Genomic DNA, 66,498 nt, shown 5'->3' with positions numbered 1-66,498 from the left:
AGCCGAGGCCCTGGGGGCTGCGGGTAGGTCAGCAGCTCCCAGCAAGGAGCCAGCCAGGCTGGGGTGTCGGGACGGCATGGGGGCGGGGTCTGCCTCCCAGTAAATGCCACTCGGGGGATGTCTGCTCAAAGACGGGTCATCATTCAACAGGTAGTCTACCCTGTCCCTTTGAATTTGCTTGTCTTCATACTCAAGGTGAATTTGTTGCAGACAACAGAGCTGGCTGGGTCTCAACTGTTGTTTTGACGATCTGTGGGTCTCCACCCCTCGGGGGTGCTTAGGTCACGTACAGGAGTGGGATCTAGACGTGGCTGAGCTTAAACGTCACCTTGCTGTTCCTCTGTGCGTCCCTTTAGATCTTTGTGCCTTCCTTCCTCTTTTTCACCCTCATTTTGGATTAAATAACTATTTTTTAACAACCCATTTTATCTTTTTAAAAAAAAATTTCATTTTTTTGGCCACGTCAGGTCTTAGTTGCGGCACGTGGGCTTCTCTCCAGTTGTGGCATGTGGGTTTTCTCTCTCCGGTTGTGGCACTCGGGCTCCAGGGCGCGTGGGCCCTGTAGGTTGCAGCACGTGGGCTCTCTTGTTGAGGCGCGCGAGCGCCGGAGTTGTGGCGCGCAGGCTTAGTTCCTCCTCAGCATGTGGGATCTTAGTTCCCTGACCAGGGATCAAACCCACGTCCCCTGTATTGGAAGGCGGATTCCTCACCCCTGGACGACCAGGAAAGTCCCCCATTTTCGCTCTTTTACTGGCTTATTTCGACTTTACCAACTCTCTCACTGATGCTCCTTTTCTGTTCCAGGATCCAACCCAGGATCCTATGTGGAATTTAGAACAAATCTCTCCCGAAGGAACGACTGTAGCCACGGCCTGTCGGATGTCAGTCCATAACTCACTCAGCAGCCTGCCTTGGAGTGAAATTCAGCCCTTCACACGCACGGTCCTCAGAACACACACCTCCACTTGCCGTCTCCGTGCTGTGGACACTTTTGTTTCCACATGTTCAAACTCCCCAACACACATTATTAGTTTTGCCTTCAACAACTGTCTTTTTAACATTTTAAATATTCTTACCTGGTAAAATATATGTAAAACTTACCGCTTTAACCATTTTTAAGTGGCCAGTTCAGTGGCATTAAATGCATTCACGTGGCTGTGGCACCAGCACCACCACCGTCTCTAGAACTTTTCATCTTCACAAACTAAAACTCTGCTCCCGTTCAACACTCACTGCCCCTCCCCGGCCCCACCCTTCCCGTCTGTCTCCGTGAACCCCACGGCTCTAAGGACCTCACAGGAGTGGAATCACACAGGACCTTCCTTTGTGACTGGCTACTTCACCCGGCCTGACGTCCTCCAGGTCCATCCGTGCTGCAGTCTGCGTCAGGACCTCCTTCCTTTTTAAGGCCAAATCACATTCCATCGTATGGATGGACCACGATTTGCTTAGCCATTCATCCCTTCGTGGACACGTGGTTTGTCTCCACAGTTTTACTCTTGTGGACGCTATTGCGATGAACACAGGCGTACAGACATCTGCTCGAATCCCTGCTCGGTATTTGCCATTCTGCTCCACAGAGGCCGCGTCCCCTTGCATCCCCACAGCAGCGCACAGGGCTCCCGGGTCCGCACGGCCCCGCCGGCCCTTGTTCTCTGTTGGACAGCAGCCCCCTGCCGGGGGTGAGGCAGCATCTCCTGTTACTGAGCTGTTTCCCTAATGCTGAGCGACGCTGAGCATCTCTTCACGTGCTCGCTGGGGTCGTGGTCTGCAGGTGGACACTGGGACGGAGGCCCAGGGCCTCCACAGGAAGCCAGGTGAGAGGAGGTGACCCCACGATGAGGGCTCGTGCTGGAGAGGCCTCTGAATGTTCTCAGCTCAGGGAGACCCATGGGGTCACTTGCAGCCGCCCCCAAGACCTCACGCCTCCCTGTGGCCCGCCCCCGCTCCTGCTTCAGGGGTCCTAGGCTGTGCACTTGGGGGCAAACCCCACCCTGGCCCAGCCCCCTCCAAGAGTCAGTCACTTGACCCTCCAACAGTGGGTGCCCCCGCTGCCCACCCCAAAGAACCTCTCTTCCCCTCCAGGGTTTCTTGGAGGGGCTGGGACTGACTACCCATGGACTCACCCTGAGGGCCTGGGCCCATGGCGCCGCAAGGACCCCGCGCGTGGGAACCGGGCCCGAGACCCAGGTGAGGAGGCCCCGTGCAGGGCTGCGCCCCTCCCTTCCCCCTCTCGTCCACTGCCCTCCCTTGGGCCACACGGGCCACACCACCCAGACGGAACTGGCAGGCAGGTCACCCGGGGCCCAGCCACCCAGACAGCGGCGCATGACAGTGGCATTTCAGGGACAGCCTGGGACGCGGCCCCACCCCCGAGGGGCACTGGAGCCCCACCTGGGCTCACACGCTCTGGACTTCAGTGTCCCCACCTGTCAACGGGGCGATTGGCGGCACCTGGCATGGAGCTCAGGGCGCTGCCAGGTGGGAGCCGGGCAGACCACGGGCCCCAGGGGCGCTGACGAGTGAGTCCTCTTGTCCAAATATAAAGGGTTTATTCTCTTCTGTGGTCAGGAGAACAAAATACAAAATAGAAAGGCTGTCCCTTCCCGCCCCTCCCCCCGGTCCCTCAGCGTGGACGGCGGCGAGGTCGTCCAGGCAGGGCTGCCGTCCTCTCCTGGCCTCAGGCCTCGAACATGGCGCAGCTGGCGCACAGCACTTTCTCGTGGAGGTCACTGCAGCTGCGACACCGCGAGGTTGGGGGAGAGGAGCTGGCATTAGGGCTGAGTTCCACGGGAGCTGCCGACCCCACCTGGTCCCTCGACTTTATCTGGAGGCGGGGCTGTTGGCCCAGACAGAACCAGTTAAGAAGAGGCCCCACTGCCGCAGGGGGCCGGGCCCACAGGGCCGGGTCCTTGGAGAAGGACACTCGCAGAGGGGGGCGGTTCGAGGGCCCGGGGAGAGGCCGGAGCACGGAACCCGCAGAGGGCGGGACTCCAGGAGCAGCCCCCCCGACTGGCATCTGCCTCGAGCACGAGGGGAAACGTCTGGGGTGCTTGCCGGAGCCGCCCTCACGGACTGACAGCTAAGGAGCCCCCGGGGCTCAGCCCGGGTCTCACGGCGGCCAGGTGTGCAGCAGGGGTGACTGGCCCCGGATGGCTCACAGGGGCAGCAGCTCAGGTAGGGTAGGGACATGGCAACTCAGCGAATAGCAGGGGACACGCTTCGGGAGACATGCTGAAAGGAGACGGCAGCACGCCTGAGATGCAGCGGCAAAGGGTCCACGTCCAGGGCTAGGAGCTTGGCTCCAGCTCCTGGCGGCGATGCCCCACCCGCGGCCGTGCCTGACCCTGGGGACGAGGCAGCCACCAGGTGCGGGCAGGATGCCCGCTTCCAGGGTGGCGCTGAAGCTCGGAGGCCTGAGGCGGGGCCTCCAGAGGGGACCCCGAACGTGTCGTCTGTTTCTCACCCGGGTCAGAGAGCCCCGCCCGCCGGGGCCCGAGAAACAGGCAGGTGCACGGCAGGCTCTGCGGGTGCCTGGGGGCCAGGCAGCAGAGAGCAGGGGCGGGGGAGGCTGCCACGGGAGTCCCTGAGGATGCGGACGGCCCCGGGGAGGGAAGCAGCTGCCAGTAGGTGGGGCGCCCACCTGGCCCCTCAGCTGGCCCTTGTGCTGTGCTCAGCTCCCCCTCCAGGGAAAAGCCACTGGCAAGGCCCTGCCCGTCTCAGCTTACATATAAATAGGAAGAAAAGAAAACTGAGTTGGCAAAGTCAATAGAAAGAGTATTCCACACCCATGACTCGCCCAGCACCTGACCCCTGAACCGGCCAGCACGGGAGGCCCACGCCTGGCCTCCGTCCTTCTGTCCAGCGCGTCCCAACCGTGGAGCAACCCACCTCTCAGGAGGCGTGTTTTTAACTTTCCACAGTTGGGGTTGGTTTTTTTTTTTTGGCGGTGGGGGGGTGAGTTGCTTTTAAAGGCCATTGGGACTAAACTGGTTTGAGATCTGCATAACTTTTCTTACGGGACACTGCCCATCCCCACCCATCAGCCGGGAGTGGCCGCTGGGACGAGGACAGCGCCCGAAACCTCCTGGGCAGGGATGGGGCCCACCGGCTGTGGCGGACGCGCTCACCCAAGCCACAGACAAAACACTTACTTCCTGCCCTCACCTGTCAGGTGTCCTCCGCTAATGAGCGCGCGACACAGGAAGGCCATGCGAGGCTTCCTGATGCCAGGGCTCAAAGGACTAGAGCACAAATGGTCTGGGACAGACCACAGACAGCGCAGAGCTGACCTACAAGGTCTGGACTTCCTCCAGAAAGGATCTCAAGGTCTTGGAAAAACTCAAGCTGAGCAAAGCATTTACTGGCATCACATCGTCCCGCCGGGCGATGTGGGATGGGCCTGCCGCCCCCACTCCCCGACAGGGCCCGCACTCACTCCACGAGGGCACACAGGGCGCAGGCCACTGCCCCACAGCCGCAGCAGGCGCGCACGCAGCGCCCGCACAGGGCCCGCTCGCACTGGCCGCACGCCGCCTTCCCGTCCACAGCCCGCACGCACGACGAGCAGGCTCCCGATGCCGCCATGGCTGGGTCTGTGGGGAAGAAACACCCATCAGCCCAAAGGGGACCTGGAGCGCTGGGGCTGGGGGCCACCCTCCTTCCTGCGCCTGACTGGCCACTAGGTCCTAAGACGACAACCTGTGCATAAGCACAGCACCCAGACCCGTTCACCAAGGAGAGATCCCAGCTGGCTTCCGTGACTCCCACCTACAATTCCCACCACCCAAATGTCGGTACCTAAGGGTCAGCCCTTCTCCTGACCACCTGCATCAGAAGTCGCTAGGCCTTCGTCCCTTGTGTGTCTCCCAGCTGCGTCTCAAAGCGTGGTCCCTGCATCACGGGTTAACACAGGGGTCCCTTTGCCCCACCCAGACCCGGGGGCGGGAGAGTTTTTAACCAGCGACACAGGTGACAGTCTGAGACGCACACCACACTGCACAGGGACCCGAACAGGCTTTTCCCACCCAGCCAGGTGGGACTCCGTGGGAGAGCTTCAGGTGGAAAGCAGGCAGGACACCCAGAAGGGTCACCCAGAGGGGTCTCTGTTCCTTTCTGATCCAACAGTTAGAAGCTGTTTGCAGCTACCAGACGTGGATGTTGGTGACAGCAGAGCCTCCTAATGTCAGGAGCCTGCAGGCCCTCGCCCTGTTCGTATCGTCAGACTCGGGCCCAGCCCCCTCCAGCCCAGGTAGGAAAAGCCCCTGCCACACCCCATCCTTAGCACACAGCTGGGAAGCGCCTGCCGTGGGCCTCACTCACCAGCTTCGGAGGCCTGGGCTCGACTCCTGGTCAGTCGGCCGTCGGGCCCGATCAGCATCTGCCCGCGTGCGGCCCGAGGGGCTTCTGTGGGGCCAGGCTTCGGGGACTCCGGGGTATGGACGATGGCGCAGGCTTCCTCCCACGCAGGGTCCATGCAGGCCTGGGCCCCGCGGAAGAGGAGCTGCGTGGTCTTTTCTGCAGAGGCAACCATTTCCCCGCTTATATTGCTGCAGCACGGAAGCACCTGCATGGCCACCTTGTCCCTCGAGCTGCGCGTGGCCGGGCCTCTGGTTACCCAGCCACCCCAGAGCACGCTGCTCCCTGGCGAGCTGGGTCCCACCCTGACCTCCTGCCTGGGCTCAGCGGCCACCTCCTCCAGGAAGGTTCCGGACGCTGCAGCCCCACCTGGGCTCCCTGTGCTATCACTCTGCTCATTTTCCACACGGGTGGCCTCACCTCCTTGCCGTTCATCTCCTTCCCAGCACCCACAAGCTGGCTTCATCCAGCAGACAAAGCTCTGCGCTGTGGAGTGCTAACTAATGCACAGCCGAGAGACTCAGGGCTGAGCCCACACCCCAGCCAGCACGCACCCCTTCACTGACCACGGAGCTGCTGGCAGAAGGCGTGGCAGCAACCAGCTCGGAACAAGGTGCCCCAGAACTTTCCAGACCTCTGTGGGCCCTGGACACCCCCCCGACCCCAGAGCTGAGGTGGTTTCTCAGCAACCAGAGCAGTGGCTTTCCATCAGGGCACTGGGGGCTTTCACAAGGTCAAATGCCAGGCGCCAGCCCCAGAAATGCTTTGTTTGTGGTGTTCTGCCCTGTCCCAACAGAGCCAGGGTGGAGACCTTAGAAGCTGTTGGTGCTAAGTGAAACCGACAGAAACACACAGTTGGGTAACTCAAATGGAGTGGCTGATGACAGCCCCGTCACACCCAGTTCCTCTTCCTCCAATCCCCCCCATCCCCACTTATAATAGGGTGGGACTGCAGGGAGGTCATGTGGTGAGGCTAAGACTTGTCTTCAAGGGCCTGTGGTCTGTTCAAGATAAAGAGACCAGGGTTCAGGCTTGGAATTCATTAAACACGAGTTCACGCTGGCCTATGTCCTGCCCTTCTTAGATGTCCAGGGAGCCTCGCACTCCCTCTGTGACGGGGCCCTGCGAAGGACAAGCCCCTGCAAATGCTCCAGAACATCGTGGTCAAGAGCTAGACTGACTTAGCCCGCGTTTATTTTTAATTCTTCTCTCTGTCTGCAGTGTTTACATTTTTTGAAGGTCCTGAGAGGATAACACTTGCAGTCTGGCCATAGTACTCACAGCTTCACTCATTTTTATCACCTGCACGGCCTCGAAAGGCATTTGCATTTGCAACCCTGCATGTGCAAGAAAAGAAAGGGCACAGCAGCTGCTGATGGGGGCAGCGGGGTGGGGAGCAGCAGGACAAAGAGAAGCAGGGTCTCCCCAGGTTAGGCGCTTCCCCACATCCCTAGTACACGGCAGCACCACTCAGTCAGACACCCAGGTAACCATCTGTTCCACACGCACAAACCTCGTGCCTCCAACCACTAGTTAAGGTAAATTCCACTCTGTAGTTACCCCAGGGTATTAAGCCCCCCAAAGCGATGATCAATAATATCAATGCGCCCAAAAACCTGCATGAAGCAGCCAGAGAAGGCTTCCTAGGTCAGTGTCCTTACATCTCTGGAACTGGACACTCCAGCCACAATGAACCGGACAGCACTCTCCGGCTTCCCGGCTTTTGCATAGGCTGTTCCCTCTGCCTGGAATTCCCTTCCTCTCCCTCTCTGCCTGCCTAATCCTGAAGGATTCGCCTTCGACCCTGTTCCTCCACGAGACCTCTAACAGCCTGCAGGTGGTCCTGCAGCGACCCATGCCTGCCCTGATGACCTCTGGAGAGTCCTTCTCTGGCTGGCCCCCCAGTAGACAGCAAGGCAGGGTCTCCCGCAGCCGCAGCGCCTGGCAAGGAAGGCGCGCTCCACAAACGCCTCTCGGGTCAGAACGGGTGCTTCTACCGGCTTATTCCACCGGGACATCCCACTCCCCGGCCTCTCGCTGGGCTGGTCAGACCAGGGCTGGCTCCTGCGCGAGTCCAGCATTCCCAAAGGACAGAGCCACGTCTCGGCCCCACGCGGAGGCCGCCTGTTTCGGGAAGGTGGAGGGCGGGGACAGGTCGTGGACGCGGGCGCATTCACAGCGCCCAAATTGCTGCTCCCAAACCCGGCCGGGCGACTGGCCCCGGCCCCCGGCTCCAGGGGGCGCGGCCTGCGGAAACCGCCTGCCCGACCCCGCTACCCCTCACTCACCGAAGATCTCCCGCGTGAGGCGCTCGGCGCACACGCCGCGACTCAGCTCCCTCCGGCCCACACGCACCTTGAGCTGCAGCGGGGCCGCGTCCGCGAAGGGGCAGCCCCGCTTGGGCATGGCCGCGGCCCGCAGCGGCGCAGCTCCGCGGCCGCGCCTCGCCTGCCCGTGACGTCACAGCCGTGCGCCAACCCCTGCGCGGGGCGGGGGCGGGGCTAGTGCGCGGCGCGACGCGGGATAGGCCCGGGAAGAGGGCGGGGGGGCGGGGCTGCTGCACGGCGCGGCGCGGGATAGGCCCGGGGAGGGGGCGGGGCTCGTGCGCCGGGAGGCGGGACTCGGAGACGCGGGAAAGTCCGGGAAAGGGCGAGGGTCGGAGTGGGCGCCCCGGGGGCGTGGAAGCGGGAAGGCGGTGTGGTGCGCACGCGCCGCAGGATGGGGTGGGGGCGACATCGGGGGCGGGACTCGTGTGAGGGGTGGCTCGTGATAGGTCGGAGGCGACATGTGGGAGGGACTCGTACGAGGATGCGGAAGGGAAGGGCGTCTCAGCTGTTTTATTTTTTTTTCTTTTTGCGGTACGCGGGCCTCTCACTGTTGTGGCCTCTCCCGTTGCGGAGCACAGGCTCCGGACGCGCAGGCTCAGCGGCCATGGCCCACGGGCCCAGCCGCTCCGCGGCATGTGGGATCTTCCCGGACCGGGGCACGAACCCGTGTCCCCTGCATCGGCAGGCGGACTCTCAACCACTGCGCCACCAGGGAAGCCCTCGGCTGTTTTAAATTTTGCTCCCCAAACAACTCTCGAAACTGGTTATACTTCTCCGTTTAAATCACCAAAAGTTCGCGGCTGATTCACTTTTCTGTAATTCTTAATTTGGAGGACTGCCCCGCCCTCACAAGTGGAGAGTGCCGCATGAACGCACTGGATACACGTCACGGGCCGGGTTTCGGGCCCTGCTGCGTCATGCGGGGCAGGCCTGACGTAATGTCGCGCTCTGACAGAGCCGTGTGGCTCCGGCCCCACCTCGGCCTCTGCCGGCCGGCTACCCGCCCGACCCTCGTCCTGTCCGCTGCCCCCGAGGTCATCCAGCTCGTTCCTGTCGCCTGGATTTCCGCTGACAAGCCGAGGGCCTCCGTCTTACAGGCCACGCCCCACGCGACACACCCCTCACGTGACACCACCCCACGTGATGCACATCACAGCCCAGGACACCCGCAGGGATGGGGCCCGCCAGGCATGGAGGGTCTAGGGAGACCAGGCCGAAAGTGGGGCTTCGGCCAGCGTTTTTCCTGTTGCGTGACCGCATGATCTGGTACTATACCCGTTAGCGGTCTGCGGTCACTGTGACAAAAAGACGCTTGACTGGTTTTAGCCCAGAAATAGATGAAATTCCCAGTAGTATTGTTTTTAATCTTACAGGCCTTGGGAATTTTAAAAGACTTCTTTGCGTTCAGATTTGAAACTGCCTTAGGATCGTTTAAGACACAGTAGATAGATGCAAAACATTGTGATTAAAAGAGAATCTTGTTAGCTCTTCTATTTCAACCTAATTTTAATTTAAGAAATATTTGTTGAAGGCCCAGTCAGTGCTGGATTAGTTTTCTAGAGGTGCCGTAACAAAGCACTCAGACTGAGGGCTTAAACAATAGACATTTATTCTCTTACAGTTCTGGAAGTTGGAAGTCCAAGATCAAGGTGTGTGCAGAGCTGGTTTCTCCTTGGCCTGCAGACAGCCGTCTTCTCCCTGTGCTCACGTGGTGGTCCCTCTGTGTCCTCATCTCCTCTTCTGATAAGGACGCCAGTCAGACTGGATTAAGGCCAACCTATATGACCTCTTTAAAACTTAATTACCTCCTGGTTCCTCAAAAAGTTGAAAATAGAACTGCAATTGATCCAGCAATGCCGCTTCTGTGTATACAAAGGAATTGAAATCATTATCTTGAAGCGCTATCTGCACCATGTTCCCTGCAGCATTTTTACAATAGCCAAGACATGGAAACAACCTAAGTGTTCATCAATGGATGAGTGGATAAAGAAAATGTGATATTTGGAATATACATATAATGAAATATTATTCAGCCATAAAAAAGAAGGCCATTCTGCCAGTTGCAATAACGTGAATGAATCTGGAGGACATTTTGCTAACTGAAATAAGTCAGAGAAAGAGAAATACAGTACTGTATGATATCACTTATATGTGGAATCCAAAATCATCAAACCTGGGACTTCCCTGGTGGTCCAGTGCATAAGACTCTGTGCTCCCAATGCAGCGGGCCCGGGTTTAATCCCTTGTCGGGGAACTAGATCCCGCGTGCATGCCGCAACTAAGAAGTCCGCATGTGGCAACGAAGATCTCGCACGCCACAACTAAGACCCAGCGCAGCCTAAGTAAGTAAGTAAGTAAATAAATAAATAAATACTAACCAAAAAAAAAATCATCAAACTCATAGGAAGAGAGTAGAATGGTGGTTGTCAGGGGCTGGGCTTGGGGGAAATGGGGAGCTGTTGGTCAAAGGGTACAAACTTCCAGTTATATGGTAGGTAAGTTCCAGGGATCTAATGTACAGCTCAGTGACTATAGTTAGCAAGTATTGTGTATGTGCAGGTTGCTAAGAGTAGATCTTAACTGTTCTCACCATAACAACAACAACGACAACAAAATGGTGATTATATGAGGTGAAGGATGTATTATCTCACCTTATTATGGCTTGCAATATGTATGTGTATGAAATCATCACACTGTACACCTTAATGTTGTAAAAATTAAGAAAGAGAAACCTCATTTAAAATGGAGTCAGTGGGAATTCCCTGGCGGTCCAGTAGTTAGGGCTTCGCACTTTCACTGCAGAGGGCTTGGGTTCAATCCCTGGTCGGGGAACTAAGATCCTGCAAGCCGCATGGTGTGGCCAAAAAAAAAAGAGTCAGGAGGCCAGAAGAGGGAGCAAGCATGCCCTACTGAACTACATTAATTGCAGACCCGATAGAAAAAGAGTACCTTGCATCTACAAAGAAGAAGGTTACTACTTTACTACCCAGCAGGAGGAAGAATTTCTCCTTGCCCGACAACAGCCCAGCCAATAAGAGTCTGTCACAACTCAGCCAATGAAAGACCACTTACATGTCCAACTCCCAGTTTCCACCAATGGGTTCTTTGCTCAGACTAGCCCCTTCCATCTCCTCCTTCTCAAGAGTTTTCCCTCCTTTGTTCTCCAGACTTGCCTGCGGTTAGCCATAGGTTACACGTCCCAAATTGCAATTTTTTGCCCTTCCCAAATAAAGCCATTTTGATGGTCTCTTTTATTGTTTTAGTCAACAGTGTACAATTAAGGTGTACATTATATGTCAATTATATGTTCTATATCAATTATATCTAAATATATGTCAGTTATACCTCAATAAAGCTTCGGAAAAAATGACCTCTTCAAAGTCCCTACCTCCAAATACAGTCCCATTCAGAGGTACTGGGAGTTGAGGCATCAACATGTGAAGTTTAGGGGAACACAATTCAGCCCTTAATAGATACCGTGCTCTGTGCTAAGGCCCTTAGGGGTGGTGTGGAGCAGAGCCAGCGGGGTCCCTGCCCTCTGGTGGGACAAATGTCACAAAAGGGGAAGGACGGGAGCTGTGGAAGCACAGTAAGGAGAACTGCCTTGCCCGGGGCGGGGCGATATCCCAGGAAAACCGAACTCATGCAAAGCATTTGCGGAATGGCATAATTTGACCTTAGAAAGTTGGACATTCTGGAAGTGAATATGTGTCAGATGAGGAAGGAACACGCTTTCTGTTTTCCCACGAGAAGTGCAGCAAACTTCCCCTCCAACAAATGCAGAGTGGGTAAGGCTGGCAGGAAACGTATTCATTAATGTGTTTCATCAAAGTTGCCTCGGGGTCCTAAAATTGTAATGATCATCTCAGTTATGTAAGATGGTTGTATGGTTACTTTGAGTAACTTTTAGATTGGGGTATAATTTACTTACAGTGTGGTTGTGTGTATTTACACCCAGTGGAATGCCCAGATGGCAAATGTATACAATTCTGCCAGTTACGATGACCCCGTCGCCCCTCCCCCGCCCCGGGCAGAAGTGACCATTGCTCTGTTTTCATCCCTGCAGGGACGCTGCCGTCCTAGAACCTCACAGGCTCGGTCTTCTTCTGCACGTGCACCTTTGTGTCTGCTTTTTCCGTCAGTTCGCTCTGAGACCGGCCACCGTCCTGCACTCCTCAGTGGTCCATTCCTTTCGTTGCTGAGTGTATTCCGTGTGTGGATGGACCACAGTTTGTTCACCTGTCGACTGACACCTGGGCTGTGCCAGGTTTTGGCTCTGATGAGGGCAGCCGCTCTGAACGTTCTCGTCTAAGGCTTTTTCTGTACATTCGTGGTCATTTGTTGTGGGTCAGTGCCTAGGAGTGGAATGGCTATCTGATGGTAGGGTAGATGAATGTTAAACTTCTGAGCAAACCAGCAGCTTTCCAAAGTGTTTGGGAAAACACTTTTTTGTTTTTGTTTTTTTTACATTTTGGCCGCGCCCCGCGGCATATGGGATCTTAGTTCCCCGACCAGGGGTCGAACCCTTGCCGCCTGCAGTGGAAGCACAGAGTCTTAACCACTGGACCGCCAGGGAAGTCCCTGGAAAAACACGTTTTATCAAACAACGTTATCAAATCACTTACTTGTCTTTTATCCATGTATTGACCTGAGACCACTGTGAGCTCGTGTACAATGGGGCTGTGTTATTGGTGCAAAGAAGAGAGGGCACCTTATTATAATTACTCAGACCCTCACAACATCTGATACTGAGAAAAAGGGGGGCTGTGCGTCCTAACCCAACCCAGAGGACAGAGCCTCCCATCCCTGGGCCACACGGGAGTGAGGAAGCTGGTGCCGGGGAAGAATGATTTCCCCTCCAAACTGGTGTCTTTTCACCTTGTGTAACACCTGCAGACACTCAAAGACATCGCCTGGGGCTGCCTCCCCAAGATTTTGTCCCGAGATCAAAGGAAAGAACACCGCGTATTCGGGTGGAGAATTCAGCAGCTACCACGTAACGCAGCGGCTTTGTGCAGCTCGTCATTTATGCGGGGTGAGCTTGCCGAGCCAGGGGTGCAGCTTTCCATGCGGAATGAAATGATTTCTTTGGAAAACGCCTGCTCTGGTTGATGGCCCGAAGCGCGCATCCCTCTGCCGTAGCAGGATGGGCATCTGGTCAGGAGAAGCACAGTATCCCCGGGGGCAGGGAGAAGAGCTGGGGCCCACCTCCTCTTTCCTTAAGAACTCACCCTGCCTTCGGCCTCTCCCTTCACCCCTCTTGCTCTGTCGAGGAGGGAAATAATTCTTGGGAAACGCCAAGATGAGCTTCTGCGGGCGCGTCTCACCTGCAGCCCTGCTGCCCGAGGAAGCTGGTCCGCACGCGTGCCCCTGACACCTTTCAAACCACTGAAGGCTGTTCTCGGCGCTGCTTGGAAAAGTTCGCTGGCAGGTGTGCAGCCACACACCCGATCTGTGGCCCTTTCACCCAACATGCTCTCACATGAGTTTGGGACTCCGTGGTGCAAGCCGGTGACACCGGACCCTGCGGAACCGCCCGGGGCCGGCAGGGCCCATGGGAAGCAAGCCGGGTTGGCAGCGGCCCAATGTCAGTGAACCCAGCTGGCATCCTCAGCTCTAAAAAGCTAGGATTTAGGGCTTCCCTGGTGGCGCAGTGGTTAAGAATCCGCCTGCCAATGCAGGGGACACGGGTTCGAGCCCTGGTCTGGGAAGATCCCACATGCCGCGGAGCAACTAAGCCCGTGCGCCACAGCTACTGAGCCCGTGCGCCTGCGCTCCGCAACAAGAGAAGCCACCGCGATGACGGGCCCATGCACCGCAACGAAGAGTAGCTCCCACTCGCCACAACTAGAGGAAGCCCGCGCACAGCAACGAAGACCCAACGCAGCCAAAAATAAATAAATAAATAAATACATCTATTAAAAAACAAAAGAAAATGTGTGTCACCCAGACTGCTGATGTGGCAAAGTGGCGCCTTCCAGCGTTTAAAAGTCAAAATGACGACGACAGAGGCAGAACAAAACAGGCACTGCTCGCTACCGGTCAGCGGAAGTCGGATTTGTTTATTACTAAACGGCTCCAACCGGGCATACAACCATGTGACAATTCACGTGCCATAAAAGGTCTCTGTTTTGAGCGCTTCGGCTCATTGAAATAGCAGATTTTAACATGTACCCAACACTGGTTTTCAGATGTTTCAAGTTGTAGAAATCAGTGGGTGGAGCTGAAGGCTTAAAGAGAAATATAAAAGTACAGAAAATAGTTTTCAAATCTCTTTGTTTACGGCGTTGGTTTTGCTGGCTGGGGAAAGAACACTACTGTGGCTGCTGGCGTGGACGTGGCCTGCCGGGATCAGCTCTGTCTTTGTCTAAAACAGCTGGATCATCGAATCTCTGGATTTGCCAACGCCAACCCATTTCACTGAAAGGGAAAGGGGAGGTTCAGCCCAGAGCACGGCGGGGAGAGGGGGCAGCCAGGGCTCAGGGCACCCACCTGCCACTCCAACGTGGTTCTCCACAAACCGGATATAGTTCTGGGCCTGTGGGGGCAGATCCTCCCACTTCCTGGCGCCCGTAGTGTCCGCCTTCCACCCAGGCAGCGTCTCATACTCCACCTCCACCTTCTGCAGAATCTCCTGGTTGGCTGGGGACACACAGGGCGGGGGTGAACCACGTGCTGTGGACAGTAGCTCGGCCACGGGGCCGGGACCCCCAGCCTGGGGTCCGCTTGCCCCGGGGCTCAGAGGCGGGAAAGGCAAGCCGCCCTGCTTGGTCTACTCAGGGGGTTGGGGTGGTTCTCGGACACTGGCTGTACCCCTTCCAGCCCAGGGGACATGCCACCCTGGACACGGATTCACTACGCGCTCTGCTGCAACGTCCACAGCGATCATCAGAGGAACTCTGAGGCCCCCGCTTGGAAATTCTAAGGGGATCTAGGGTCCTGAAGTGTCAAGAGGTCCTAAAGGATCTATATCCCCCTCCTCAGCGCAGGGACCCCACTTGGCGGGGCCTCCAGGGCTACAGCAGACACCAACCACCCCTTATCGTCAGAAGATGCTGCAAGGGGCCGTCCACTGCAAGGGCCCTGGATGCACTCCAAGTTCGAATGCTCCCCTGAGCCCTCTCGAAGCTCAGGGTCAGTAGGGCTGGGGCACACTGGCCGAGAGGACGCACGGGGCTCCCACAGCCGCCGGTGCTGGCGGGTGTACACACGTGCTGGGGGTGGGGCAGCGGGGGTCAGCTCGCCCATGGCCACTGGTGAGGGTGGGGTCACGTGTCCCCGGTGCAGATGCACAAGTAACTGTGACCCCAGGAAAACAGCACTGCCTTTATGCTTTTTAAAAGAAAGGATGCTTCCTTGGTCACAGAAACTCCAGTTAGAACCTTAAGGAGTCTAACCAAAAATGTATGTTTTCTTAGGTCAAAGTCGTCTTCCTATTTGCCCAGAGCTTTGAGCGTCCAGACCTGACATCGGCTATTTCAGGTGAGTCCCCAGCTCCCGGGAGGTGGGCCTTGACCCCAGGCTCCTGAGGGTCCCCCAGGGTCCCGGGGTCAGGCCGGTCCCTCTGAGCCCTTCCCAGACCATGGATGCCTGGCAACTGCCCCAAGGCCCGGCCAGGCCTCCCATCGGGGTGAGAACCTGCCACAGACAGAATCGGGATGAGTCTCCCAGACACGCACTGACCCCGCGTGTTCAACACGTACACCCTGTCCCCTCGCCCCAGAAACCACGGGTCACGTCTGTTCCCAGGTCCCGCGAGACAGGCCAAGGACAGGCAAGCCGCCGTGCTCGTACCTGGGAAGTAGGGGATCCGCTTCCCGCTGAGCTTGTACGCAATGCCGACTTTAATCTCGTCCAGGACGTCCAGGATGTCCAGCTTCGTTAAGGCCAGCCTGTCCAGAACCACAGCGAGAAGCCGAGCGGCGCTCAGCTACGCCGTCATTTCTCCTGTCGGGCTCCACCCCTCGCTTCTCCTCTACTTGCCAGGAATCGAGAGGAGGATGGAAAAGGCCGCCCATGGCCAGGCTGGAACCCAGCTCCAGCCACCTGGCCCACCTGGCCCTGAGCACCCCGTGGGGACCCCGATCTGGTGGCCTTGTCCTTTCTGCCCTTCTCACGGCCGCGTTGAGGGTCTGGGCATGTGAGCCTTGTGCCCGTCCATGCCCCTCTGACCCGGGAGACCCCGAGCCCGGGCCGAGACCACCGGTGCCCATGACGTCGTCCACCCCTGAGGGTCTCCCGCACCGTCCGCCCAGGGCCAGGGAGCCCAGGCTTCATGCAAGTTTCTCCCTTTCCTTTCCTCATCTCTGCACGGCCAGGCCTCAAGGGCCTCTGGGTGGGTGTCCCTGGGCTTCCCGAGCCCACGTGGGCCACCGTGCGCAGCGCCACTGCCCTGACCCGGGCTGGGCTGTTACCCTCAGGGCCCCGGGAGGCTGCATCTCCCCGTTTTGCACACAAGGACTGCAGGCCGGGGGCCTCCGACCCCGTGTCCTCGGCCACTTCGTCCCTGTGCCTCCCGCGGACGGACGGCCCACACACACCGAGCGCGGCTGTGGTTAACTCGTGGGCCGTGCGCTGTGACAAGCGTGCACCTCGCACCCTGGCCCGTCTTTCTGGGGAGGAAGCAGGAAGTCCTCCGTTCGCATGAAGCCCCTCATTTCCCCGGGCAAGGTCTGAGCCGCCGGAACCACAACCATCACCAAGAGCAGCCCGGCTGCCTGGCTGGTCTCGGGGGCACTGTGGGGGGCCCGCCCTGCCCCCTGGGGGTACTGCTTCGGAGGAGGGGGGCTCCTGCTCCCGGCCCCCTCGGGGTCATCTTCCTGTCCACAGCCTCACAGACCGGGGCCCCAGAGCCGGGGGGACCTGCGGAGGCCCCCGAGGGGCTGTAAACCCAGCTGGCCGCTCTCCAGGACCAGCGCAGGCTGCGTCCTCACGGCCGCCTCTCTGCGGGGTCTCGCAAGCTTCAAGCGTCGCCTCTCCTGCCGGGGGTTTGTTCTGCCCCCTTCTTAGGAGCCCAGTGTCACCCTGGGGGTTTGGGGGAAGTGAAGTGATGGCGTTTGCCGCTGGCACAGCTCGTGGGGGAGCCCCAGCCCTGTCTGTGCTCAGGAGGAGATGCAGGGCTGGACGCAGGGCCAGCTCCACGGTGCCCCGCGTGGGCCTCCACGTCACCCCACTGTGGCCATGCCGTGGAGAAGAGTCTCCCTCGGGTGACATCACCCTATGTGGGGAGACGGTGGCCCTGAGCCCCGAGGCCCAGCTCCCCTGCTCCCATCGTGTCTGGGGACTCAGGGTCGGACCACCCCGGGCTGGACGGGCACCCGGTGGGCTCAGTAGCAGATGTGCCGCAAGTACCACTTACGCGGTGAATCCGTTGACCATGTGGGCGTATCTGAGGGTCATCAGGTCCAGCCAGCCACAGCGCCTCTTCCTGCCCGTGGTCACGCCCCACTCGTGGCCGCGGCTCTGCAGCAGGTCACCGATCTCCTGCGTGGGGACAGAGAGGGCCCGGTGCCACGGGAAAGGGAGCATGCGCCCGGCTGCCTGGCGCTCACAGTGCCTCCCCTGCCCTCCCCTCCGACCCCCCTGCAGCCCCTGACGATAAACCCCCTCACGCCTGCTTCCCTGGTCCCCGGCACACCTGCCCCAGCTGAGGCCCCACAGGTAGGGCCGCACTGACCAGCACCTACTTCCTGGGCCTCGTGGGCAGGTGCGGGTGGATGGACCCGGCCCTGCAGCTGAGCATTGGGCAGGCGTGTGTTTATTTCTCAGGAGTCCCATCCCTGTCCCTGCGCCTCATTCAAGCCCCTTCCCACTCTGGCTCTCAGACACCTGCCCAGGACAAGAGTCTCGGGTGCTCGCCGGCCATGAGGGCACAAGGCCAGGTGAGAGGAAGGCCGGCGGTGTCCTGAGCTTCCAGAAACACCCACGAGGCTGGAGAGCAGCTTGCCGGGCGGGGTGGGGGGTTGCTTCTGGCCCTGCTCTAGCTTGCCTGAGACCAAACCCAGGCGGACTCAGGCCCTCAAGGACGAAGGTGGCCTGTGTCCCTGAGAACGGAGCAGAGACACAGCTCCCGGTGCCCTTCCCGAGCCGAGGGGCTCCGCTGTGTACGGCCACGGCGCGGCAGCGTCCTGCACCTCATAGCCTCCCCAGGCCCCTCCACCAGGTGCCCACGCCGTCCCGCGGGGCTGGGCACTCACGTTGATCTGCTCGGTGGGGAAGGCGCCGATGCCCACGCGTGTGGTGTACGCCTTCACCACGCCGTAGACCTCGCCTATGTTCTGCGGGGGGATGCCCAGGCCGGTGCATACGCCGCCCACCGTGCAGTTGGATGACGTCACAAAGGGGTAGGTCCCTGTGAGACAGCCGGTCAGGCCCCCACCCCGCAGATCACCTGGGCCCAGGGGTCCCCCTTGGCAGGGTCTCCAGGGGGACCATCCCGGGGGAGTGGCCGGCACGGGGCACGGTGGGTGTGAGCTGGGGGGAGGGGTTGGACGGTGCGTGCCTCCCCGGCCTGCGCCTTGCGGCCTCGGTGCTGGTGTGTCCCTGGGTCAGGGACAGGGTGGACAGAGGCCCACGTGGGGCAGTTGGGCCCCGCCGGTCTCTCTCGCCCTCCCTCCCTCCCCTCCAGCCCAGCTTCTCCCTTCTCCTCTCTCGGCTGAAGTTAGGGAAACGAGGGCGGTACGTTTCCTGGGCACGGACGGCAGCGCGGCCATGGAGGCAGGCCGCACCACGCCTGTCTCTGAAAGGCGGGGTTTGTGGGGAAGTGGCCGTGGATGTACCGAAGTCAATGTCGAGGAGGGCTGCGTTGGCGCCTTCCACGAGGATTTTCTTGGGGGCGCCGTGGAGTGCCTCGTACATGAAGTAAACGCCATCTCGGACCATGGGTCGGATCCGCTCAGCGAAGCCCTGGGGGAAGGGGGAAGATGCAGGAACTAGGGTGTCCACCCAGCTCTGGCCTCCTCCCCACAGCCTCTCTTTTCCAGCAAATCCCTGCCCAGCGAGGGGCTCGGTCTGCAGGTGTCCCCGCTCGTCCCGCCCTGTCACATTTACAGCCCCAGACGAGGGTGGAAGAGCTGGGGTCCCAGCCCTGGAAACTTCCAGAAGGGCTCTGCGCTGACATCCTCCTGTCTCCCGCCTGCCCCTGCCCCAGACATACAGGGTCGGCCTCCGTCCCCCAGCACATCTGGGGCAGTTTCCTCAGAGAGGAGGCGAGGGCCCAGGCCAGCAGGTGAGCCCCTGGCCTGCTGAGAACGGCACCATGAGCACGGCTGGCCAGGAGGCGCCCACGGGAGGCCCGCAGCCCCCAAGCCCAGGCGACCTGTGATAACGCGACAGGTGCACTGCACGGATGTGCACGGACGGTCGGTGGGACGCGGACCCTCGGCGGGCTCGGCCCTGATGCCGAGGTGCCCGGCTGTACCTTGAGCCTTTTGAGTTGACCTTCAACGTCTATTTCCAAAGTGGGGAACATGGACTGGTGCTGATGGGCCAGGTTCTTGAACCTGCAGAAGCGACAACAACTGAGACCCCCGGCCCCCTGGAGCCCTGCGCCCACCTCCCTGGCCAGGCTCCCCTGGGGTCACGGACAGGTCAGGTACCGGGTGGAGAATTCGTCAAAGTCTGACAGGAGGTCACAGATACGGAGGCCCGTGCGGGCCGCTTTGGATGAGTAGGCCGGTCCAATCCCCTTCCTGGTGGTGCCGATGCTAAAAGACAGGCCACAGGCTGTGAACTCGGGTCGCCCAGGCCAGCCTGCCCGGGGCCTGGGGGAGGAGCCTGGGAACACAGGTTCCCCGGCCAGCCCCTCAGGCCTCAGTTTCCAGCCCCAGAAATCAAGGTCGAGCTGGGTGGCATCTGAGGGTCCCTCCCGGCAGCAGCACCCGGGGGTCTGGGACGGCCATGAGAACCACGGGACATCTCACGGGGCCAGCTTCCAGGGACCCGGGGCTGCGGTGGTGGCACGCGGGTCTGAGTCCCAGCCCTGACCCTCCCCTACCCCCCCTCTGAGGCCCAGTGCCCAGTGGTGCCCTCCCCGGCCTGTCTGCCTTCTGCCCTGGCTTCCCTCTTGCCTGGCACGGAGGCTGCTGCTCCGGGACTGGAACCCAGCTGTGCCCATCCTCTACGCTCTGCCCGCCACAGCCCAGCCAGGCTCAGCATTGCCACCTGCACGTGGCCAAGCCCTGTGCGTGTGCGTGCATGTTTGTGCGTGCATATGCTCCATGGGAGCGGGTGTGCACCTGTGTATGAGCACGTGCAGCGTGTGAGATGTGTGCAGCGCATACACGCGCGCACATACGTGTGTGCCGTGTGAGTGCATGTGGTGCGTGCACATTTGTGTGCAGACGTGCGTGCACCGGTGTGCGTATGTACGTGTGCGCTCGTGGACGAGCGTGTGCACAGTGTGAATGTGGGCAGTGCAGGCGCGTGCGCGTGTGTGTGAGAGGCAGTACTCCGGTCTGCTGCATGCCTGTCCCGCTTTGAGGACCGTCCCCGGCCCCTTCTAACAAGTATCTCTGGAGAACCAGTGAACGGCCACCGAGAGCTGGTGGGCAGGACGGGCGCCGTGACGGAGCTATGGTCAAGGCTGGCTTGCGACCCCAGCAGGGGTGGGGGGCGCAGCAGGCGACAGACAGCACGGGCACTCCGCGGGGTGGAGGCCGGGGAGGACGGCGCGGCCCCGGGGAGAGGCGGCTCACTTGGGCTTCGGGGCCAGCGAGGCCTGGGGTGAACCGACGGGCACCGTCCTCGGGGGCTTCGGGTGGACGCACGCTCCCCACCCCGCACGCCCCCAGCGCTCCATCCACGGACTCGAGGGCCACGAGCTGAGCGCACGCGCTACTCACTTCTTGCCCTCCTGGGCCTGCCTCTGCACCTCCTGGAGCCCATCCACCGCCTGGTGAAAATCGAACACTGCCAGCCGGGCCGGCGGGGGCACCACGAGCGGGAGAGACAGACGGTTACAGGGCCTCCGGGGATGCACTGGGGTCCCCCGGGCCTCAATCTCCCCATCTGCCAGTGGGGGCAGTGATCCCGACCTGGCACCCCCGGAAGCCCTTGGAGAAGGCCTGGGGGAGCCCCAGGCCATGGTGGGGAGGGGGCGTCATTCACAGGCAGGCAGGGAGGGCCTGAGACTCACCGAGGTGGGCCCGGTCAGAGAGGATAAGCCTCTTCTCCCAGTCCTTCAGGCCTGCGGACACGGCACGTGGTTGGCCACGGGCCACAGAGTCACCTCCAGTCAGCGGCGGGCCCTCCCCATGGTGGCCTCTCTGGGGGGAGGTCCTGGGCCCTCCCCCCAGGGACGTCCACCCACGTGCCCACGGCGAGCCTGTCTCCCCGTGGGGTCTCCGTCCCGGCACCTCCTGGTGCCCACGTCCCAGGGCCAGGGCCCCACTCGCTCTCTTCATGCCTGCGCTGAGCCCTGAGGCCGAGGCTATGCCTCCTCCACGGCATCTCAGGGCTGCTGTGTCATCATCTTGCCTCTAAACAGTCACTGGGGTCCCACTTGCCCAGATGCCTGGCTGGTGGCCTCGGTCACTGCCTGCCAGCCTCCTGCCCCTGAACAGCCCCCAGAGACCACATTCTTCCCTGCTTGCGTGGTCGGTCCAATGGTCCCCAGTCTCAGCCAGACATCAGGGACATATTCCAGGTTCCAGGGCTCCTTCCTGGACAGCCTGGTCTTTATCTCCCAGTGCCACCTGTCCCCAGTGTCACAAAAGCTCCCCTGCGACACTGAGGCTGTGGCCTGGAGCCAGAGTTTGGGGCCGCTGGACTGCCCGCTCCCAGCTTCCTGCACAGACAGAGCCAGCAGGCCCAGGCAGGGGGCCAGCCGTGGAAGCCGCCCCACCTGCCCACCTGCCGCCGCCCTCAGGAGAAACCACATGGCGAGCCACCCGGCAACTTGGCCGCTGGGAACATGCACGTGTCCTGGGCGGGGCGGGTCTGCGGGGACACGGGCCTACCTTTCTTCTCATTCTTTTCTGCTTCTTCGAACAAGCCTGGTAAGTGGACAACCACTCCGTTGCCTGCAACACAGACACAAGACTGAATCGCATCACGGACGCGGGGGCCTTACGTTTAAAACAGCACAGGGACTTCCCTGGCGGTCCAGCGGTTAAGACTTCACCTTCCAATGCAGGGGGTGCGGGTTCAATCCCTGGTCGGGGAGCTAAGATCCCACATGCTTCATAACCAAAAAACCAAAACATAAAACAGAAGCCATACTGTTAACAAATTCAATAAAGACTTTAAAAGTGGTCCACATAAAAAAAAAATCTAAAAACAAAAACAGGGACTTCCCTGGTGACCTAGTGGTTAAGAATCCGCCTGCCAATGCAGGGGACACGGGTTCAATCCCTGGTCCGGGAAGATCCCACATGCCGTGGAGCAACTAAGCCCGTGCGCCACAACTACTGAGCCTGCGCTCTAGAGCCCGCAAGTCACAACTACTGAGCCCATGTGCCACAACTACTGAAGCCTGCGTGCCTAGAGCCCTCGCTCCACAACAAGAGAAGCCACCGAAATGAGAACCCCGCGCACCGCAACGAAGAGTAGCCCCCGCTCGCCGCAACTAGAGGAAGCCTGCGCACAGCAATGAAGACCCAACACAGCCAAAAATAAATTAATTTTAAAAATAAAATAAAATGGCCTATTTTTAAAATAAATAAATAAAAACAAAAACAGCATGAAATTCGCGCTCCCACGTTCATTGCAGCATCGTTCAAAATAGCTAAGATGGGGAAGCAACCCAGGCGTCCATCAACAGGCGGATGGGGTTCATCCACATGATAGGATATCATCCAGCCTTAGAAAGGAAGGTAATTCTGACACAGGTGGTAACATGGATGAACTTCGAGGACACTATATAAAGTGAAATAAGCCAGACGCTCAAGGACACTTTCTGTGTGATCCACGTGTATGAGGTCCATAGAGAAGTCAGACTCATGGAGACGGGGGCAGGGGCTGGAGAGGGAAAGGGGGAGTGAGTATTTAATGGGGACAGAGTTTCTGTTTAGGGAGATGACACAGTTCTGCAGACAGATGGTGGTGAAGGCTGCACAACGTGAACGTACTTAACGCTGCCGAACTGCGCAATTAAAAATGGCTAAGATGGTCAGTTTATATTATGTACATTTTATCACAACAAAGAAAACGGTCAAAACAAAACAAAAACCATCATGAAGCATTTACGGAGACAGCAGATCAGTGGTTGTCGGGGGTGGGGGGGAGGGGGGAGGAGAAACTCCTCAGGGGGAGGAAAATGTTCTAGAACTGAATCGCGATGGAGGTACGGTCGTACCCTCACAGGGGTGAACTTCATGGTACGTACGTTATACCTCAATAAAGCCGTTACGTTTTATTTAAGTGGCATAGAAATGGGAAAGCAGGAGGTGCGGAGAAATGCAGCCTCCAGCCGTTCCTCGGACCCAAGCAGGGCCTCGGGGGAGCCACGCTTCCCCATCCACGTAAAACTGAAGTAGGGTATACAGAGGGCGGAGGCTGAGGCCAGGGAAGGAAGGCGCTCACCAAGGTCACGAGGTCACCGTGGGCCCAGGCTAAAGCCAACGCTGGCCCCTTCCTCTAAGACCAAAACCAGCTGGGCAGGGCCCCCGCTGCCTTCCTGGGAGGAGCCCGTCCCCTGAGCACCCGGATTGGCCGAGGGAGACGGGACATGGGTCCAGACGGGAGTGACTCAGACCGAGCACAAAAGGTCACCTAAATGCCACGAGTCCTGAAACGGCCGTGACCCGGGCTGGAGGGGCAGCCGTGTGAGTGCCAGCTCGTTCTGCCCTTGCTAAGGGGCTTCCCGCTGCCGTCGCCGTCTGGCCGTGCTGACCGCCAAGCTGAGCCCTTGCCCGTGCTCCCCGGTGACTGCTGGCCCCCCCCACCCCCAGCTCCTTGGAGACCGGGCAGAGCGCCCCTGGTCGAGCGGTGCCTCCTTGGCCTCGTTTCCCTCCCGGAGGGGCCTGGGGCCCAGCAACCGAGGCTGGCGCTGAGCAGCTTCCTGCAGCAAAGCCCCAGCCCCTGGGCGTGGGGTCCCGGGTGAGCTGGCGTCCTCGCTCCCTGTCCTCACCCACGGCGGAGGCTCCGGGAGACCCTTTCCTCCTGCTCAGCCTGACTTCCCACTGCCCTGCGGCCCCTCTGCCGCCGTGTCCCTGGGCCCACGTGCAGGGCAGACCCCCTACCAACCGCCGGGCACACACCTGCCGCGCCACCCCGGCTCCCCAGCTTCCCAGCCAGCGAGGGGGCGGGGCAGATAAGTCACGAGTGTGGGCCTGCCCAGGCGTGGAAAGAGCCAGAAGGAAAAGTACCAGGAGCTGCCAGAGCGTGTCCCGTGGGGGGTGGGCAGCAGAAGGCAACGGGAAGGGGCCGAGGGGAGGCGCCACAGAGGGGCCCGAGCAGGCCAGGGACAGCTTCCCTGCACAGACCCGTCTCCAGCGACGCGGCGGGGAGCCAGGCCCGAGCCCGCTCGCACGCTCACTTGAGGACACGCACAGGAGCACGCACACACAGTACCTGCACGCACGCACACGCTCACACTCACGCACCTTCGCACGCAGACTCATACACATGCACGCTCGCACGTGCGCTCGCTCACAGACAGGCACACGGGCCTGTACACACACACTGCGGGAGTCTGGGCGCTCAGAGGAGCCTCCCGCACTCTCCCTCCCTCTGGACCAGGCTGGGTGGGGTCCTGGGCTCTGGGAGGGGCTCTGAGGACAGATCCCGGGTCAGAGGCCTCTGCGAGGGCTCCCGCTTGAGGCGGGGACCTTGGACCTTGAACCTCCCGGCCCAGGGCCGAGGCCCCGCTGAGGTTATTCCCTCCTGGCCAGGAGCACCTGGTCCTCACGCTGGGCAGGGCAGGGGGGACGGGGGTCCAGCCCAGCTCTCCGGCTGCATCCAGGCCTCACACCGGGCCCTTGGGCTGGATGACGTCCCAGGTCTCTCCTGCTCACACACTCAGGACCCCAGGCTGGGGTGGGGCGGGGCGGGGCGGGCACTCACCGATGAAGGACATGGCCTTGGTGTTGATGATGCCGCTGGGCAGCAGATGGAAGTCGTACTCCTTGCCGTCCACCACCACGGTGTGGCCCGCATTGTTGCCCCCCTGGGAACAGAAAACAAACTGGCTCAGCACCCAGGAGCCCAGGGGCCTGGACCCACCCTGGGCAGGCCTGCCCGGCAACCGGCCTCGCTGCAGGCAGCTCTAAATGCAGGCGCTCAGGAGTCCCCTCTGGGCTGCCCGGGGTGGTGTCCTGTCCCCCAACGAGTGTGAGGTGCTGTCCATGCTTGGACTTGGGGAGTTTGGTCCAGTGGTCGGCTCTGATGCACGTCTGGGGTGCTGGCTTAGGGCCCTGCTCCTGGGATGGAGTGAAGGGGCCTGGCCAGGGGACCGGGTCCAAGAGAGGGGCTGGCCCACACCCAGGACCGTCACGTGCCACTGCTCCAGGGAGGCTGGCTAGTGCAGCCCCGAAGCTGCAGACACACTCAGAGCCCTGCCTGCCCTGCCCATGAGTCCCTCTGGGGGTTCGTCCTCTGATGCAGGAATGAGGGGCCCAACCATCCCGGGAAGCAAACCCAGGCCCCCATGGCCCTTGCTGCCACACAGCCCGAGCTCCGGGGAAGCAGAGGGCAGGCCAGGCAGCACAGCCCTTCTGGGGCCGGGTGAGGGGACTGGGTGCTGGCATGGGCCAGCAGGGCCAGGGCCCCTCACCCTCTCAGCAGGGACTCTCCCTGGGGCCTGTGTCTCCCATCTAAGAATAAAGAGGGAAAAACCACTCTGCGGCTGTCGGGGCTGAGTCGGGGGAGCCAGGGGAAGGCCCTGCCCTTGAGGGGCACCGGCCTCCAGTCCCAGTTCCGGCCACTAGTGGACAGCGTGGGCCCCAGCACGTGGGTCCCCAGAGCCAGTGAGCAGGGCCCAGGGAGGGGCACATTCCGGCTGGTGCCAGAGGCCGTGGGCCTGCTCTGTGGGGCCCTCTCTGTCCCCAGAGCCTCGGAGCCCAGCCCGGCTCCACCTTCCCGGCTGAATCTCCTGCAGAAGCACACGCCTGTCTGCGGAGGCTCTCCACGGCTGGGCCTCCGTCCTCCACGCCCCGCTGTCCCCCAGCCTTGTGGAGGCGGCCGTGGCTGCTGGCTGTGAGGGCTTCAGCCCCGCCTCCGCAGGGCCCGGCAGGGTGGGGCTCCCCCGATACGAGGCCTCTCCTCGCCCGGTGCAGGCAGGGCTGAATGAGGGCGGCCCCCTCCCGCCAGGAGCACCTACTCCTCAGGCTGGGGATGGATGAAACTTACACATCTCCCGGCCCCCCCCCCCCCCACCGAGATGGCCCAGGCTGGGGGCGCAGGCGCCAGGAGACCCGGCCAGGGCCTCTTCCCCCTGGACCTCACCGCACCCCCGGGTAATTTAAGAAGCGGGGCCAGAGCCCAACGTCACCCACAATACCCCTTTCGCCCTGGGGCTCGGCCGCGATCTGTGCCAGACGGCCCCACCACGGCCCGGCTAGCAGCCCCTTCCACGGGGGTCCCTAGACACCCTAGCGTTCCACTTGTCAAACGCACGCGGGGAGGCCTGTCTGGCCTGACACGGGGGTTGGGGAACTGGGGTGGGTTTGCCTCTAATTGACTCCTGGGGTCGCTGCGATGCTGCCGTGCATCCCTGAGGCCCCGCTGCACGACAGTGCTGGGTCCCACGGCTCAGCCGCCCCCCGAAGGCCGACAACGGCTGGAGGCCAGACTGCCGCCTCCCCAGGTGCCCCGAGCCAAGTGGTTGGCTGCGGGAACTGAGCGCAGGCTCTGAACAAATGACGCAGAAAGCAGAAGGACAAAGGGCACGACGGGGGGCTGGGGGCCAAGGAGGGGGTGCCCTGTGAGCAAGGGCGGGCAGGCGGTGTCAGGCCATGGGGGGCTCGGATGCAGACTGTGCTGGGGGGTGAACTGGGGGGGCCGCCACGGAGGGAGACAGGGAAGGGAGCTGATGCTGACGAGGTGGGGGGCGGGGGAGTAGGGCAGTGGGCTCAGCCTTGACCATCTGAGTCACCGTGACTGCTGGGCCCCGGGCTTGGGGGTCAACTGTGCCCCCCCGAGACCTCTGTCCTTGCTCTGCCCTTGCCTCAGTACACGTGCAGTGAGTTCCCTCACGTGAGGGTCTCCGCGGAGTTCACACCCAGGGTCAGGTTTCCCACCGTAGGTGGGTCAGCCCACGGTGCGTGGCCTCCTTTGACAGATGGGTAAACTGAGGTCCCAAGAAAGGAGTTTGCAGCAGAGCCCAAGCTAGACCAGATGGCAGCTTGCAGATGCTCTCCCCGTATGCCAGACATCCCCCCCCAGCCGCATCCTGCCTGCCTTGGTGGGGGTCCAGACGGCCCGCCTCCCTCCCCTGCTCTCGAGTGCCCAGTGCCAACGCCAGCTGGCCTGAGCACACACCACATTTGTTTGGGGTAAACACCAGCGCCTAGAAACAGGCGCAGGCCACTGTGGGCCTGTGGGAGGCAGGTGGCCCTGCCGGCCGCGGGGCCCAGGCGTCAGGTCACAGTCCACTCGCAGGGCCGTGAGCCAGCCCTGGACGCTGAGCCCGGGGTCTGCTGCCCCGCAGGGCGCACCTCCCAGCAGCTCTGCAGAGGTCCAGGTGACCGCCCAGAGAGGCCCCCGTCTGCCCTCTCCTGGCCGCACAGTCAGGGGTGAGGTCGGGGCAGGGACACCCCACCTGCCCTCCTAAGGCCCCAGCCCTGCAGGCCCAGTCCGGCGGCCTCTGCAGGGCCTTCGTTCCTGGGTGCGCAGGTTCTGGAAGCTCCGTGCCCGGGGCCCCGCAAGCGTGAGCTGGAGCTGGCCTCACCCCTCTTCCGTGTCCCGGGGGACACTCAGGGCTCTGCCAGCCTCCAGGTTCTGCCAGCCTCCAGGTTCTCCCAGCCTCCAGGTTCTGCCAGCCTCCAGGTTCTCCCCTCGTGACGCAGCTTTGGGTCAGGCGCAGCTCTGAGCGCCCAGGGAGCTGAAGCCACCCCTGTGGCCTGGCCGGTTACTCAAACTCCCCGGTGGGCGCTCCTGCCGGTTGCTTCCCTGGCCGCAGGGATCTAAGAAAGGGGGGCTCTCGCTCAGGGACACAGGAACTCTAAGAAAGGGGGGCTCTCGCTCAGGGACACAGGAACGGGGCCAAGGCCAACCCACTGGGGTATCTGACCAGCCCCGACCCCACCTGCCTCTGCAGGTGTCCTTCCAGCCCACCCTCTCTGGGGGCAGAGGTTGAGTGCGGGGCGACTGTCTCCGAGGCCCTGAAGCTGCTCCCATGCCGCAGGGTGTGGCCACGGGCGGCGAGGAGGCCTCTGGGCAGCGGCAGGAGCTGCGGGTGTTATCAGCGAGGGGCCGGCTCTCCCTCCAGCTGGAGCTCCTTGTGAACTGCCCCCACCCCCAGCAGGGTCGGGGTGAAACCATGGAGTGCACGCACCCAGGCCGCCCTCAGCTCCCTGTGTGTCTGCTCTGCTGGCGGGCTCCTGCCGTTCATTCGTTCACCCACTCATTCACTCATCCCAAACTGAGCTACTCTGTCCCATGAGGCACTGGGGTGAGGCCTGGAGGGAGGAGGGCGCGGGGGACTGGGCGACCCTGCGGAGGCCCTCCCCCTGGAGCACTGCTGGGGGGCCGGTGTCATCGGAGGGCGTACATGTGGAAGGGGGCTGCTTCTGGAACAACACCAGGTATCTTCCCCACTCTCCCTCCCCCTCGGAGGCTCCTGGACTAGCCTGGGGCTCCAGGTGAGGCATTTCCCAGTCGCCCTCCCAGGAAGAGGGGACCCAGAGCACCAACAAGCCGCAGGACGCGGCCCCCAACGAGTGAGACTACCGTGCCCATCGCCACAGCTCCCTGGGGACTGACGGCGGCGCTCCCCCGGGGAAACCCGCCCGCGCCCTTGTGCCAAGCCGAGCTGTCTTACTGCCCTTGGAAGGAGGGGCATCTGAAACCCTGCCCAGTGCGTGCGAAGGCCTCGGGGTCCTGGGCGGGGGCCCAAAGCCTGACGAAGGCAACTCTGGGAATGGAAGGAGGGCTGGCACCGAGGCCTGACGGCCAGGCCAGGTGTGTGAGCTCTTAGGCTCCTATCTGGACCACGGAGGCGGAGGCGGGGGGCGGGCGGAGGGGGATGGCAAACAGCAGGAAGGACGCTCAGCAGACATGGAAAGCCGGAGCCCAGGGGAAGGGCGGGGACTCCCAGGGAGTGAGCGGAGCCCTCGGACGTCCATGCAAAGAGCAGAGGGGGTATGAGGCGCCAGCGCGGGGAGGCCGCTGACGGATGGGCGCTGGGGTCTCTGCCGCAGCGCTGCGGCAGGAGCTGAACCAGAGAGAGGAAAGCGGGAGGCTGCGCGGCCATCCCTGAGCCCAGGGGGCTGGGCTGCGAATGAGGAGAGAAGGGAGCCAGCCCTGGGGCAGACCGGGGGCCCAGGCTGCAGAAGGGTTGCTGCTGGTGAAGGGCAGGGCTGCGCACCCTCCATTCGGGGAGAGGGGAGGCTGCCAGGAAAGGGGGCCTAGAGTCAAAGAAAACAGCAGGAGGAGCCTAAGGCCTGAGTCTCTGGACCATAAGGAAGGTCTTGGGGGTCTTGGGGTGCTTGCTGACCACAGGCCCCAAACCACTGAGATGGGAAGAAACGAGGATGGCCGCTGGGGGCATGGGTGGCTCTGGCCCCAGGCCGCCTCTGGGCAGGAGGAGTGAGTCCAGGTGAGCCAGGTGGACAAAGGCCACCAAAGGGCTTCCCACTTGTACCAGAGCCAAGACGGAAGACAGGCCTGCTGGTGGCAGAGGGTGAGCAGAGGCAAGACCAGAGCCGGGGACCAGGGCAGCCACGGGGGTAGCAGCTGCCACTCAGGATGGCCCCAGGCCCAGGTGACAGGCCAGGGGACCCTTCCGGCCACTGGGGCCGGCTGGCTTTAGCCCTTCTAGGCAGCCACCCAGACGGGCCCCAGCCCAGCCCAGCCCACCCCCTGCACGCGACCCCACCGACAGCTTCCCTGGCCCCTCGCTCCCGAGCTCGGACCAGCTCCTGGGGTCAAGGTGCAGTGTGACAGCGAAGACCCTGGGCTTCACGCATACACGCTCTAACTAAAAGCAGCCTTCCCGGGGCAGGGGCTGGACCCTCCCCGTGCCAGCCCGACGCCCAGCGCTGTTGCCATGCGGGTGTGGCACACGTGAGGGCCCATAAGCGCTACTTATTCCAACTGCTCAACTCCTCTGAGGCCCCGCCTCACCAGCTTGTTTGGAGGCTGGAGAGGAGAAACCCCAGCGGGCTCCCAGGACAGCTGGGAATTATTCCCACATGTTGCAGAGCAGAGACCTGCAGGTGGAAATGATGTCAGTTGATGTCAGTTGATGTCAGTTGGAGAATATGGGTGGGGGAGAGGGTGACTAGGGGGCCCCCCAGGCGGTTGGGGGGTCCAGCCTGCTCTGCCCTTGGCTGGTCCTGTCCAGCGATGGAAGAGGGCAGGGCCTGGCCTGCTGACCCAGGTGGTAGAGCAGGGAGGGCCTCATTCCAGAACCATCTCCACAGCCAGGACATCCCGGTGGCTTCAAGATGAGGGCTCTCACGGGTACCTGCAAAGCCCCGAGGTCACTTCGAGGAGGGGAGACGGCCACAGGCGGGTGGGCGAGGCTGACCAGAGCTGGCAGGTCACACGGAGGGCCCTGGGCATCATTGCTGGAGCAGACAGGCCCCAGGAGGGGATGCCCTGAGCTGGGGAGGGAGGAGAGTGGACATGGACCACGCGCCCGGCTGCAGGGTCCAGGGGAGAGGAGCGGACTTGCTCGCCGTGGCTTAGGGCAGAGAGAGGGTGGGAGACTTCTCGCCACCCCAGGAAGCACCTTCCAGGAACCCACTGTCTGCGTCAGGCAGGAGTGGTCCGGATGGCAGCGTCTTCCCCAGGCCCGGCACGTTGGTCTCCCCTGGGGCGCCAGAGCCCCAGGCCGCCTGGCGGGAGCTCAGGAATGAGGCCACAGAGCCAGGGAGGAGGAGCTCGGAGGGCGCCCCTTCCTCACTTTTGGCAGCGTTCCCGCCCGTGGCTGCAAACCCTGGCAGCGCCAATGCACGCACCCCAAAGCTGACCCCTCTGCACCCCGAGCTGTAGGTCAGCCCATGGCAGCAAGCATGGCACGGGGCCCCAAGGGACTGCCCGGTGGCAGTCAGGACAGACGGGGTGCAGAGAGCAGCCCGCAGCCGGCAGAGGCCCCGCCCTGGGCCCGCAGGGGACGGAGCTTGTGTCTGGCCTCCTGGCTGGCACTGCCAGCCACGGGGTCGCCCCGGCCGTAAGTCCGAGGCTCCCCCCTCTCTTCCTTGTCCCTGCTCTGCCTGCCGTCAGGACCTGGCCCGCTGTCCTGCCCTGGCCTCTGCCTCTGCTTGGCTGACCCTCCAGGGCCACCCCTCTCAGAGGGGCCTTGCTGGCTCCCACCCTGGGCTCTGGGCACTCAGCCTCCTCGGCGTGCACTGACCCCTTGTGGTCGGCCAGCCCTGTCCCAGACCCAGACAGAACCAGGAAGGGAGGGTGTCTCCGTGGCCCTCAAACCACTGGGAAGCTGGGGTCCCTGCCCCCCACACTGCAGGGCCCAGTGTCACACCCACGGCACACCCCACCCCCTGAGGATCCGGTGTCCCCAACTCAGCGACTTGTATTTATAGCTCTGCCCCTGGCCCACTGCCCTGGGGGGTGGGGCTGGTGGGGAAGGCGGGGTCCCTGGGGGAGGCAGTGGGGGAGGGAAGCGTGTGCTCCCACGAGTGGCAGGGGGCTGTGAGCGGGTGGTGTGTGCGTGTGAGGGGGCGGGGGTGGCGGCTGGGAAGGGTGTCCTGGGAGGGGAGGCGTCCAAGAGGCGTGTCCCAGGAGGGCTGGAGGGCAGGGAGGACAGGGTCCGTCTGGGTCCGAGGGGAGGGGAGGGGGGCTCGCTGGGCGGGTGGGGGAGGGACCCGGCGCCCGGCCCGCACCTGGAAGCGGCTGATGATGTCGGCGTCCGTGGCCAGCAGGTCCACCACCTTGCCTTTGCCCTCGTCCCCCCACTGCGCGCCCAGCACCACGGTCACCCGGGAGCCGGTGGTCGCCGCCTCGTGCTGCAGCCGCCCCCGCTTGACGCCGCCTGCGGCGGGGGGCCGGTCGTTGGAGGCTCGGGTCCCCGACATGCTGGCTCAACTCTTCCGCTGCGCTGGGCCGCCCCAGAGCCCGCCGCACCAGGGCGCCGCGCCATTAAAAGGAACCGGCCGGGGGCAGGGGGCGGGGCCGGGGGCGGGCTCTCGGGCGCCGTGACGCGCCGCCGTGACCTCCAGGCCGCCGGGTCCCGCCCCCGCAACCACCCGGAACCGGGTGGGGCCGCGGGCCGGGCCAGGGTTGGCGGGGGCGCAAGGCCCGACGGCGCGCTACGGGGTCCCTCCACGCGGCCAGGCCGGGGGAGCCCCGGGAATGCTCTTGGGGGCTATCGCGCTCGCCTTCCCCGAGGCGAGGCCTGGACGCCGCGACCCAGCCCGCCGGCCACGCTAGGTCCAGGACCTCGGCGTTCCAGAAACCGCGGGGGTCCCCTCCAGGGCGGGAGTGCGGTTTGCCAAAGGGGAGCTGCGTCTTTGCGCCCCACTCGGGGTGTACGGGGTGCGCACCTGCCCCGCGGTGAACCCGGGTTCTCCAGATTGGCGCGGGCGCCCTCTGGTGGGCGCAGAGAGAGGACAGAGTGTCTCCCCCACCAACGTCCCCCCTCCCCTCGCCCTCCCATATGGGCAGGGGCCCCGGCGTCTGGCACTGGGCACCCTGGTATCACAGGCGGGCTAAATCCAGGAGCCCGGCTGCCCTCGGGTCTCAGGGCCCTGAGTCCAGGGAGAAGGGACGGTGCCGTCAGGTCACCTGGTTGGGCACTGGAGCGGCCAGTGATGCACTCCAGCCGCACTGGGCCGGGGTGTCTAAGAGGCCCCACCAGACCTCCTCCCTGCCCCAGCCTGTGCAGGGACTGGGTGCCCAGAGAGGGTGCACCATGGGCTGCTGGGCTCCTGTGTTCCCAGCGGAGTGAACGCCCGCTCTACCCTGCCACATACACACCCTAAGTGGACTTGGGCTTGTACACGACTGGCCCTACGGATCGGAGAAGGGGAGAGGGATGGGCCCCTGGGGGTAGGAGTGTCCTATTAGGCCCCTGCCCCAGAGCTGGGAGCCAGTGCCCCTGGTTCCTTTCCTGGGGGGACTCTCAGTGCAGAGGGGCCTGGAGCCTGTCCACTGGCCTCTGCCCAGGGCTCAGAGAGCCACTGAGCTCCCTGGGCTTCCAAGCCAGAGGCAGGGGACCAGATACTCCCCAGGAGCAAGGGAGTGGACCCTGGGCTTGTCACGGACTCCTGGAGAGTCAGTGCTTCACGCCCCAGCACCGCTGCACCTGCTCTTCCGCCCCCCTCCCCCCACCCCTGCACCCTCCAGCCCCCTGGGCTCCTGGCCAGAGCCCTGGCGCCGACCCTAGGCAGGGCTCTTGGCCCCTCCGTGCCCCAGTCCCTCTTCTCTCACGTGGGGACACCAGGGCTTACAAGCAGGGTGTGAGGCCTCCTTGGATGACAGTGATGGAGAGCGGGTGGGCAGCACCCCCCCCCCCCCGCCCTTCTGTGGGCCACCAGCCCCGGGAATCGGCTGCAGCAGGGTCAAGAGGGCCGGGTGCCAGGCTCTGAAGCCACCGCGGGCTGAGGACGCTGAGGATGGGGCGAACCGTGGGCTGGCCAGGGCGGGCTGTGGCGGGGGGCGGAGTGTTTCAGGGAGTGAGGGCGTGGGAGGCTGGCTGTGTCAACTAGGAGGGGGCGGGATTGTAGCGGGAGGGACCAAAAGCGTTCTGGGAGATTTCTTTGTTGTCTCCGGATGCAGGAGTTGAGCTTTGGGATGGCCCCCAGGAGCCCTGGAGAGGTCACATCAGAGGGGGGCGGTGGCGATGCTTCTGTCCACCACTGGGTGGCGCTGAAGGCCCCAGGCGGGGACTGCTGGCTCCGAGCCCTTCCTGCGGGAGACCGGGGCTCTGGGCCAGCGGGTGTGAGATGGAGGCTCAGGGGGGCCCAGGGGGCACCGTGGGGGTTCGGATGGGCTCTGCAGGGCCAGACGCTGGCCGGGGCACCAACTCCCCCAAGCCCGGGTCTATAAATAGCCAGTAGGCCTGGGGGGAGTCGGGCTTTTCTATAAACAGCCCTGTCCAGGCCCAGCAGCTGGGGCCCTGCCAGTCACATGGCCCAGCCCAAATTAGAACAGCCCCCTGCAGAAGCGCACAGGCTCGGCTGCCCAGGGTTCCCACCTCACGCTCGGCTGCCCAGGGTTCCCACCACCTCACGTGGTGCCCCAGGACACAGGTGCCCCTGGAACTCGAAGCAGTGCACCGGCAGGAGCGGGAACGGGCGCAGCTGCTTTGGAGAACAGCTTGGCAAATTCTTAAGAAGCTGAACATAAACTTGCCGTATGACCCAGCCATTCTCGTTTCGGGAATCGAACCCTGAGAAACGAAAGCACACAGGCAGCACACACGTGCTCACGGCAGCGCTGCCTCACGTGGAGACCACCGGAGCGTCCACAGGTGAGCGGATGAACAACGTGTGGTCTGGCCACAGAACAGAACATTCTTCAGCCACACGAAAGAACGGAGTCCTGACACACTACAGCCCGGCTAAATCTCAAAAACATGCTAAACCGGCACAGAAGGCCACTTACTGTCTGATCCCGCTTCCATGAAATGTCCACGGGAAGCCAGTCCGTAGCGACAGGAGGCACTTCAGTGGTTGCTGGGGTTGGGGGAGGGGGAACGGGGAGCGGCTGCCACATCGGGGATGCGGGAACTTTGGGGGCACGATGGAAATATACTAAAAGTGGGTCACGGTGATGACTGCAGTATCTTGTAAACCTGCTGGAATTACAGACACTTACAACAGGTGAGGTTTGTGTCTGTAAATTACGGCCCCGGAGAGCTGTGCTCATCTCACCACTGTCCTAGACCTTGCCCCGATTCTAGGGGCTCTGTGGGAGCAGGCAGGGCCCCTCAGGCCCACCCCTCCCGCTGTCCCGCCCTCCCCTGATCCATCCACCTGTCCACCCATGCACACAGCCACCTATGTGCTAATGTAGCCATACCCCCCTCTACCCATTTACCCACCCTCTCACTCCCCCCCCGTCTGTCCTTCCCTTCCTCCATCTACCCGTCTGTCCATCCACCTGTCTGTCCATCATCCATCCATCCATCCACCCACCCGCATCGTCACAGCCACTGTGATCAAACCACACCCACCCACGGCTTCTGAATACAACACGGGCACGTGCTGGGCAAGCTTTGCTCTTTATTGGCCAAAGTTCCTCCAGTCTCAGCAGCACACAGCGGGGGATGGGGAGGATGGGGGGTGGGCGAGCGCAGTGTGGGCAGGGGCCCCACGGGGTCAGAGACGGGAGCCCCTCTGGCTAGATCCGTCCGGTCCCCTAGGCCTGGATCCCGGCCTCCCCTCAGCCCAGCCGGGTCTGGAGGTGGGAGCAGCAGCTCGCAGGGCGGGTTGTGCTGTCCATGAGGGGACCAGGTCCTGGCTGTGGCCACAAGGGCAGACCCCTTCCTGCCTCAGGGCTGGAGATGCTAGGAAGCGTGTCAACTCCATGGGGTTCCCCCCCCCTTCTGAGTAGAGGGACGCTGGCCCTCCCATGCACTGTCAGACAGCCTGCCTCTACCCAAAGACCCTGAGGTCCTCTCACCCACCTACCTATCCCCGACTGGGCCACCACAGAACTGTGGAAACGCATAATCCCATTTCAGTGAAACACGACTGCTTCAGACCAACTGAGTGGGCTGAGGGGCTGAGCTGTGGCGCCGGGGCTCCAGCGCCCCCACCCGCCCCGGCTAACCGCAGCTGCAGGGGGAGGGGGTCTGTGAGGGCCTGTCCCCAGAAGCAGCTGGGTGCCGGGTGACAAGCTCAGTGGTGCTGGACCCGCAGCCACCGGACCCTGCCCCCTGCAGGCTGCGGGCGGGCGCCGTGGTGCATGCGGTGTGGGGTCGGGGCTGGGCATCGGCGTTTAGAAAGCAAACCGCGAGGGGCTGGGGGCATTCAGGCAGGCCAGGAAGGCGCCAGGCAGGCCGGGCCCCAGTGCCCGTTGGGGTCCCAGCCGCAAGCCCCTGCCAGGGCTCCGGGAGACCGCGGCACTGGCTGGGTAAGGCACAGGGTTTCGGTTTCCCGGGGGCCGGTCCCAGCCTGGCCCCGGAGGAGCCCCGCTCGGCAGCACGTCCAGCGGTCCTGCTGTGGGTCCTCTCACTTGGTTCTGGGCCGGGGCCTGAGGCCTGCGGGGAGGGAGAGGAAAGAACTCGGTCAGGAGCAGCCTTGCTGTGGGCGGTGGCAGGGGGCCCGCACCGGGTCCCCAGGCTCCTGCTGCCCCCTGCTGCCCCCTGCCCAGTGGGCTGCACCGCGTGTCCCCAGGTCCACTCGGACGGCAGGCCCTTTCTCTGGAGCAGCGAGGCTCACACAGGAAGCAGGTGACTGCTGCCCCCGTCCACCTGTCCAGACCGGGTTTCACAAAGCACGTTTCATCACCAGGCGGGCGGGGTCTCCCCAGGTCTCACTCCGTCTGTACTCACGGGTCCCCACTGTCACCAGCTCTCCCTGGAGGCCCCAGTCACTTCCCCACCGGCCCCTCATGTGGATGCCTCCTGCCGTGTCTTTCTGCAGCTCCGTCCTCAGGGCACCGGGCCCTACACCTGTGGCTCCTGCCCCAGGCCGGCCCTGCGCCCACCCAGTGCCCTCCATGCTCTCTAGTCCCGGGGCCCTCGCCTGGCTGTTGCCCCCAGATGCCCTGCGCCCACGGCACCCCGGAGCCAGGCAGCAGCGTGGGGCTCGGGGACCAGAGCTCAAAAGAGATGGGGCAGGAGTAGAGGATCAGAGTCCCCCACACTGTGGCTGCAGGCCCAGGAGGGACAGTCAGGTGGGCCTGGGCCGGGCCGGGGCGGGCAGAGGGAGCGGGGGCGGGGCTGCACCCAGGAAAGGACCAGAGGAGCGGGCGGAGGCGCCCTGACGCCACTCCTCCCACTCTTGCCGTGGCCACGCGAGCACTGCAGCAGAGGACGGAACACACCACCCACGCTCGACACTTGCACGATTGAAAGATGGCACGACAGAACAGAAATGCTGGTGCAAACTGGGGGCCGTCACTCCGGGCATCACCCACCTGCTGCTTACTAATCAGAGTGAAAACACTCCTTGTGCAGCGGGGCTCTGCCACAACCACCACCGTAACACGTCTGGGTCGGCGTCAATGCCACCGACGCCGGGACAGACAGGCCCCTGAGCCCCTCCCGCGATGCTCTGGGGAGGACTCACGTCACGGGTGTAGGATTCCTGCCTTAAATGCAACCTGGACCCAGGTGGGGGACAAACAGGACACCTCCAAAGTGACTTCGTGTCTGCGGTGTTATGCAAGACAAAAGGGGCTGGACGTGTGGTCCTGGGCAGGACTTTGTTTCCAGAAAAGCAAAGCAACGACTATGACAGGTAGACTGGGACCAGGGGTCACCCCGGCCGGGGCTGCAGGTAAAAACAGCTCGGTGTCTGGGTGCGCGGGAGAATGGCCCTGACCTGGGGGCCCCGGGGACAAACCCCGGCACAAAGTATCCTGATGGCTATAAGCAACCCTCACGTCGGTCCGTAAAGCTGTGGGGGTGGGGGAGCAATGCAGCAGACGTCAGCAATTCTCCTATGTTTTCCACATTTTCGTAATTTCAGGGTAAAGGGTAGGTGCTGTTCATTGGCACCTCCTCACAAATTTCCTGTCGAGTTGAAGTTTTTCTCCAAATAAGAAGTTGGGGAGACAAGGAGGGTAGGGGTTCTTCCTCCCGTCCTAACACTGAGATGACAGGGCCCACGAGCCTGCAGACTGGGAGCCCCAGGCCTGGCCGGGGGTGGGGGGGGACTGGGGGAGCGCAGACCCTGCACCGGGCACAGCGGTCTTTCACCAGACAGTGGCCACACATGGTTGCTGTCCCCGAACGCATGGACTGCACACTCCAATGTCCCCCACACCTAGGGCCAGCAGCTGGGGCTGCAAGGACAAATCCTGGCCCCGAGGGACAGGCGGGTGCCCTCGTGAAAGCAGACAGCCCAGCTCAGCACCCCCCGGGGGGCAACCCCCCGCAGCGCAGGGTGAAGGCTGAGCCCCGCAGCAAGGCTGAACTAGGTCACAGCTGCACTGGACCACACCCCTGCCCTGGGCTCCGGCACCAGCCCGACCTCACCTCGATGCCCTGGCCAAGCCCCGGGCACATCGGGCAGCAGGTGTGTGAGGAACAGAGGGCGCCCCCCCCCCACAGAGCTCCCACCCAGGCGGGGCTCCGGGGCCCTGCACCAGATCACGGCCCACAGCACAGGCCGGGACGCCATGGGGACCCAGGCCCGTCACTCCGGTTGCAGCTGTGAGCCTCGGCAAAGACCCTGACTGTCCCACCCCATCGCGGGAGTCTCAGGAGGTGCCCACAGACCCACCCGCTGCCTCCAGGGAGAGGACGCCTGTGCATCCCCACAGGGGCCGGTGGCCTGCCTGTCCCTGGCAGCGGCCTCCAGGGTCTTCCCTGTCCCTCAACGGTCTCCCTGGGGACACGTGTGGCTGGAGCCAGGGCCAGAGGAGGGCCGGGTGCCCTGTGGATAGACTTGGGGGAAGCGAAGCCTGGCGGCCGGGAGTTAGCACGAGGCTCCGGCAGGGCGACCTCAGCCTGGTGGCCGGGCCGAGGGCCACGCCGTCCCCACCCTCCGGGCCCTGGAGCCCTGCTCCCCAAGGGCATCCTGGCTGGCCCTGTCCACCCCGTCGGCCCGGCGGAGGCTCTGAGGCCGCACCTCCCCCAACTAGGCGAGGCACAGCTCCCGCCCTTCTCCGAGAGGGAGGGGAAGCCGGGCTCCGCGGCCCGGGGGACGCTGGCTGGAGGGCTGGGGGAGCTGGGTTAGTGTCCAGGAGGGCCGGGCGCGGGCCCTGCCTCTGCTGCCACCGTTAGTGCTGAGCGCCAGGCTGGTACGTACCTTACTGGATCACACAGAGTCTTTTTGTTTTATTATCGTCAGGGTCAAGGGCAACCTCTGCTTCCAAATAAAAGAAACGCGCTCAACAGCTCGCCCCTCACGAGCGACCCTGAGCTCAGAGCGTGGACGCTGAGCCGGAACACAGTCGCACCCCAGGCCCCTCGCCGCGCCCTGCTGGAGGTGGCCCACGTAAGGCAGGCGTCAGCGGGTTAGAGGTGTGCTGGCTGGACGGTGCCCCCCAAGGCTGCCCCTTCCCGGAGCAGAGGCGCTGCCACCTCCTCTCTGGCAGGACACAGAGATGCCCCGGGAATCGCCCACACTCGGGCGGGGGGGAAGGGGTGGCAGCGGCCGGCCGCAAGGGGAGCTCCAGGGCCCTGGCGTGTGACGAATGAGCTCCAATCACGCGCCAATGCCCGGAGCCCTGCCGACTCGCCTGCCTGGTACTCCTGCTCGGGGTACAAGGAGGGAGGGGGGCCCCAAGTTACCTTCCTGGCTCCTGGAGGGGCGCTTCTTCCTTCGCTTGCCTGTGCCCTTTGACGTCCGGCCCTGGGCCCTGGGGAGGGCGCCAGACCCTGATGAGTCAGTCACAGCCTCCTCGGAGAAGGACCTGTCCAGGGAGGTGTCCAGGGCGGAGTCCGGGGCTGTGTGCTCATCATCTTCGTCTCCGTCCCCGCCACGGCCTGCGGCAGGGAGGCCAGCACCGCGGCCGTGGGCAGCTGCATCCTCTGCGCCCTCGCCTGTGGTGTCAGCCTCGGCCTGGCGGGCGCCCGGAGGGGCCGTGGGTTCCTCCGTGTCTTGGCTCAAACCCGTTGCCTTGGAGGGCTTGTCACTGGAGAAGTTGAGCGGCTTCAGGGCCTGAGTGCCTCCCAGCACCAATGAGGGCTGGGGGCCCAGAGGGTCGTCGGTGGCCAGGACATCACTGGCATCCATGTACCAGGAAGAACGCCTCTCCAGGGGCCCAGGACCACCCTTCTCTGATGAGTCTCCAGCGGGCTGGGGGCTGCTGGGGGCGGCATCAGCGAGACCCCAGCCGCGGGGCTCCTTGGCCACTGCGGCGTCGAGACCAGGCTCCGACGTGGGGAGGCTGGTGCCTCCCACAGGATCCCTGGTGGCCGCTGTGGATGGAGTACCCATCAGTGGAGGGCAGGGGCCCCTCAGTGATCCCCATCCCTAGAGCCTGCCCAAGTCGAATACCACCCACCCTGCAAAGCCCCCCCCCGGGAAGCTTTTCCTGGTGGCCGAGTGCGGGTTCCCACAGGGCAGGCCCAGGCCTTGATGTCCATGGTCTGTCCACGGTCGAGGGGGGGACGCTGGGCCCCGAGACGATGGCACGTCGCCACCCCTGCCCCCAGAGTCCCCAAGGAGCCCAAGGCAGCCTTCTCAGGAGTGGAGAGTCCCACCCCAGGGCCTCATGCCTGCCTCCTCCACCACCACAGAGCCCCTCTGAGCCCCAGGGCATCTGTCAGAGGGCCCATTGGCCCGACTCCTCTGCCGGCCTGGGGGCTGGACGGGTGGCCGTCACACCAGCCGGGGAGCCCTCTTGCAGCAGACACACGCGGAAGCATTGTGGGGGTGAGCTGGCCCTTATCTCAGGGCAGCAGGGGAGAGGAGTGGGCTCTCCTGTGAAATCAAGGAGGGCTTCTTGGAGGAAGGGAGGCCCCGGGCTGCAAGGATGGCATAGCGCGGGGGTGGCGGAAGCAAGTGGTGACAGGGAGGCGGGGGAGGGTCTCACCAGGTGCCTTGTTCCTCGGGGGGTCTGCGGCCGTGTCCCCTCGGCCACGGGCCGTCTTGCGCAGCTGGAAGCCCTTCCTGATGTCAGCCAGCAAGGCGTCGATGACACACACCTCCTCCTGCTTCCCGCCTCCCTGCCTGACTGAGAAGCCCAGAGACGCGGATCAGAGGGTCCCTGGAGCCCACCCGCGGAATCGCCCCAGAGGAGGGGATGTAGTGCTGCAAGACTTCCAAGGAAGGAGGAGTGGCCATGGCTCAGGCCCGCCCCCCCCCCCCCCCCCCCCCGCTGCCTTTGGCACAGCCTCACCAGGCTTCCCGCCCTCACCCCACAGCCCGCGGGCCTCGTCTTCCTCTGCCAGCTGCTTCCTCCTCTCAGCCCTGGCCGCCCGCTCCTTCCGGTCCCTGTTCTCCTGCGGGACAGATGCGGCCCGTGAGCCCGGCCCCCCATCACCCCCATTCCGCCCGCCCTACCCGGCAATGGCGGGGGCCCACCTTCAGGGCGCGGATGAAGAGGTCCCGGAAGGCCTTCATGGTGCTGAGCGTGTCCTCCAGGGACAGCTGCTGGGCATCCTCACACAGGTAGGTGGCCAGCTCCAGCTGCTTCTGCCTGATGGCCTGGAACACCTCCTCCACCTCCTGGGAGGCTGTGATGCCGGCCTGCGGGCACAGGGGCAGGGTCATGGCCCTGAGGGGGCCCACGCAGGGCACCACCTGCTGTCATAGGGAGATGCCCAGGCTGGAGCCCCAGGGAGGGCGCGGTGGGGCCCATGGCCGCAGGAGGATGGCCACCGGCACAGGCCCTGCCGGCGTTGTGGTCTCTGAGCAGGACCGAGGGTCTGAGCACTGCGGCCGCAGGATCAGGGACCAGGAATAGGGGGCCGCCCTCCCGGAGGGGGGTCTCTCACTCTGGCTCTCTCCTCCCCACGCTCACCTGCCCCCCGCCCAGGGCCCCACCCACCCAGCACCTGCCTGGAGGCGTTGGGAGTACTGCTCCTGAACCTCCGGGATGGAGGAAGACACCTTCCGTTCCATCTCCAGAAGCTTCTTCAGGTTACTGCTGCACTCCGACTGGATGATCTCAAGGTTTATCCTGAAGGAGCCAGAGGGCCGTTAAAATCAGGGGACGGCTGGTGTCCAGGCTTGCTGGGACAGCGGGGGACCCCTGGACTGCTCACCCTCAGGGACAGGGGGGACCCCCCGACTGCACACCCTCAGGGACAGCGGGGACCCCCGACTGCACACCCTCAGGGACAGCGGGGACCCCCAACTGCACAGCCTCAGGGACAGCGGGGACCCCCGGACTGCACAGCCTCAGGGACAGCGGGGACCCCCGGACTGCACAGCCTCAGGGACAGCGGGGACCCCCGGACTGCACAGCCTCAGTGACAGTGGGGACCCCCGGACTGCACAGCCTCAGGGACAGCGGGGACCCCAGACTGCACAGCCTCAGGGACAGTGGGGACCCCAGATTGCACAGCCACTGGCCGCCAGAAACACGTCAGAGCCTTCAGATGGCCTAAGTGGGTTGGGATGAAGCGCCCAGCCTACAAGGTGCTGCGTCTGTGGTGTCAGGACAGTAACCCCCACGGATCAGCCTGTCCTCGCCTGACCCTCCACAAGGCGCAGCAGCCCCGCGACAAGAGGACCTTCCACGGTGGCACGGTGCCGGGCAGGGCCTGTGTGGGAGTGTGGACCCTGCAGGTGGATGGCCTGGGCTGCCCTCCCAGAGCTGCACCTGGGCTATGTGACCCCATGGACCCGGCCCTGCTTCCCCAGGCCTCAGTTTCCCTCCTTGTACAGTGGGGTGGCATGGCCTCATCTTGAAGGTTAACCTTGTGAAGAGGTCATGTTAGACCAGCCCCTGGCGTGACCGTAGTCAGGTCGCTCCCCAACATCCTAGGCCTCGGTTTCTTCCTCTAGGTCACACGGGCACAGGCCACGGCGGACGCGAGGTCTTGCCCAGGGTGAGAGTGTCTATCAGGCAGCAGATCCTGGGGGGCCGGGGTGGTGCCGCAACGTGCGACCCAGCCTAGTCCAGCCGCCCCACTGGCTGGGGAGCGGGCAGTGGGGGGCAGGGCAGGAGGTACCTACCCTGCCGCTCGGGAGGGTGGCTCCAGGTCCTGGGGCAGCTGCAGGAGGTCTGGGTGGCTCTCCTCCACCTCCTGCAACACGACGTGTCCGGTGAGACCCGCTGAGGCCACCCTGCAACTCCCCACCCTCAGCAGCTGCGGTTCACGGCCCTCGGAAGCCCTCGGCACCCTGGGCCTCCAAGGCCTTCCCCCGGGCCTGGCCGGATTCTGCCGGGTTTGCTTTCCTTGGGGTCTGGGGAGGGACGGTGGCCAGTTGGAGTGGGTGAGGACTGCGGGGGGTGCAGTGGTGTGAAGGGGAGACCGGGGGCTCAGATGGGAGCCCCGAGGGGCTGCGGGCAGAGCGGGGCGTGGGCGCCATCCCGAAGGCCCCCCAGGCCGCGGACACCTCCAGCACATGGTGCAGCAGCGTGACGCGGCCCTGCTGGGCCTTGGTCTCTGTGAGTTTCAGCAGCGCGCTCATCTTGAAGCCGTCCGCGTCCCCGGTGTGGCTGCCCTGCGAGGGCGGGAAGTGAGCCTCTCGGCCTGGGCCCGGGGCCAGGTGGGGATCAGGGAGCAAGGGCGGGCTGCGTGCTGCCCACTCACGTAGTTGAGGAAGTTCCCGATTTTCAGGATCAGCAGGCAGAAGACGGGCAGCCGGTGGCTGGCGAGCAGGCCTGCAGGATGGCGTCCCTTCACTGCCTCCCCGCACCCCACGCCCCCCACCTCCCCGCTAGGCTCCAGGGCACGAGGGAGCGGGCAGGGCAGCGGAAACGTGACTGAAAGCAAGCCTGGAGGCTCCGGAAGCAGGAGCGACATGGGCGCTCACTGAGCCTCACGCCCCCGGGGGCAGGTGACCACTGCCCGTTCTGGGGGCGAGGACAGAGGGGAACCTCTGCCACCTGCAGCCACCCTGGCTCTCAGTCTGTGGCCAAGACGACAGGGGACATCCCCACCCGGCGTGCAACCCCAGCGGAACCGAGCCATGCCTCGGTGGTCAGGCCCGTCCGTGTCCCTGCCCGCTGGCTGGGGACTCCTCGCTCAAGGAAAGCGGTGTGCGTGTGTGTGCGTGTACGTGTGTCGGCGTGGGCATGCGTGAGTGCGTGCACGGCTCAGGCTTCAAGACGGGGCGGTGGTCTACAGGGAGGGGAAGGTTGGCACCCCCAGGGCCTGCCCGCCCCCAACCGGGTGCCCCACTCACCCTCGCAGGCGGCGAGCAGTAGCTGGGCCTTGGGCCGCACCATGTCCAGCACGACGGCCGTGCCCTCGCACAGCAGCATGCACTCGACCCGGAGCTGGTAGCTGGGGCGGCAGGGCGGGAGCTCAGGGCCTGGGGGCCTCCACCCACCCGCCCTGGGCCCGCAGGGTCCTCTCGGCAGCGCTGGTGGGGGGTGGTCCCACGGCCTGGCCCTGTTCAGCATGCAGCTTCCCGGGCCTGGCGCGGGCCCGGGAAGGGCGATCTGGACAAGCCCCAGGCTGCCGAAGATAAGGGCAGGCGCTCCCCCGTGGGGCACCCCTCGCTCCTAGAACAGGGGCCTTCCCGGGGGTCACACGGGGGGGCCTGGGCCTGCCTGCTGGAGGCCACACAGCCCTGCCCTCTGCCCATTCCCAATGTCGTCGCCGGCCGGGAGGCCCCGGCCCACAGGGTCCCCTTGGAGGGCCCCGCGGCTAGGGACTGCTCTTCGTGGAACCCTGGGACGCGTCTACACAGCCCTGCTCTGTCCTCTGGGTCTGGGCCCAGCTCCCACCCGTGGGCAGGCCCTCGGGTGCAGGGCCGCCGAGCTCACCAGGGGATGTCCAGCAGGAGTAGGTAGAACTGGTCGGCGCTGGCCAGCCTGGCTCGATCCTCTGTGAAGGAGCGCAGGTGTTCAACCTGCAACAGGAGGCCCCCGCGTGCTCACCCAGGAGACCTGCGGCGGCTCGCTGAGGTGCCCGCTCACCGGGCACAGCTCTGGGTGGAGCTGCAGGCCCCTTGGGCCCCCCCGACACACACCTCTTGGGTCCACTCACCTCGTGCTTCTCGGGAAGGAGCTTGCGGAGCTGCTTGAGAACCTCCACGTCAAACTTGGTGGTGTCCCCAGCCCGGATCATAGCGGTGACCTCCTCGTTGGAGCTGGAGGGGTGAGAGGACGGGGGTGGTCACACGAGGCACCCCTCTTGGCCTCCTCGGGACCCTGCCAGCCTGGGACGGCCCTTGGCCCACGACACCTCTGCTGGTCATGCCCAGGTTGCCTCCCACACCTAGGAGGTCGCAGGGGCCAGGGCTGCGGGGCACAGAGAAGGCAAGCCACCTGCCCGGGGTCACACAGTAATGACGCTGGCGGCTGAATGGAACACTCCCCATCTGCCAGAGCGCCCTCTTCCTCCTCCTTCCAGGGGGCTGCTCAGGACACAGGTGGGCTGGCTCAGCGGTACCCAGTGAGCTCCCAGGCGGAACACCTGCTGCAGGGAAGGACTCAAGGGTTGGGAGGCTGGGCCACGTCCTCGGCCTGGCTTGGCCACCGCCTGTCTGTGGCTTAAAGGGTCCCCACCACTCTCTGGGTCTCATTTTCCCCAGGGAGTCTGGCCTAGTGGTCTTCAGAGCCCCCAGCTGGGGTTCTCTGTGGCTATTACCCGCGCTGTCTCTAGCCCCAGGGATGGCATGTGAACTTCCCAGGGTGGCCTGCAGAGGGCACTGCTGAGCCCAAGATGCGGGGCCGGGTCAGGCGGGGCCTGGGAGTCTGACTGGGGCTTGGCGGGAGGGGCCGGCTCTGCGACACCAGCTGCTCTCAGGTCCTCGCAGCTCACCATCTAAACTGCTTCAGGAAGATGTTGAGGTTCAGGCTCTTCTTGGAGTCCAGAAAAGTGATCTGAAAAACATCCCTGACCCATCAGTACCTGGAGGGCAGGCACGGAGCCCTGTCTAAGCCCTGGCCCCTCCCTACCTCCTTGGGCTCCTTCCTGGCTGGGGCCACTGCTTGTTCCTTGGGCTTGGCCACGGGGAAGGAGAAGAGCCGCTCGATGGTGGAGAAGTCAGGCTCCACCATCTCAGTGTCCGGGCTGCTCAGTGACGCCCACATAGAGCTGCGCTCTGCGGGCAAGGGGCCGCCAGTCAGGCTCACACCTACCCCGGGAGTCTGGGGTGCAGGTGGCCCGGGCCTTGGAGGGCTGGCAGGGATGCCCTGCCTGGGGCCCAGCCCAGGGCAAGCATACAGCGGGCACTTGATAAGTGCCTGGCAAAGGAAGCCCTCCAGCGGCTGCCACGCCACATGTGGGTGTGGCTGCACTGGGGGGGGGGGTTGCGTCCAGGCTGGCAGGTGACCTGGCCTCTAGCCAGCCTCGGCCTTGACCTCCTCTGAGCCATCAGCACTCAGCCCCTGGGCGGCATCAGAGACACATACTGGCCTGCAGCTGTGCGAGGAGAGGGGCCTCAGAGGTGACCCCTGACCTGTGCCTGCCCCGGCTGCCCCCCATGGCGGCCGAGCCCCTGCCCTCAGAGGGGAGCCGCCTGGGGGCGTGGACTCACCTCGGGCCACGCTGGGACCCCTGACCTGCCCCTGCCCCGGCTGCCCCCCATGGCGGCCGAGCCCCTGCCCTCAGAGGGGAGCCCCCTGGGGGCGTGGACTCACCTCGGGCCACGCTGGACGGCAGCTTCTGCCAATTCAGCTTCTTCATGCGCAGGGTGGGGGGCTGCACCCGCCGGTGGCTGGGGACCCAGGCGGAGCCCAGGCTGTGCGCCACGGTGATCTCCTCCATGCCGCCCGCTGCAGGGGGCCCGGAGGTGCCCGGCAGGGGCGGGGGCGGGGGTGGGCACCCCAGGCCTGGGGGTGGAGGCGGGGGGGGTATGGTCCCACTAGGGCCAGGCAGTGGGGGAGGTGGGGGTGAGGGAAACGCGGCCCCCAGGCTCGGCAGGGGCGGGGGTGGAGGAGGTGGGGGGGGCGGGGGCGGGGGACAGGTTGCGGTGCCAGGGAGGGGGGGTGCAGCTGGGGGCGGGGTGGGCTCCAGCTGCTCCGGGGCTGTGGGCTGTGGCGCCGTCCTGCCACTCTCGCCCTGGACGCTGGCAACGTGCAGGCCGGCGAGGGCTGCCGCTGGCTGCTGGCCCCCGACACCCACTGTCGGGGCACCGGTGTTTTCGGGGGAGCTGCCCCTTCGACTCTGGCTGAGGTTGACCTGGACACCCTTGTGGGCCTTGTCCAGGGAGTGAGGGCGGGGCCGCCCCTTGATGGACAGGAGCCGCTCGACCATCTCCTCCAGGGTGCACTCCTGGGCTGGGGTGGGAACATCCAGGTCAGGGTGGGGGGCATCCGGAAAGGTGCAGGCCCCCCCCCGGGCAGAGGCGGGTTAGGGACCGAGGCTGGCCCCCCCCCCACGGGCTAAGAGCCCAGTGTGCCCGCCAGGCTGGGGTCAGGGAGGGGGACGCGGGCGGGGGCTACAGGCACGGGGCCCCTGCCCACACCCCATCCCACCCACTCACTGTCACTGGCCAGGAGCACAGCCCGGTTCACCAGGCTCTCCAGGGCCTCCCAGAGCAGCTGGCTGGAGCGGAGGGTGGGCTCCAGATGCAGGAGGCCCTGCAGCACAGACAGCAGGTGGGCGGACACCGGGGAGCAGCTCACCTGGACGGGGTGGGCAAGGAGTACGGGTCACAGCCATCGCCTCCCCAGGAGCGTCCACCCTGTCACCCCTCTAGGCCCCACGGGGGCCCTGGCGATGTGCCTGAGTCAGGGCTCCCTGACGGGCACGCCGGTGACACCTGGGGTAAGGTCAGCGTGGGGGGGCGGTCTGTGCCCTGTGGGATGTGCAGCATCCTGGTCTCCCCCCACTCGAAGCCAGTCGCACTCGTGCTCAGTTGTGACAACAACCCCAGATGTCTCCAGATGTTTCTGGATGCCCCCGGGGACGCTGGCCCCTGGCTGAGAGCTGCTGGGTTCCGTGAAGGGAGCGGCTGAGCTGGACCAGAACCCAGCGCCCCGACTCGCTGGTCCCGAAGTCCCCTCGGTACCCCTCACGGTGGCCGGTGGGCTGGGCCCAGGACAGCGCAGCCAGCCTGTCCTCCTGGGTCCTGTGGCCCTGGCTCTGGCCGGAGACAGCCCAGACCCGGCCCCAGGCAGTGGACTCCAGCCTCTGCCTCTCTCCAGCCCCCCAGGCCTCTCAGCTCTGGATGTGGCTCCCGCCGGCCCCAGCAGGGCAGGGTATGGCCAGCGCAGGACAGGAGGCCCGTTCCAGCCCTGGGCCCACCGGCCCCTCCCCCAGACAGTCCCGGGAGGGGCTGCCCGCCCGGCCCACCTTGTGGAAGAGGGAGGCGAAGACCTCCTGGTGGCTGCTGACGTCGACGCCCCCGAAGACCCGCAGCAGCTCCTCTTCGTCCTCGGCCTTGGCCTCCCTGAAGGCCTCCAGCTGGATGAGCAGGTCCTCGTCCTCCAGGTCTCTGCGGCGGGAGGGTGGGAGGGGGGCGGGCGGGCTCAGCGGCTGCTCCCCCAGCCTCCCTGCCCCCGACAGGCGCGCACACAGCCCTGAGCAGGGCCCGAGGCCTGCAGGTGGCCGCCGTAGCCAGGGGCAGCCGGCCTCCCGGTCAGCTCCGCGCCCCTCGGGACAGGAAGCGCGAGTTCTCACACTCGCAGGGACAGACGGAGGGGCCGTGCCGCGGGGGGCACGGAAGGGGGGGCAGGCCCTCCTCTGGGTGCTGGAGGGCGGCACCAAGGCTGCCCCCGAGGCGTCCCCCCGGCCTCTGCGAGCAGGCGTGGGGCTCTGGCCTGAGCGGGGTGCTGTGCGTTCACCGAGCCCAGCACAGGCCCGTCCTCAGCCTGGGCAACGAGCCGCCCCCTCAGCGCCCGGCAGACCTCTGGCGGAGGCCGGCGTAGCCCCAGTCGCACCAGCTGGGGCTCCTACTGCTGGGGTGGCCCCCTGCCCACCTCCCTGGGGGTGGAGGCCCCACCCTGGAGCGTGGTCCTGGCAAGGCCTGGGATGGGCTTCTCAGCTACACGGGTTTCTAGATGTCCATTTAAATTTGAATTTTAAGTAAATACTGAACGATATTTAGCACAAGTATATCCGTGCGACATGTGGGACGTACTTATACTAACAGAGCGATCTGTTGTCTACCTACGATCCAATTTAACTGGGCGTCCTGTACCGTACCTGGTAACTTAGTCTCTCGGGGCAGCTCCCAAGCCCCTGGGTGGGAAGTTCTGCTTAATGGCCTGTCCAGCAGCGCTAGGAATGGCCAGCTGGGTTCTCCCTGGGACCTGGCCCCAGGAGCGGTGGGCCTGCTGGGGCCACTCCAGGAAGCCCCCTCCCTGCCCATCTGGACGCGCTGCTTGGGACCCAGGGGGAAGGGGGGCCTGGTTCTGGGGAGCAGAGTGGGGACTCACCGCAGCCGCATCAGAACGTCCAGCAGCTGCAGCCCTGGGAACAGACGGGTGCGGTAAGTCTCAGAGGCTGCTGCTCGGGCAGCCCACCCTTGGGTCACCCGCATCTTTGACACCTGCATCTCCACCCTTTCCCTGGGCTCACTCCTACCAGCCAAAGCACCCCGCCCATTCCCTCGGGACACTGGGGATATGGGGCTCTCGGGGGAGACCACACTGGACACACAGTGGTCCCCAGTAAACGGTCCCTGGCACAGCCAGCAGGGCTGGAACTGGACGTCAGAGGACCCGCCTCCCTCCACTGCCCGGCAGCCTTGCACAGAGAGCCCTCCAGGGCTAATGTCCAGGGGTCCCGGGGCCCTCGGTCCACCGAAGGGAGCAGGTGGGGGCAGGAGGATTCCCGGGCCCACGCAGAGCCTGCCTCTGGGGCCCTGGAGTGGAGGGCACGGGGCGTCTCCCCAGAAGGGGCAGCGCGGGCTGGGCGGCCAGGGCCCCAGTGGCGGGGGTCCGGGCAGGGCTACCGATGAACTCGCTGCGCAGCTGGGCGCGGGCACGGACGTCCTCGGGGCCCAGGATGATGGCGTTGACCACGCTGAGCAGGGTGGCCACGTAGGGCACGTTGTCGCTGTCCGAGAGCTCGTTCATGATGACGCTGAAGCGGTACTGCTGACTGCACACCGTCTGCAGGGTGGACGGGGTCAGCGTGCCCCCAGGCCCCACCCAGGCGCCAGCCACCCACCGCTCACCTTGTAATGGTCCAGGGCGTCCAGGGTCAGGGCGTGGCCCTCGGGCGAGTAGACGCACAGGGCCGCCAGCAGCTCCAGCACCTGCTTCTTGACCATCACGTTGGACGTGTCCAGAGCTGCCAAAGGCAGGGGGCCTCTCAGAGGGGCCCACTGACCCCAGCCCGGGCTTCCCTCCTCCCGCCCTGCCCCCACCCGTGCCCACCGACCCCAGCCCGGGCTTCCCTCCTCCCGCCCTGCCCCCACGCGTGCCCACCGACCCCAGCCCGGGCTTCCCTCCTCCCGCCCTGCCCCCACCCGTGCCCACCGACCCCAGCCCGGGCTTCCCTCCTCCCGCCCTGCCCCCACCTGTGCCCACCGACCCCAGCCCGGGCTTCTCCTCCTCCCGCCCTGCCCCCACCTGTGCCCACTGCCCATCCTGGGCTCCCACACTTTAGCTGCCAAGTGCCTGGCTGGCGGAGGCCGGGGTGCCCTGTATCAGCCCACCGCCCACAGCAGGCGCTGGCCTCTGCAGACGCACTGACTGTCCCCGGGACCACGGGGAGGGGTGTGGAGGCAGGCACGGCCCCAGTCACCCGGGGTCGACTCCCGCTGGCCCTCAGGTCTAAGGGGGCCCCTGTGGGCTCTGGGCCCAAGGCCAACATTGGCAGCCCTCCCAGGGCTGAGCCCGTGTTTTCTCCGAACTTAGACCAACTGTGTTTACAGCAGACACAGCCTGCGATGCCTGCTTGTCCCCATGTACCCCTGCCTCCCACTGCATTCCCGGAGCTGGGAAAGTTTTGGGGGTGTCTCTCGGCTGGCCCTGCTGAGACTGAGGCACAAAGGACTCTATAGACAGCAACAGCCGGGCCTGGGCCGGGTGGTCTCTGGTTCGCTCGCCCACACAGGCCCTGCCCGGCCCGGAGCCCCGAGCATCGTGGGAGCAGCACAGCCTGGTAGACAAAGAGCACGCAGTGACCACTGTCCACCAAGGGCCACTTGCGGTCTCTCCCAAGGACTGAGTTGGCTGCAGTCCGGGGAGACTTCCTGAAAGAGGTGACAGTGAGCCAGAACTTGAAGGGCGGGCAGGACTTGGCAGGCACACGAGGGCACAGCAGCCTGAGCAGGGGGTGGAGACGGGGAGACCGGCGGCTGGGGAAGGAGAAGCCCCAGGTGGCCAGAGCAGGGATGGGGGCGGGGAGGGGGGTGGCGGTGGAGGACAACGCCGTTGGCAGGGGCCGCAGACCTGAAGGGCTGAGGCCGAGGAGCTCGGAGCCCGGCAGAGTGGAAGCGGGCCCCTCAGGTGGACGTGTGTTTCTGACCCAGGTGACTCCAGCTGCCACAGTGTGGACAGGGGCCCGGAGGCCAGAGACCGGGGAGGGGGCAGGGCCCAAACTAGCACAGGGCTAGGTGGAAAAGCAGGGCAAAGGCACAGAACAGAGGGGGCAACTAGGTACAGCTGGTAGAGGATCACGGCTCCAAGGTGACCTGGAGGCTTCAGACTTGGGAAGATGGGAAACTGGTTCCTCCTCCAGGAAGTCCTCCCTGGCTGCCGGGCCAAGCTCTTTCTTCCTGTGCCCCAGCCCTCCCACCGGCTTCCCCAGCCCGAAGCCTCACCCTGGGAGAGCTGGCGCACGTAGGCCTGGTTGCTGAGGATGTACTGGATGCCCTCCTGGGAGTTCATGACGGCGCGCACGCAGCTGATGCAGGTGAGCTGCAGCAGGGCGTCGGCGATGCGGGCCACACCGCGGCCCGACAGGCGCGCCAGGGCCTCGAGCAGGAGGTCCAGGCCGCTCTGCTCCAGGAACTGCACCATCCAGCCCCCGTCGCTGCTCTCCAGCCGCTTGCGCAGCCCCGAGTAGTTGACCACGGAGGGCACCTGCAGCAGCCGGATGCACAGCTCGGGCTCAGCGCTCTCCAGGTTGGCCTCCGTGGGGTCCGAGTCCTGAGGCCCCAGCTTCTCCTTCAGCGCTGCCCACTTGCGCTGCGCGCCCTCCTTCACCGACATCTTGCTGAACTGCGGGGCCAGAGGAGAGGGGTGTCAGCCCGGAGCGCGGCCCCAGGCCCGGAGGAGAGCCACAGCCCAGCTTGGCCCCTGGCTGGTCAGTGGAGGCAACGTCCCCTGCTCCAGGCCTCTACCTGCCAACTGGGACTCATTGCGTTCCTTGCTGATGCCCAGGCCTGCCCGGGGGACACACTACTGGCAAACCCTCATCCCACCAGGGCTGCCACTGCCCACGGGCTTCCCCTGTGCCAGGCTCTGCTTACACCCATCCCGGTCTCGATCATCACGGCAACCAAGGAGGCAGCACCGCTGTCCTCACTGAAGGCACCAGGACCCCAGAAGGCTACACTGGCAGAAATACCACTGACCCAGCGGTGATCAGGCAGCAAAAATGGGGTCTCCGGGGCTCCCTTATCTGGCCCCCAGGGTGCTTCCCCTGCCCAGTGGACAGAATCAGATGGGGACAATAGGGTGGGCGGGGACAATTCCAGACCCTGGTCATTTCTAGCCTGCCCACAGCATCGGGAATGTGCCTGGGGAGGGGGGCTGACTCGAGGGTCATGTCCACCGCCCACCCAATTCGGGGCAAGGCCAGGGCCTTGTGGGGAGCAGCCCTGCCAGGCCCCAGTTTCTGTGGGCCTCACTCTGTCAGTCTGCGTGCAGTGGAAGACCGGCGTCCCCCAGGCCCGTGGCTCTCGGAGACTGACCCGGATGCAACTGCAGGAGGTATGATCGCAGCCCAGAGAACATGCCCCGGCGGCCGAGGGGTGGCCCAGCCCAGAACGACCCCCAGACGTGCCCTTCCCCAAACGGAACAGCGGGACAGGTCACCACAGCCACCGAGGCCCCTCCCTGGGGCCCTGGGCTGTGACGCTGTCCCCAACCACAGACCCTGGGGCTGGCCCCCAGAGATCAGGGGCAGTCCAGGCTCTTCTGCGACCATGTATGGCTTGGGTCTTATATTTAGCGTGTGAGAAGGGCAGCGTGGAGGGAGGCCTCAGGGGCAGGGCACGGCAACACCACTGTGCCTCATGCCCAGGGCCTGGTGCCAGCACTGCCCACCCCGACCCTTGGCCTCCACCACCCGGCAGGCGGGCACAGTACGCCCCCACTTTACAGGAGCGGACACGGAGGCGGCACCCAGGGGAACCAGATCACGTGCCCACGGCCCCAGAGATGGAAATGGCAGAGCTGAGGTTGGACCCCGGAGGGCGGCCTGAGGCCCTCGAGATGCTGGATGTCCAGTGCAGCGTCACCCAAAGGGCTGCTGGCCCTGGTAGCTTAGAGGGGAGACCCGCGGGGCCACCTGAGGTCACAGGAGACAGGCTGAATGGGGCCAGGAGCCCAGGGGCCTGTCCCCGGCGGGGCTCGCGGCCCCAGCGCTCGCTGCTGTCTCTCTCGGAGGTCCTGCTCCCCCTCCGCCTGGGTGAGGGTCTTGGGCCTCCTCGCCCCTCCTCTGTCTGCAGGGGGTCCGCACCAGGAGTCCAGCACCCTCCCCCCACCCTTCATCCTCCCCCTGCCCACCTGCCCTGCGGGACCCACGGGGTCCTTCCAGGAAGCAGCCTGGCCGGGGGGAGAGGGGGCTGACCCCCAAGTGCCCCTAGCTCTGACGCTCCCAGCAGCCCCTGGCCGAGCCTGTTCCCTCATCTGCACCAGCGCCGGGCTGCTGGCAGCATCCTGAGGGGTGGGAGGCGAGGGGCCTGTGGGGTGCCCCTCAGCCCTCCCCCAGGGGCCCCCACGGCCTGGGTCCTGTGCTGGGCCAGGCCGGCTGGAAAAGCCGGGGCCCGCCCCGTGACTGCACCCTCCCAGGCCCGGCCGCCTCAGACCCCCAGGCACTCACCCAGATTCTCAGGACCTTCCGGCTGCCTCGGCCCATCGATTCTGGGCCTTGCCACCGGCTGCCCCTCACACTCTCCTGGCTTCTCATCACTGCTGACCACGGAGCTGCCCGGTACCAGCTGTGGCCCCGATCCCTCCCAGGCAGCCTCTCGGTGGAGGGGAGGGGGCCGCTCCCACCAGGACACGGAGAGCGCGGCAGACAGACCTCCGCACACACACTGCCACCCGCCGCGGGTGCTGCCGCTTAAGGAGGACCCAGAACCCACCCTCCCTTCCCGCCCCGCCTCCACTGGCCCGAGTCCCTGGCTGCCTGGCACAGGCTGAGTGGACAGAGCGCGAACTCTCCCAGGCCAGCGCTCTGGCCTCCCAGTGTCCTCGCCAGCCAAGAGCCCCAGGGGTCCCTGGAAGCAGAGGCAGCCCATGTCACCAGAGCCACCCTTCCCGGTGCTGCCCCGTCCTCCCAGTGCACACCCAATCCCCGGGCCCACAGGCTTGCTGTCCTGAAAGACGCCCCCCACGGGAGCCCTGGGTCTGCGGGAGCGGAAGCAAGGCAGGGGACCAGCCCTGCCCGCCACCTGCCCACGAAGGATCCTACGCCACGTGCCCTGGCACCGAGCTCTGCCCCAGGCGCCGCGTGGGGCAGCGACGGTGCGCAGGGCTCGGCTGGCCACGGCCCAGTGAGCACAGGGCATCCAGCTGGGAGAGCTCAGCTAAGCTCAGCTAGTGACCCAGAGGCTTAGGTGGGGCGGCTTCTCTCCCTCTGTGATGCCCACCAGGGTGCCCAACATCGTCCAGGGCTGTCAGGCCCTGGGCCAAGGACATCCTCCTAGAAATGTTCCAACTGCTTTTCAGGATAAAGACTGAATACATAAATGGACCACGACCAGACCATATATAAACACGGAACTCTGAGCCACAGCTGCAGCCACCAGCCCGCGACACCCAGCCACCATCACAGGAACCAGCCCAGGAAGCAGCTCCCTCCGCGCCAGACCTGCAGGAAGTCAGACCTCCATCTCTAGCGACAGCCCAGGAAGCCCTACAGCCGCCCTGTGACACCCCCCACGGCCGGGACTTGATCCGTAACCCACGGCGTCCATGGTCTTTGTTCTCGCTTCTGACTGAGGACCAACCGGAGAAAACCGGACGTGCCCCCAGCCATCATGTGGACGCCCCGTGTCTTATGGGCCGTCCAGCTTCCCAGTCCCGCAGCCCCCATCACGACCGAGGCCCCCTTTTTCCTGTAAAGAAGCTTTCTGTACACAGAAGATATTTTAACGTATTAACATATATTATATAACACGCATGTAGATGGCTATGTGTGTATGGAACATTCTAGGTCTGTAGTAACCAGCCAGCAGACCACTCCCTGGCCGCAGCAGCCTGGAATAAACAGCCTTTGCCTGTTCCCGTCCGGGCGGTGGCTGAGCGCTTCCAAAGCGAGCACCGGAGGAAATCAACCTTTACTGCCCTCAGGAGCACAGGCTGTGGGGACGGCCCTTCCTGACAACACCCGGGACGCTGCGTGGGAGGGAGCGTGGTGGAAGGCTGCTGCCTCCTTCCTGGGCTCACCGGCTGTGCGCCCAGGGAAGTTACTCTGCTCCTCTGTTCTCCATCTGTGAAGTGTCTCAGAGGGCTGCACCCGGTGGGCAGAGCGAGCGCGCAGGCTCTCCCGGCTCTTGTCGTCCTGTCCGTGGATGCCTGCCTCTCTGCCCTCGGGCCCCGCTCAGCCCTGGCCCACCGCGCAGCCAGTCCAGGCGCCGAGACCTGGCGGGGCCACGGGGACCAAGCCAGTGTAGTCTAGTCAGGGCGGGGCCCCAAGCTCAGGAATGTGTTCCCAGTTCTGCGGGGGGGGGGGTCCCCCCCAGATGAGGGGTGTGGCCAGCCTGCCCAGAGCAGGGCCAGCACGGGAATTTGGAAGGGCAGACCGTTTTATGCAGCCAGCGCGGCAGGCTTAAGAAGAGCACGACCACCTGGGGCTCCCAGGGGTTCAAGTTCAAGTGGCTCAGGCCAGCCCCCGTCCCTTGGCGACTGAAGCACCCCCCTCTGTCCTCCAAGCAGTCCGCCCCACCCCTGCACCGAAGCTACAGGGGCAGTGACCCTTTGCAGAGAGACCCTGAGGCTGACGTCAGTGGGATGCTGCCGGCTGATCCTTAACGTTCACCTTTTTCCTTCCATTAACGTGGAGTTTCCACTTGGACCGGGTCATGCCTTCCCCTTCGGACGGGGACTCCAGAAGGTAGGGTCTCCCTCTGAGCTTTCCCAGGGTCAGCCCACCGATCCGGGTGTCCTGCTCATGGGCACTCGCCCAGCCCACACAGATGCCACTTCGTCAGACGCCCGTCTGGCCCTCCTCCTGCACCCGGCCAGCCTGGTACCTCCACCTGGGCACCCTCATGCCTGGGTAGCGGGGCACTCTCGGGAAGCCACCGCCCCTGCCTGGCGGTCATCAACCTGAGTGCGTGCCTACGGCGGGGGCAGGGTCAAAGCTGGCCTCCCAGACCAGCCCCTGCAGATGGAGAAACTGAGCCAGAGAGGGCGAGCTGGTCCAGGCAGGCACTGGGCGCTGAGCTGTGTCCTGGGCACGGCTGCTGGGAGGCCCTGCACGGATCCACTGGACTTTGAGCAGCATGGTAGGGTGGGGAAGCCCAGACTCGGGGTAAGCACTTGGCACCTTGTGGAGGTGGGTGAGGCCTTCTGTTCCTCAGTCCCTGCAAGGGCTAGCGGAGGAGGGGCTCTGGGGCCGGAGCGGGGGCCAGGGCTAAGGAAGGTGCCGGTGAGGGGGACTGGCTGCCTGAGGCTGGGGAGACAGCTTTGGGGTAGCCCTGCCAGCATCAGCGAACGGGCTGGGGTGCTTCTGGGCCCAGAGCCAGCGAGGGCGGGGGCGGGTGCAAAGAGTTAGCTCGTCTTCCCCCGGGGTGGGCGTAAAACGGCAGGAGGGGGGTTCCGGAACTGGAAGGCAGGGGCTGCCACACTGTATTTTTAGCTCCTACAAGAACCCAAATTTTTCCACTGCCTGGCAACTCTTGGATTACATTCCTGGCAGCTCCTGGAGCTCAGGGGCAGCCCGGGCCCTGCTGAGTAGGAGGGGGAGCTGAGGCTGCCCTGCTGTGACCCCATTACCCCTCCTTTCCAGAATCTCGGCTCCTGTGTCATCTTCACCAGGCCCCGAGCCCTCAGGGTGCCTCAACTCAACTGTGTGGGTCACCTCCCGTGGGCTCATCCCCGGTAGGGGGTCCTGTGCACAGTGGGCCCCCGGGAAGGAACTGCGCGTCCACCCATCGCCTGCCCGTACCTGGGCGTGGAGTGCGCAGGGTCCTCACGGGTCCCTGGCCCGTCTCCCGTCCAAGGAGCCCTCCTGCCCGCCCCACCTGCCGTCTCCAGGATGGGGTGTGAGGCCCCTGCCTCCGGAGCCCTCACTGCATCCAGCAGCGGGACAGAGGGGCCCGCTGGGAGGTGGGTGGGCGCCAAGACATTCGCGGCAGCACCAAATTAAAACCCAGAGGTGACAACCAGGGTGCCAGGCGCACTGTGTGGGATTCCAGCCACGTGAAATGTGACGTGTCGCACGAGACACGTGCCAAACGCTAAGAGATGATGCAGCCACGGTGAATATGGTCATTTTCATGATTAGAAAGGGACAGAGCAAGCAAAATGACAGAAGGAGACCAGCAGCATCTCACAGAGGGAGCTGGGCTTCGAGCAGGCCCACCCCCAGCTCGGGTCACCAGGGGTGAAGGGATGGACCTGGGAGCTGGGTCTTCTGTACGGTTAGTTAGTGCAGAAGGGCCGGGGGCCCGGGTGGCCCACCGTGCCCAGGGATCTGGACCAGGTTGGAGTCATGACCGACGTGGCAGGCTCACACCCTCCTTGTTAGGAGCAGAAGCTGGTGGGAGCCACACAGGGAGGGTCCTGGAGCAGGGAACTGACTCGGGTGAACAGGAAAAGCAGCCGGAGCTGGGGCAGGTGGTGCCGCCCTACCTGGGCTCACTGGGAGGAGGGTCCCTGCAGTGCAGCCCTGAGCTGGGCCTTGTGGGTGTCTGGGCTTCTGGTAAGGGGCTGGGGGTGATCTGGGAGCCCTATTCCCTGGGGATGAGCCAGCTCGGATGCAGGGAGAGGACAGGAAGGGTGGAGGTACCCACACCAGGAAGCCAGGCTTTTGCTTCCAACTGCCCTGAAGGCTCACAGGAACCGGGTCTGTCCTCGCCTCCTGCTGTCACCTGGTCTCTGGGCCTCGGCCTCCCCAGCTGCACACAGGCAGAGCCAATAGGGAGCGCCCAGAGGGCCTGGCCACCTCTGCCAGTCTCAGGGCTCTGGTCCAGGTTCTGGGGGATCCCAGGCCGGGAGGGAGGGGACCGGCTCAGGGGCCAACGGTGACAGAGGCCACTGCCGCCTTCTGGCGGTGAGTCAGCTCTGACAACGAACACTTGAGGGAAGTGATGGGTGCAGACCTGCGGTCAGGGAGTGAGCGAGGGCGAGGAACCTGGTGGCCCCGCGGGTGGCAAGGCGGCGTCTGGCCACAGCTTCCACCTGCAGGGCTCCGCTGGGCCGCACGCAGACCTCAGGCTCGCCACCAGCGTCTCCTCTGCATGGGTTCTCTCCCCCAAGACCAGACAGAGCTCAGAGCAGCCTCCTCCAGGAAGCCCCGTGTCCCTCCCCCCGGCCCCCTGCTGCCCTCAGGAAAGGCCTCTCCCAGCAGGGAGGAGGACCCTTGGTGTCCAGGGAAGGGAAGGGGTAGGCCAGCTTCAGGCCCAGATCGCCCTGTGCTTGTCTAGGCCTCAGGGTCTTGGGGTAGGACATGAAGGCCACCCACTGCCTGCCCCAGGGGGCCCCCACCCACCCACCCCCGCCTGTCCTACGTCCCCATTCCAGGCTGCCTGCCCAGAGTAGGGAGAACAAAGCAGCAGACTGGCAGGGAGGGGCCCAGCCTGCACAGCCTGGCACTGCCACGGGCTGCAGCCAGGGCCTGGGGGCAGGGGACAGCTCAAGTTCTAGCTGAGACCAGGCTCTGCTGCTGACTGGCCGTGTCCCTTGGGCAACACACAGGACCTGCTGGGCCCTGGATTCTGTCCTCACACAGGGACGAGCATGTTGGTGCCACCTCCCCACCCCAGTCTGCCGACAGATCCACGGATGCCACCTGCAAAGCGGGCCCGTAACTGCCAGGAAGTGCTGTGCCCCGCTGCCTACCAGTCCACTGTGCGTGACGTCACCTCGGCCAGGCTGCCGTGGCCGACACTGAGCTGGAACGGCGCGTGCCCCTTCTCCAGTCCCGCTCAGCATCCCTGGGCCACCCACCCCCGAGAGCCCGTGCCAGGAGCCCAGCCCTACCGGGCAAGTGGGACCCTGGGCCACCCACCCCCGAGAGCCAGTGCCAGGAGCCCGGCCCTACCGGGCAAGTGGGACCCTGGGCCACCCACCCCCGAGAGCCCGTGCCAGGAGCCCGGCCCTACCGGGCAAGTGGGACCCTGGGCATCGGGCACAAGACGCTGTGTGCTGTTCCCTGCCGGGCACCGAGGGGCCAGGCCCATCCTGGACTTGGTTTTCTCGTCTGCAAAATGGCCAGAATGTTGTCCAGGGACCGTGGGTCGGCTGGGCCAGTACGGTTTGCACAGGCGCCGGGCCTGCCTGGCCAGTAAGGCCCCTCCCAGGCGGCTCCCCTACTCCTCTCGGAGGCGACCTCCCAGGTCCTACCCCTGGGCCTTCATCCCGGCCGTCCCTCCCATCGCTCTGCCCCCTGCCACAGGCGGCACCGACGGCTCTGCCTCCAGCTGCACGGCCTGGCCCGGCCCCTGCGTCGATAGCCTGGAAACACCAGGCAGGGGCCATGGATGTCCCCAAAGCGGGCAGCATCCGATCTGGGCACACGGGGCTGGCGTTCTCAGGCCACTCACGCCTGTGCACGTGGGGCGGCGGAGCCAGGCCGGGAAGGGGGACGGGCAGCACCCCCTCCCCACCCCGGGGCTGGGTGAAGAGCAGATGTCGGTTTCCCGGCTGCGGCGCGCAGGCGGCAGTGCCGAGCTGTACATACTTGGAGCAAAAATGGGGACACGGGCTCGGGGACATGGATGGTGGGAGAGGCAGGCTGCACACCGAGGCCACATCCCAGGGCCCCAGAGGACCGGGACCAGGCCGGACGGGGAGACTGAGGCCCTCTCACCCAGCTGGGCAGGGCCCATGCTGGCACTCACGCCCACATCCACCAGCACCTGGCGAGGACCAAGGTCAAGCTCAGGGATGGAGAAGCCCCTGCCCCACCCGCTGGGTCTGCGGGGACGGCGTGACGCGCGTGGAGTGGGGGAACCAGCACTGTGTGGCACAGCGGGGGCTGGGGCCGGCCTCTGCTCACAGCCGAGCGGGGTCTCAGAGGAAACGCAGGGAAGCCACGCCCAGGGCTGTGACGCGGCCCCGCCCCTCGCCCCCGGCCCACTGCACCCTCTAGCCGGCCCACTGCACCCTCTAGCCGGCCCACTGCACCCTCTAGCCGCAGCGCTCCCCTTCGATGCTAGGCCTCGGCGGCGCCACCTGCAAAACAGGAAGCAGAAACAGCCTCCACCTCCCCAGGCGTGCGCCTCCCACCCATGCGGGGCTTCGCTCCATGGCCCCGGCCAGCCGGCCTCCAGCAGCGCTGGCCTTGCACCCCTTACCAGGGAGGCCTCTACCTTCCCGAGCGGGTGGGCCCGGGCACAACCTCCTGGGAGCCGGTGGTCCTCCAGCCTGCCCTCCCCCTCCCTTCCCACTGGGCCCAGCTCACAGGATGGGGGGGCTGAGGACGCTCTGGCAGCCTGTGAGCAGCGGCCGCTGCCCAGGGCACCCGGGAGGTGCCGCTGGGAAAGCTGCATTGGGGCAGAGGGCTGTGACGGGGCCGGCCGGGCAGGCAGAAGAAGAACGATGGGGCGGGCAGGCCGGGCAGGCAGAAGAAGAACGATGGGGCGGGCAGCCCGGGCAGGCGGAAGAAAAAAGCGGCCTTGGCCCTTGCCCTTCTGCTTCGGACAGCCCAGGGAGAGGGGCCTTTTCGTCAGTCACCCACCTGCGACTGCTTCCGCCCCTCCCGCCCCCGGCCACTGCCAGGAGGGTCCACCGCCCTGATGGGCCGGCGGCTCCCGGGCTCCAGGGCAGCTGTCCATCCGCGTTGGCTGCTCTGCTCTGCACTCACACAGGTGGGTGCCCTGAGGGTGGGCCGGCACCCCCTCCCCGCATTGGGGGCCAGGGGCAGGGGGCGCTGCTTGGCCAGGACAAAACTCTCCTAACTCCTAGGGCATCAGGCCTGGAACCCAGAGGCTGCTGCACCCATGTGCTTGCTCTTCCTGTGGGAACTGCGGCGGTGATAAGGGGCAGGGGGACAGCCCTGGCCTCCAAGTGCTCCCCGGGGGCCGGCCAGTTCTCCCCCGGCCCCCGGGGCAGCACGTCCCGCACGCCCAGCGTGGTGGATGCCATGCTCCGGCCACCACAGCGGCGAGGGAAGCATGAGCCTGACACACACAGCGGGGGCTTCACGGACATCTCTTGCCAGGAGCACAGCACTGGTTCTGTCCCCGAACCACCCCGTGTCTCAGTCTCCTCTTCCCCGTGAAACAGACAAGAATCCCAAGACCCACCCTTACCCAGGACGGCGTGAGGGTCAGAGATCACGGTGGGAACGCGGCAGGCTGATTCACTCGGCCCTCCTCTCCTTCCTTCATTCAGCCCACAGACCCTCAGACCGTGGGGGGACCTCGCCTCGGGGTTCCTCTTCTGGGTGCCCTCACAAGCCAGGGGCTCGAGCTCACTTCAGGGAAAGCCCCCCGCCAGGGTCCAGGCCAGGCCAGCTGGTCACACCTGCACCCAGGGCGGCGGCCCATCATCAACCAGTTACCATCCATCCCTCCTGCGGTTCCACAAACCACTAACTTTTCCAACCTGGAAAACAACTGCACTTTGACGAAAGGCAAATGGAATCTATTCAGGGTACAGCTTCCAGGTCCCAAATGTGAGGTGTGTGCAATTAGCTCCGACAGCCTGTCAGCACCTCCACAAAGCGGGGGCCCCCACCTGACGGTTAACTCTTTGCCGCCGATGAGCGGAGCCTCAAAGGACTTGCGGCCTGGATGGGTCACGGGAGGGGCAGCCCCACCTGGTCACCTGGGTTCACGCCCCCCCGGCAGTGCCCCCTCCGCCTGCCCACCCGCCCCGATGACCTGTCAGCCCCGAGCTGGGGGCCAGGAACTCTTGTGGAAGAGACGGGAGGGTGGGCCTGGGCAGCGGTCGGGACGGGTCTACCGCACCAACCTGGCCCTTTGAGCAGAAGGTTGATGCCGGCCTGGAGAGGAGTGGGGACAGTGTGAAGTCTCAGGCTCCAGACCTGGAACCAGACGCCCACCCACAGCTGCTACAAGAGGGCTGCAGCGTGCCCTACCCAGAGCCCGCCACCCTGGGGAGCACCATGTCGGGGTCTGGGGCTTTGTTCTGGGTCCCCAACTCCTTCACCGCTGGGCGACAGAGGAGGTTCACGCCTGAGCAACTGTCCCCACCCTTCAGGGTGCAGGTGGGGAGACTGAGGCCCAGAGAAGGCCAGAGTCCTGGTCGGTTCCCACTGCCAGAGGGAGAAGGGGGCGGGGCTGGTGGGGAGGGGACTTCGCAACTCCAGCTCCTTCGTGGGTGTGCCTGACCTCTGGCCTCGTTCCTGATTCCCAGCTGGGGCGGGGTCATGGCCACCTTAGGTGCTCTGACTCCTGGTGTGTGTGTCCAGCTGGGGTGGGGCACTAAAGCTGCGGTCACAACTGAGGCCGGCCACCATGCAGCCTGGGGCCTGGGTCACAGAGGCTCAGAAGGCCAGACAGGCAAGTCTCCCTACGTGCCTCCCCAGGAGCAGCCAGTGTACGGTCCCTCCCGGGTTCCTCCCCAGGAAAGGGGCCCAGGAGTGGGACCGGAGCAGCCCGGGGCCAGACTACCAGCCCCATTCTGGAGGAACCCGGAGTAGTGACGGGGGCTCGCTCCCCCGAGGCCTGCCTATGGGGGTGCCAGGGCCCCGTGTGCGCCCACCTGCATCCAGGCGGCTACAGACCCAGCAGCCCAGGCGGGGCCGCAGGCCGCCGCATGCCTTGTGGTGCCACTTGAAGTTGAAGTTTATTTCCCCAACTGTGGCTGATTCATGGTCAGGATGTAGCAGCCGCGAGGCGGGTAAATTCTGCCGGCACCGGACAGGGCAGAGGCCCGGCCGACCCTCGGCCCCACCACTCGAGGGCAGCGCGCGCTCGGGCGGCGTCTCCGCACCGGGGCCGGCAGTCCGGGGTGGGGCGCGAACCGTCGGGGCCGGGGCGCCGCAGGGTCCCCGCCTGGGAGCCGGGATCCCGCCGCCCTGGGCGCGGGGCTGCTGGGCGCCACCCCGGGCGCACACGCCGCTCCCCCAACCCCACTCCCCGACCCCAAGCGCCCCCATGGCCCGGACTCAGTTTCCCCGCGGCTCCTGGCCGGCCCAGAGGTAGCCGACTTACCGGGAGGGGACGGCGGCGGAGAGCGGGTATATTAGGCCAGTGCTCGGTCCGCGTCGAGTCAGGAGCCGCGGACTGCCGGCCCACTGCGGGGCTCCGCACAGCTAGGGCTCCGGCTCCGCTGGGCGCGCGGGAGGAAGAAGAGGCACCGCCCAGCCCCGCCCGCCGGCGGCCACGTGGGGAGCGGGCGTCGGCCGGGGCGGAGTCTGCGGGGGGGGGCGCCGGGAGAGGCCCCGCCCGCTCTTGCCAGTTGGGCCGGGGCGCAGAGGGAATCTCCCCGCGGCTATAAATACCCGGGCCGCCTCCGCCACGGCTCGACAGGTTCCCGGCCCTGCCAGTTTCGCTGTTCGTGGGCCGGGGTGCCGCTGGGGAGTGAGACACACAGAGCGGGGAAGGGGTGGGGGCGTCCTGGGACACATCTGGAAGTGGTCTCCCCACCTCAGCCCTCACTGTCCGCCCCCTCCCTGGGCTCCACTGCTCCCCCATTTGTAAAACAGACTGACAATTACGCCTAAAGGTTACCAGGTGAGATGAGCACACGTGGTGAAGTGTCTCCACTGTGGTTTTGTCCTGCCAAATCTCTCCCGAGACCTGCAGTGTCTGGACCATGGTGGGGGTAGTGTGGGTGGAGAGGGCTCATGATGGGCCGTTCAGGGCAGAGGGCGCAGCGCCAGGTCCAGGCGGCTCCACAACCTTGCTCCCGCTTCTCCCTGGGGCCAACCATACCCCTCGGCCCCCAGCCTGCCCCTGTCGGCTGGGGATAAGAGCAGCGTGTACAGCGCCTGAAGTCTCCTTGGCTCGGCCCCAGTGAGGGAGCAGCTTCTGGCAACAGGCCGGTGTGGAACGAGGGCCCCTGAGGGCTGGGCACGCCCAGGTGAGCCGCCAAGGAGGGTGCGCTGGCTCCCGGACACCCTCCAGCCAGGGGACGTGTGAATGTGGAGGCCGCTCCCTGACGGGACGCTGCCGGGACTCTGCTGTTCTTGGAATGCGCCCGTCCTTTCTCTAAGGGCCGGGCCTGCCTCTGCCTGGAGGGCTGGCCAGTGCCCCTACTGGCTCCCGGCCCCTCTCCTCGACCCTCCCGTGGAGCAGGTGTGGCTTCCTCCTGGAAGCCTTCCTATCCTCCCCGAGCTGGATTTCAGGCCCCTCCATGCCCTCCTGGATCCCAGCAGTGGGCACCTCTGGGGGTGACACCAGTCGCTGACTCACTGCTTCCCCAACCTGGCTCCTGGCTGCAGCCGGCTGTGGTCAGTGGGTGTGTCTGTGGATCCAGCGGATGGAGAAGTGCAGGGGGGGAAGGTGGGGAGTGACTTTCCAGCCTTCAGGCTGGGCTGGGGAGGGTGACCCAGCTGGGAGAGCAGTGTCGAGCGGGGCCTCCGGTGCCCTGTGCCCCCAGCCCTTACCATCGGGGGCGGGGAGCAGGCAGAACCCTGGGCCTCCCCAAGTCGCTGAAGCGGGAGGCCTGGCTTTGGCCAGGGATCTATGGCTTGGCCACTGGGTCAGCCCTTCTGTGGCACACTCAGGCATGAGGACCCCTCCCCTGATGGAAAAGAGGGAAGCTCTCTCGCCCCCAGAGCTGGCTCCTGCCCAGGGCTTTCTGCCTTGTGCTCCAGCCTGGGGCAGGTGGGCACAGTCCCGGCTGTCCTGGTCTGGCGGGTGTCCTGCGTGGCCTTACCCGAGGGTCCGGTCCGTTCACCGCACCCGGCCCCCTCCAGCATACACCCACGGTGGCCCTCGCGCAGGCCTGAGACTGACCCGCAGAGAGCGCGCACCCACGGCACCGTGCTTGGGCCACAGTGAGCCTGCGGAGAGCCTGTCACTGCCTCCCGCTGGGATGCAGAAAACAGATCCGGAGGAGGGAGCAGCGCAGGCTTCGGCCGCTGACGCGTGAGCGCTGGGAGCAGCCCCGCAGGCACGGGAATTTCTCAGAGACAGAGGCCTTCCAGCCCCATGTTTGATGCCAGGACAGACCTGAGTGTAGTGGGCGGGCACTCGTGGGCCAAGAGGGGAGCCTGGGGCCCACCCGGGACCCCAAGCAGCCACCTGGCCTTGGGTTTCGTTTCCTGTGTCAGTTCAGCTCCCAGGATGCTTTTCAGTATTTGCCTTTTGAAATGTTTTTCCTTTTTTATCCTGTTGGGGTGCCCTGATGTGACCCCTGATACTGCTACAGAATGAAGTCAGCAGAACTGTGCCCCCCATCCATTCACCCACCCACCCACCTACCTACCTAACCACCCATCTACCTATTCACCCGTCCACCTACCCATCTACCACCCATCCATCCACCTACCCACCCATCCACCTACCCACCCACCCATCCACTCACCCACCATCCACCCATCCATCTTCCCATCCTTCCTTCCACGCACGCACCCACGCACCCACTCACTCACTCATCCATCCATCCACTCATCCACTGCAGGACTAGGTCTATCTGGTGAGTAAGACCTGGGGTACCTAGCTCTGCTACAGAGCAGCTACGGCACCTCGGGCAACCGTTCTGCTTCTGCTCTTGTTGACAGGAACCTGACCACGCTGGTCACCTCCAGAAAGGTGGGCTGTAGTACGGCCCAAGCTGCAGGCTCCGGCCCTGGGCCCCACTCTTCTCAGCATCCGTGTCTCTCCTTCAGCGCCTTTCCTCTGTAGCCCAGCAGCTTTGGCCACTGTAGCCTCAACACCCCCTCGTGGCCAGAGGTGACGTCAGTCAGGGCCCATCCCTGGTCTGGAGAGGGGAGGTGGGACCCGGGACCAGATTCTCAGAAGGGACAGTGGGTGGGCCGGTCAGTCAGAGGCTCGGGTGGGTCAGTAACCTCCAGCCTCTTCCTCTGAGTAGCAGTCACACACTCAGGAGATCTCATCATTTGCAGATCTGTATTTGGGAACTTGCCTACTCGCTAAAATCTGTTTGTGACCCTAAAAATCACTGCTTGTTTTGCAGTCTTTTGCTGACATGTGTAGACCGGCAAAAACTCTGTGAGTCCCCAGCTGAGGTCGGACGAGGCGATGCTCTGTGCCTTCTCGTTTAATCGCATGCTGCAAACACGGCCAATTTAGTGTTCAGTTTTCCACATTTTTGTGCTTTTTCGGGAGGAGATTTCCCTGTTTAAAGTGGCCCCCAGCATAGCCCTGAAGTGTGTCCAGTGGCTCTTAGCACAGGGAGGTTGGACGTGCCTCACAGAGAAAACACCTGTGTCTGAGGGGCATCCTGTCCACGTGAGCTACAGGGCAGCCGCCGCGGGTTCAACACTCATGAACAACACAGTCGTAACAAATACAGTGTCTTTAAACAAGAACACAAGAATATGTAGAAGCAGCTTACGTATCAACTGGCTGAAAGAATGTGGTCCGAGGCTGGTGGGACCCTGACCCTGGGCTCCCCCTTGGGCAATGGCTCAGTTCTCCAATATTCAGTGTTTGTGGCGACTCTATAGACCAGAACCGCTGCGCCCTGGGGCTGGCCGAGATGTTGTGTGGCTCCCGCCTCGCAGCAAGAGGCCCATGGGCTCCCGCGTGGACCTCCCCGCATCTGCGGGCCCGTCCAGCCAAGGAAGCCACGAGGCAGAGGGGCGGGGGTGTCGGCAGAGCGGGCCGACCTCTGGGCTCCTGCTCTCTGTGTCCATGGCCACCTCCCCTCTGGTGCCTCTCTGAGC

General features: G+C 64.5%; 3 protein-coding genes across 7 annotated transcripts; all 3 read right to left on the bottom strand.

Moving 5' to 3' along the window:
* Window positions 1-2,532: 2,532 nt before the first annotated feature.
* SIVA1 (SIVA1 apoptosis inducing factor) lies at window positions 2,533-7,809 on the bottom strand. Of its 2 annotated transcripts, none has more exons than XM_030883204.2 (4): window positions 7,647-7,809; window positions 5,323-5,517; window positions 4,439-4,595; window positions 2,533-2,738 (listed from the first exon to the last, which is right to left on the bottom strand). In XM_030883204.2, exons 1-4 carry the CDS (start codon window positions 7,762-7,764, stop codon window positions 2,681-2,683), a joined length of 528 nt encoding a protein of 175 aa, XP_030739064.1. In that variant the 5' UTR covers window positions 7,765-7,809; the 3' UTR covers window positions 2,533-2,680. The 2 variants fall into 2 exon arrangements, with proteins under 2 accessions (XP_030739064.1, XP_030739065.1); XM_030883205.3 differs by having other exon boundaries at window positions 2,707-2,839.
* A 5,918-nt stretch (window positions 7,810-13,727) lies between these two features.
* On the bottom strand, window positions 13,728-31,925 carry ADSS1 (adenylosuccinate synthase 1). The gene is made up of 13 exons (XM_030883207.2): window positions 31,631-31,925; window positions 24,690-24,792; window positions 21,644-21,706; window positions 20,821-20,871; window positions 20,528-20,594; window positions 19,283-19,390; window positions 19,105-19,186; window positions 18,464-18,590; window positions 17,882-18,036; window positions 17,044-17,168; window positions 15,480-15,577; window positions 14,178-14,327; window positions 13,728-14,105 (listed from the first exon to the last, which is right to left on the bottom strand). The coding sequence occupies exons 1-13, from the start codon at window positions 31,820-31,822 to the stop codon at window positions 14,053-14,055; spliced, it is 1,374 nt and encodes a 457-aa protein (XP_030739067.1). The 5' UTR covers window positions 31,823-31,925; the 3' UTR covers window positions 13,728-14,052.
* Window positions 31,926-35,676: 3,751 nt separating this feature from the next.
* On the bottom strand, window positions 35,677-63,006 carry INF2 (inverted formin 2). 4 transcript variants are annotated; one of them, XM_060295357.1, is made up of 23 exons: window positions 62,855-63,006; window positions 51,155-51,554; window positions 49,562-49,677; window positions 49,337-49,496; window positions 48,819-48,852; window positions 47,734-47,875; window positions 46,922-47,063; window positions 46,077-46,715; window positions 45,393-45,538; window positions 45,256-45,317; window positions 44,479-44,581; window positions 44,256-44,341; window positions 43,670-43,770; window positions 43,075-43,145; window positions 42,878-42,985; window positions 42,494-42,564; window positions 41,372-41,492; window positions 40,895-41,059; window positions 40,728-40,812; window positions 40,404-40,544; window positions 39,157-39,786; window positions 38,672-38,728; window positions 35,677-35,952 (listed from the first exon to the last, which is right to left on the bottom strand). In XM_060295357.1, the coding sequence occupies exons 2-22, from the start codon at window positions 51,543-51,545 to the stop codon at window positions 38,673-38,675; spliced, it is 3,570 nt and encodes a 1,189-aa protein (XP_060151340.1). In that variant the 5' UTR covers window positions 51,546-51,554; window positions 62,855-63,006; the 3' UTR covers window positions 35,677-35,952; window position 38,672. The 4 variants fall into 4 exon arrangements, with proteins under 4 accessions (XP_060151340.1, XP_060151338.1, XP_060151339.1 ...); XM_060295355.1 differs by lacking the exon at window positions 62,855-63,006 and adding an exon at window positions 53,383-53,623; XM_060295356.1 differs by lacking the exons at window positions 38,672-38,728; window positions 62,855-63,006 and adding an exon at window positions 53,383-53,623.
* Between the last annotated feature and the right edge of the window lie 3,492 nt (window positions 63,007-66,498).

This window comes from Globicephala melas, chromosome 2, assembly GCF_963455315.2.
Source record: "Globicephala melas chromosome 2, mGloMel1.2, whole genome shotgun sequence".
NCBI lineage: Eukaryota > Metazoa > Chordata > Mammalia > Artiodactyla > Delphinidae > Globicephala > Globicephala melas.
The sequence above is the reverse complement of the archived record's forward strand: the minus strand, read 5'-3'. Positions and strand labels throughout refer to the sequence as shown.

Bases quoted from the DNA above. Each gene is read 5' to 3' on its own strand.
- SIVA1 (XM_030883204.2), bottom strand. From the start codon at position 7,764: ATGCCCAAGCGGGGCTGCCCCTTCGCGGACGCGGCCCCGCTGCAGCTC. The intron at 5,518-7,646 runs GTGAGTGAGGGG...TTGCCTCTGCAG, and splicing joins CCTCACGCGGGAGATCTTCG to AAAAGACCACGCAGCTCCTC. The intron at 4,596-5,322 runs GTGAGTGAGGCC...TCTTCCCCACAG, and splicing joins AGCCCAGGCCTCCGAAGCTG to ACCCAGCCATGGCGGCATCG.
- ADSS1 (XM_030883207.2), bottom strand. From the start codon at position 31,822: ATGTCGGGGACCCGAGCCTCCAACGACCGGCCCCCCGCCGCAGGCGGC. The intron at 24,793-31,630 runs GTGCGGGCCGGG...TTCTGTTCCCAG, and splicing joins ACATCATCAGCCGCTTCCAG to GGGGGCAACAATGCGGGCCA. The intron at 20,872-21,643 runs GTAGGCCCGTGT...CCGTGTCCGCAG, and splicing joins AGAAAAGAATGAGAAGAAAG to GCCTGAAGGACTGGGAGAAG.
- INF2 (XM_060295355.1), bottom strand. From the start codon at position 53,469: ATGAGAAGCCAGGAGAGTGTGAGGGGCAGCCGGTGGCAAGGCCCAGAA. The intron at 43,771-44,255 runs GTGAGCTCGGCG...CTGCCGCCCCAG, and splicing joins CTCCTGCTGGACATCCCCTG to CTACCAGCTCCGGGTCGAGT. The intron at 41,493-42,493 runs GTAGGTACCTCC...TGGCTCCTTCAG, and splicing joins CCACCCTCCCGAGCGGCAGG to GATAAACCTTGAGATCATCC.